Genomic DNA, 72,089 nt, shown 5'->3' with positions numbered 1-72,089 from the left:
ACCCAGCTTTAAATAAAGTCAGAGCAATTCAAGTTCAATATTCTTAAGGAACTCTGCAGAACTCAATACATTGTTCCCAACTTCCCACCACCTGTCATTTCTATGCTACTGTATGCCACCCAGTTGCATTTTATGCTAAATCGCTATAGACAATGTATTGTATGCTTTACCTGGTGTAAAGTTGCACACTTAACATCACATACTGTACACAACAAGTGTGACTGCTGATATGGCTAGCATATGTGGGCGAGTGGGTAAGGTGAGCACCATACAGAGCGGGCACCTCGGGCTCGAGGCACAGAAATGAACAAAGTATTTTTTTATTTTATTTTATTTTTTTTAATCTTCAGTACAGTATTAAATAAAGAATGAAATCATTTGGTGTGTGAGTTCTGTCATTTATAAAAAATACATATCTGCATTGGCCAGAAGATCCACACCCAGTGTTAAATAAAGACAGAGCAATTCAAGTTCAACATTCATAAGGAACTCTGCTGAACTCAATACATTGCTCCCAACTTCCCACCACCTGTAATTTCTATGCTACTGTATACCACCCAGCTGCATTTTATGCTAAACCGCCATAGACATTGTATTGTACACATTACGGGACGTCCTGCGTTTCTGCCGTCCTGAGTACTCGTCCTGTGTGTACTTATTTGTGACAATACGGCTTGCTACTATAGACTATATTGCAGGGGTGAGCTGCTCATACTTCTGTGTTGGTGGGACAAGCTGCTCACCAAAAATATTGAAAAACGGTGGACATAAATGAATGCCCACCATGACATATTGTATACTATAAATATGGCTGGTCCCAGATGGTGCGCTCCCTAAAATGGAGGTGGAGCACTTTAGTCCTGGAGGGACCCTTGGTGGCTGCAGAGTCTGAGGGCCTACCTAAGGCACAGTAAGCACAGTACTGTACGTTATTACTGTACAGTACATTATATAACCAATCAGTATCTGCGATAGCAGCATACTGTTTGGCTTAATGTACTGTAAATGAAAGTTACGGTGTGGTGAGGTCAAAGGCTGGGGAGGCCCTGGCTTGTGTCAGAGTTAGATTTACACACATACAATATTGTATTGTACAGTATACTGTTTAGGATTTGGTTGTTAGTTTTAGCTATAAAAAATATTTCGATAACATAAACATGATATGAATAATACAAATATGATATTTATATTGTAAGTTACAAATACTGTACTGTATCTTCTTTGTGTTATTCTAATCATGTTTATACTCAGAACTCTGGAGTGTACTGGAGTATGACAAGCAAAGCTTTGCTTCCCCTGCCTACCCTGACAGCACTTCATTGGTAAATGAGCTCTGTGTCTGTGACATACTACAATGTGAATAAGATACAGTACACTACTGTACCAAGTAACATGAATAAAGGGCAGTACTGTGATGTACACTTTATGGTAAAAAAGATGCACTACTGTACCATAATGTGACGTAACATTTATAAGCTGCAGCACTGTGTGACGTAACGTGAATAAAGGGCAGTACTGTTATGGAACATGAATAAGCTGCCCTACTGTGACGTAACGTGAATAAAGGGCAGTACTGTAATGGAACATGAATAAACTGCACTACTGTGACGTAACGTGAATAAAGGGCAGTACTGTAATGGAACATGAATAAGCTGCACTACTGTGACTTACATTAACGTGACGTAACATGAATAAGCTGCACTACTGTGACTTAATGTGAATAAGATGCATTACTACTACTGCTGTCCTCCTGCTTTCCAGCTGCATCCAGGTGAGTGCTGCATCATCTGCCATGAAATCACATCTTAAGGTACAGTAGTTGTTAAAGAATGTGTATATTTAATATCATATTTGTAGACTAATTATTAATCTATATATATATATCTATCAAACTCTCTTATCCAACTTATAGTCACATAACAAGATGACTATATCAAGCTCAGAACTGGTTTACCAGGTTAATTAACATATCTGCAGATGTACAGTAGCTAGCTCTCACACTACGAGCCAATTAACATTTCAATACATGTGGCCAAGGGACCTGGGCATGAGCTTCACAATAAGGTTTAGAAACACCCCTTTCATGGCAATTATCAGGTGAGATGGGGGGTTGGGTTCACACACAGAGCTCGGAGACACTAGCAGAAGGATAGGCCAGACACTCGCTCACTCTGCTACAGCGAGACCAGCGCAAGGATGGGCCTCAATACACCAGGAGAGAGGCTAAGTATCTAACTATATAGAATCATACAAATGGATTATTGTGAAGTTTAATGATTTGCTTAATAATGTAGTAATCTGTACAGTAGTTAGTTTATGTGTATAAGTCTGTAATGTATACTTTTTGTATTTGTAAAGAGGGTAGTGTTTTGTGGGCAGCGTGCAGGAAAGGAATTCATAGTGGAATCTTTGTTCGTATACACAGCAAGGTTATTATGCTGTAATGCTTTGGTTAAGAGTGATGGTTATTCTGTTAAACAGCACTATGGTGGTTTGTGAGTAAGCATCAAGATATGCTGTTGATTGTGATAATTAATACTGTGTGAAATGAAAGCTGCAGTTTGTTAATATGGCCGATTCCATGTGATTCTTCCCCCTCCCCCCATTGTACCATGTGTTTGGAACAATAGTATAGCCTGGGATGCATAGGGATGTGTTATATTCTTGTGGTTTAGCTGTAATATGGGAATCGGTATGTAATGCCGGCTGCTGTTTAGCCACCGGATCAAATACTGACAGCGGTGCTTTTCCTTTTGGTGATAAGGCCTTGAACCATGTGCTTGATTCAATAAAGGTTGTGAATTACTAATATTGTAATCATAGTTATAATCCTACACTTTAATTGGTGTAATCAATTTGTATAGTTCAAATAGGCTTGCTATATTTAATAACCGTGTGTGGAATGGAGGCTGCAGTTTTTTAATATGGCCGCCACTATGTAATTTAAGCAAAGGTATTCATGCTATCCTCCCCATTGAATCATGTGCAGAACAATAGCTCAGCCTAATGAATGCTGGCTGTATTCTGGAAGGATTGTGAGGTCTTTATTAAATTGATATTGTTAGACATTGGAATCAGCTCAGGTTAGGCATTCGTGGTCTGTGAGAATGGTGTCCCTTTTACCAAAAATAGCTTCAAGGTGAGATGAGTTCCACATCTCACTAATAGATATCGTATTTGCGACGGAGCATTGAAGATTATTTCCCCAATTACCATGTTTTGTTAGCAATTGGCATACAATATTCAATTTGCATATTTATAATAGTATTGCAAGTAATGTCTGATGAAGTTGGTGTAATGAAGGAAGTGGATGGATAGGTATGTGAATTACTGGATGCATTATGTTGGTACTACAGAGCTATAGCATCATGGGAGTTTTCTCACATTCAAAATGGAGTTTATCTTTGAACCATGAGGTTTTGATAAAGCACATGTGCCATCCCACCCCCCCACACCCCTATTCTCTCTCTCTCTTTAATCATCTCTGTATATCTTATATTGTATTTTGACTAACATTGTGAAGTTTATATAATGTGATATACTATACTGTATGTGGACTTTATGAGCATCAATTTGATTATATAAATACACTTTTACTTTAGTACATCTGGTGTGCAATGTCTTATTGAAATGAAATTATCCTAATGACTTAAAGATTCCTGGGTAACACTTTGCGAGTTAAGAAATTGATTATAAACTGTTGTTAAATGATAAAAATAGAATATTTGCTTCAGACATATGAGATTAAAACAGACAACTGTATCAACAAACAAAGGAAAAAAGGAACTAAACCTTTCACCTACTCTTTTACAGTAGTGTTCATTCTAACACCCTTGACCTAATCAGTGAGGCATACACATTTTTATTTTGAAAGGCAAAATTGTCTACATGATGTATCGCTACAGCTACTGTATTTTTAATATAATTAACATTTTTATTACAGTACAGGATGTCCTCCTCAATGATTAGGTGCAGGGTACTAGAATGAACACTACAGTATAAGGGCTCTACGCATATGTCTAAGGACAGTCATGTGTGTTACTGTAATGTGTATAAAGGCACTGCTAATGTGTGGCATAATGTTTATAAGTGCACTTGTAAGGTGTGGCATAATGTCTGTAAGGGCTATTGTCTGTATTGTGGCTATTACGGAGTCATGGTGCAATGAAAATCATGACTGGGACATAGCTATACTAGGATTTACTTTATTTAGGAAGGATAGAATGGGAAGAATAGGAGGAGGAGGAGTAGTAATGTATGTCAAGGAAAGCATAAATACTACGTTAATACATAGTCTTGAAGAAAAAAACGAGTCCCTTTGGGTGACTATAGAAACAGGGGAGAAAGTAATTCTTCATATTGGAGTGATCTACAGACCACCAGGTCAGGAAGAGGAACTGGACAATAAATTATTGCAGGACATCACTAAAATGGCATTATAAGGAGAAGTTATAATCATGGGAAATTTTAATCTACTAGATATAAACTGGGAGGTGTCTGTGGCAAGTTCCGCTAGAAGTAGGGACATCCTGAATTCATTGCAGGGAGCCTCCCTCCAGCAATTGGTGAGGGAGCCCTCTCGGAAAGACGAAATATTAGACTCAATACTTGAGTCTAATACTTGTGGATGAAAACCTGGGATCCAGTAATCATCAAGCAGTATGGTACAGAATAAAGACAAATACTGACTCACCCCATACATAAACAAAGGTGTTAGATTTTAGGAAGGCTGATTTTGCAGGGATGGGAAGATGTGTAAACGAATCTTTGGCAGAGTGGAGGAACTTGAAAGGAGTGGTGGGAAAATGTAAAAAGTGCAATATTAAAGGTAACAGACCTTTGTATGAAAAGGGTTAGGAAAACCACAAGAAAAAGGAAGCCAGTGTGGTTTGGGAAAGAGGTAACAAGTATTGTGAAAGCAAAAAAGATGGCCTTTAGGAAATACAAGAAGACACAAAATAATGAAGACAAAGAGGTGTATCTTGTAAAACAGAAAGAGGCTAAGAAAGTAATCAGATGTGCAAAGGCAAAAGCTTAGGAGAAAATGGCACAGTCAGTGGGTAAAGGGGGCAAAGCTTTTCTTAAGTATATAAGCGAAAGGAGAAAAACAAAAGGTGGAATAAAAAGACTAAAGACAGAAAGAGGGAGTCTTGTTGAAGGAGACAATGTAATAGCTGATCATCTTAATAATTATTTGTATTCAGTATTCACTACTGAGAGAGAGGGCAAGTGGCCACAGTTAAGTTGCAGGTGTGATCAGGAAAATGAGGTAGGAACAAGCACATTTACAGAGGAGAAGATCCTAACCGAACTCTCAAAACTGAAAGTGGATAAATCAATGGGGCCAGATGGGATACATCCAAGGATACAAAAACAGTAAAAGGGGTGCTGGTAACACCATTAACAGAATTATTCAACCAGTCACTAGCTACTTGAGTAATTCCAGAGGACTGGAAAAGAGCAAACGTTGTCCTACTGCACAAAAGTGGAAGCAAGGAAGAGGCAAGCAACTACCGACCAGTGAGCCTTACTTCAGTAGTTGGGAAATTGATGGAAACACTCTTAAAAGAAATAAATATAGATTATCTCAAATCCAACAATTTGCAGGACCCCAAACAGCATGGATTTACTGGGGGGGGGATCATGTCAAACAAATCTTATTGACTTTTTTGAATGGGTGACTAAGGAAATAGATAAGGGGGGCCATAGATATAGCTTATTTAGACTTTCGTAAGGCTATTGACACTGTTCCACATCGCAGACTGTTAAATAAACTGGAAAGCATGGGATTGGATACAAAGATAGTTGAATGGATAAGATAATGGTTACAGGATAGGAAACAGAGAGTTGTAGTAAACGGAGTGCAGTCTCAAGAGGGAAATGTTACCAGTAGAGTACCTCGGGGATCTGTACTTGGACCAGTGCTTTTTAATATCTTTATTTGTGACATTGCAAATGGTATTGAAAGGAAACTATGCCTTTTTGCAAATGACACAAAGGTATGCAACAGGGTAAACACACCAGGGGTAAAACAAATGATTGATGATCTAGGTAGACTAGAGGAATGGTCAAGAATGTGGAAACTGCCAAAAAATGCAAGATCATGCACTTGGGTCTCAAAATCCAAAGGCTAAATATAGTATTAATGGCACTATACTGGAAACTACTGAAGAAGAAAGTTTATATATCAGGTGACTTAAAGGCAAGCAAACATTGTAACAAAGCAATGAGGAAGGCAAGTCAGATGCTTGGTTACATAGGGAGAGGAATCAGTAGCAGAAAGAAGTGATAATACTACCAGGTCATTGGTACGTCCTCATCTTGAATACTGTATTCAGTCTGTAGGCCATATCTCCAGAAGGATATTAATACATTAGAGACTGTACAAAGAAGAGCAACTAAAATGGTGCAAGGTCTACACCACAAAACGTACCAGGATAGACTAAAAGATCTTAATATGTATAGTTTGGAGCAGAGAAGGGAAAGGGGGGACATTATATATGATGTTCCATATATGAAATATATCTATCTGGATAGCCCTTGAGAACTGCCCTGAATATCAGGGAGTTAATCAGGTAGTCACCAACGTTTACATTGAAGGGTGGGTATTCTCTTACAATATAACCCCTTTCTATGTATATTAAATTCGCCATTTATTTGACCACAGTGTCATAATCAGCGTGTCTGACCCATTATTATTGGGACCTAGAGATAGGAAAATATATATATTTCTTTTCCTATCTCATATCAGTCACCTATTATGGGACCTACCCTGGCCCAGATTGTATGTTTTGCTTGTTTTGTTTGTTCAGTGTTTTACGTAAAGATGTTTGTCCTTATAATATAATGACATTATATTATTTTATCAGCATACAATTAAAAGCTAAGTTTTAAAATTTGTAGTAGGTTGAGAGCCCCACAGAAAGAGAGTATGTTTCTTTCTTTCCTCTCTCATCCTTCAGGAGAAGTAAGGATCAATAAAGGTTGAGGTAACAACAATATGTTTAAAAATGGGGCAGACTAGATGGACTAGTATTCTATGTTTCTAGTAATGTGTGGCATAATGTCTATAAGGGCCCATGTAATGGCATTATTAATGTACTTCTGTTTTCCTGCTACTGATTCTTCTCCCTATGCAACCAAGCATCTTACTTGTCTTTCGCATTGCTTCCCTGCCTTTAAGTTACTTGAAGTCATCGTGTTGTACTGTGGAAATATGGGCAAATTGCTTACAAGTACTGCACAGTAGCTACAGTAGTTGCACATGGTCAAGATTTTTTCTTGTACTGTCTTGGCATTCAATTGTCGTACAGTATGTTCAGTGTTTCAGTATACAGTATTTGTTTGTGGTGTTATTGAGGGTTCCGGTAAAGAATTGTACAGTATGGGTTTATTTGTTTCTAAACGGTTTTGAGGCAAATGTACTTTACAATGTTATTTTTCCACAGTCCAGACACCTGACCAACTTCCCGACATGTCCACCAGGAGCAGGAGGAAGCCGGCAGTGGACCTCCTCCAGCCAGTAAGTACTCTCCATTTACTCCCTTGCTCACCTTGCTTCTCAGCTGTATGGTGGAGTTTTTTTTTTTAACTGTTCTGTTTTTTTCCAACCCTGGTAATAATAATAATAATAATAATAATAAAATAATAATAATAACAACAATAGTACAGGTTTTTTTTTTTATAATCTTGAGCCAATCTTGCATTTGTCTTCACAGAACCAGAACCATGCCACCTACAGGAGGAGGAGGACGACGTTGATAGTGGTAATGATTAGAGGAGCCTGCCAGCTCTAAAGCGGACATTAAGTATTCCTGTACAGTACAGTACTTCTCTTGATTTTAAGAATGCCCCCCCCCATTCTATACACTAGAGAGTCTATTGTGTTTGTTTGTTTTCCATGCGGGGCCTGTACAGTGCCTTGTTAAAACACTTGATATATTTTAAAGTTTCTATTATGTCACCCATTTCTCTTCCCTGCTCCAAACTATACATGTTAAGATGAGGAAAGTGCGAAGCAATGCATAAAGTACACTACGCCATAACGAGCATATCTGTCATACAATGTAATGACATGCAGGGAAGCCAATGAGCAAAGCTGTAGCAGGACACATCTGTGGGTCAATAGTGCTGTTGTAAAGTGAAGGGGGTTGGGGTAGAGAAAGAGAGCTTAGCCAGTTAAATGCTTTACTAACTGGGTAAATGCAGGATAGTGTTTATACATGTGTAATTTTTAATAACATCTTGTTAATATTACTCACAATCCAGGCCGAGTAGGCTTTGGGCAGATTCTGAGTACTGTGGAGCCAAAGCCACTGGAGGAGACATGGCTACTTTCCCTTGTTGTATACATTAATATGGTATTTGCATCAGGGGGCATGTGTACTGCATTGCAGGGAGTGTGTGGTTATGACTCCTCTGCACTCCCAGGCCTGGGCCTAGTGATTTGTACACACTCCTTCCCCTCTCTGCGTCCCTGAGCACAGTGACAGAATTTGCAGTAACTGTACATGATTAGTAATTAAATTGACTATTTGCTACTACTTTAGCTGTTGAGCTGGTGTCAAGGTATTTGCCTTAAAGAGCCAAAAGAACTGCACACTGAAGCAGTCTTTCCCAGGTCTCCTATGTTCCTGTAAAAAATGTTAGGTAGCAGTGCGCTCCGGCAATGTCTCCTCTCTCTTCTATACCTGGTGGGTACTAGGACCCAGAGTCAGAGGGAGGCACAACCTTCAACCTGATTATGTCACTGCTGGGCTACTGCTCATGTGCTGTTAACCACTGCAATACCATTATTCTGCTTACCGCTGATACCGCTGTGTTGCCAATGTTACCTGTTAACCTGTTGATATAAATAAACTAGGGGTGAGCGGGTTCGGTTTTACTTGGATTTACTCGGTTCTTATCGCCACTTTACCGCAAATTCGGATTTATTATATTGGCTATCCAAAACACATGATAGGCGATAGCCAATAAAATGGCGTTTAAAGATCCGAGTAAATCCGAGTAAAACCGAACCCGCTCACCCCTAAAATAAACCCAACATCTTGGTTAAGGACTCTCTCTGTGGCCTAACAGTCACTTTCACATTCCGCCTGACACCTATTGTGACCACCACCCCAAAAGGCTATATCAATAGGTAATGGCCCCAGGCACCCAAGTGTGAAGTAAACAGAAAGTTCCTGTATCTGAATCAGCATATACAGAAAGCTGCACAGCACTGCTGCGAGCAGGACCTTCACTAAACTGAGAGGTTCAGAGAACTAGGCCTCGTGGAAGTTTGCTATGAAGATGCAGCTGCAGTGGGAGAAGCTGTGGATAATCACAAATGATCCAGATGACAATCTACATCCTAATTAAGTTGATAGGGCCATGGGGACCATAGGCCTAGCTGTGGAGCATCTTGTGTATTCCATAATTAAAAGTGTCTGCATATGACATGTGGATAGCCTTGCTGGCAGAAAATGCAGATAGAAGTCTCATGAATAGAATAAACCTGAGGCGTACACTGTACAGTACCAAACTGAGTGCATGTAGATATATGACTGAATACATTGGCAAGATGTAATACATATCTCAGCAATTGACATCTGTAGGAGTCCAGGTGGATGACAAGGAGTTGCGATGGCAATGCTGCAGAATCTAACATCTGGTGACTTTAGAATCCACTGTGACTAAACTATCAACGGAGATCATGAAGGCTAAACTGCTACAATTCTCAACTGGTTTGCAAAAATGCATACCAGTTGAGACCAATGCTGAGAGTTCTGCATTACTCACAAGTGACACTAATAAGGGATTTCAGTTATATAGCCTTTTCCCAGCACGGTAAATCAGGGGTTAAAACACAGAAACCTATTTATTCCATGTAAACTGCAGAATCTATGGGTTTCCCTATGCGTTAAACCCCCAATTGTGCCTTTTCTCTCTGTATTTTCATTGCAGCTCCTGAAGCTGTGAGGAAAAGTCCACCTCTGGGAATTAACATGCTAATTAAAGTCTAAAAATCTTAGGTACAAGTGTTTTATACTGTATGTCACAAGGTGGGAGATAAAGTTTCTTATTGCACACTGAGAAATGCAATGGTCCTTAGCAAAAGACGCATGACAAAAGAAATGAGTCAGCTTTAAATGTAACAGACAGTCGCAGGAAGGGTTGCTGGTACATGGACTTGGGAGCAACAAGGTACAGTATTTCAGTTTCAATCAAGAATAGTTTACATCACTGAGCAGGTGTGATCTTATAACAGTCAGCGGAATTAGATACAATGTCCTTATAGCCAAAAAAGTCAGAATGATCACAATAAGCCTGAAAATAAAAAGGTGAAACCATATTCACAAATATTCAAAATGTGTTATTTGCACTGCGTTTGGGGACAAACCTCATTGCCATAAGGGTCCTACAAAATAAAGACTTCAAGGTCAAGTTAGCAGAGGGCAAGTGTGTTGCTCAAAATAAAAGAGGGACTGTGATAGTAACAGCAACCTGGTACCAACAACTATATGTCCTAGACACAGAAGAGTGCTGTGCGATGATGGCCTCAGAGTCAAGTCAGTCTATGGAACTGTGGGCCTGATTCAGAGTTGGGAATAGAGAGAGATCTCTCTCTCAACTGATCATCTTGGTGAAACTATGTTGCACTGCAGGTGGGGCAGATTTAAAATGTGAAAGAGAGATTTAGATTTTGGAGGGAGGTGTCCAAACTGATATCTAATTTGTAGAGTAATAATAAAGCTGTGCAGTATTTGTGGGCTACATGTAAAAGCAGCCAGTATTTACACTACATGCAAAATAAAAATTATGTCTTTTCACCCCTTGCATTGCAACATGGTTTGTCCAGGTTCACAGTTAAGTGCTATCTCTCTCTCTATTCCCAACTCTGAATCAGGCCCTGTGGTACAGATGGCTAGTTCACTTGGAGTATAACATTCAAAAGCTGCTTGTTGGAATGGTAATGGGAATAGTTGTGAGTGATACTATGAGACCGGCATGTGAGAGCTGTAATCTGATAATGGCGGGGAATGCGAAAATAATAATGTAACTGTCCTCCTAAAATATTAGCATTGAGCACCAGCTAATCATTGCATACATGCCAGAACAAAACAGTGTCAGCGAGCATGCAGACTGCACAATTCTGGCTGAGAGTGTGAACTATTCTGAGTGGCACAGGCCTGGAAAAGTGTTTTTGGGCAGCAGCAGTGTTTATAGAAGTATACTTACAGAAGTGTGCACCCACAGTTGCTGTAAAAGACAAAACACAGCTGGAAGCTTAGTCTGCAAGCACTCCAAATGTCATTCCTCTCAGAGTGTTTGGATTCAAAGCTTAAATGCACATTCGAAGAGGAAAGAGTCACAAACTGGATCCCACGTAAGTGGAGTACATCTTGTTTGGGTACTACCAAGAGAATAAGGGATACAGACTATGGGACATTACAAATAAAAAACTTATAAAGTCCAGGGATGTAGTGATGTATGAAACAGTGCAACCTAACATGAGGCTGGAACAAGAATCACAGCACAAGTTTGTTTAGTTGGATATGCATACAGCTGGAAGTGTGTCTGAGTTGGAGACCCAATCGCAGAACAGGAGATGTGTAAGAACAAACAAAGGAAAGCCCCCCAAGAGATATCATGTTTCTGTGAACCCCAAAATATCCAAGAGGCAAAATCAAGCTGCAACTGGGAAAAATGGAAGGCAGCAATAGTCAAAGAAATGGCATCATTGTATGACAGTAATACATGGACTCTTGTAAACAGGCCACAAAACAATCAAGAACAAGTGGGTCTTTTGTTGCCCGTTACAAAACCCATCTCGTTTTCACTAAAGGATATATACAGAAATCTGGGATTGACTACAGTGAAGTGGCCTGTGGCAAGGCACAGTACACTGAGTTTAGTCATAACCATTTCCGCCATGTGTGATTTATTGTTGTATTGTTATAGATTTTGCTTACTGCTGATGCTGTGATTTTGCCACTGTTACCTGTTACCTTGTTGATATCAATAAACCCAGCATCCTGGTTAAGGACTCTTTGTGGGGCCTACCAGTCACTTTCACATTCTGCCTGACACTTATTGTGACCCCCCCCCCAATAGGCTATATCAGTGTTTCCCAAACTCATTCCTCAGGGAGCACTTACAGTGCATGGTTCCATTTTTCCTAATTGGTGCACAGGTGTATTCATTACTGGCTGACACATTTTAAAATATCCACAGGAGGTGCTAATTATTTCACTTGTAATTCTGTGAGGAATCATGGAAAACATGCACTGTAAGTGCTCCCTGAGGAATGAGTTTGGGAAACTGGGTTATATTAATAAAAGATGCTCCAGCTTATTCAGCTGGATAGAAGTGTCAGTCATTGAAATGTGGGTGCATATCTGTGGACTAACAGAAAGCATCACTGTCTTTGCTTGTGGCTTCTTATTGGTAAACACAATTATAACCTGCCAGAGTGACAGAGAATAGAGCAGCCGGAGACGGATCAGAAGCAGTTCTCACGGCTCCAACGAGAAGGAGATACACATAATTAATAATGTTAATAATCAAAATAACTGATTCACTAATAAACAAAAAATATTAATTACAGTATTCCAAACCTGGACTGTGCAACTTTGAACAATTCACTAGCTGACTTCCCTCACTGTCATTTGTCCCATTTGGCGAGAGCCAAACTAAATGAAAACAATAATTCACACTCCATACCGTCTAATCCAGCTTTGCACTGTCATATTAATTCCATCCACTTAAGTGAGTTATACTGGCCTGATAACGTGTCTTACCCTGTATGTACTGTAGTATGTAAATCAAGCAATGGATTTTACATTTGGAATCTGAAATATGCAACCCCGAAAGGAAAATTCTCCCCCTATGTTTTCTGAGCTGACAGAACTAGCAGATATCCCCAAGAACGCGGATGACTGGAGATTTACATATGCATGAGCATAAATATTTAATATGATGTGTATGCAGGTCAGGCACGAGAATATATAAATCACATTTATGCTATCAATAAAATAAGAACATGTGGAGCCATTGCACGCAAATAATAAGATCCATTAATGATAATAATCACTTTCCAGTGAGATTTTATATGCTAAGGCATCATGAAAAACAATTAACAAACACTTCAGTATAATTAGCAGCACACAATTAAAACGCAATCCTCCGATACTGCATTTTTAATTAAAACATCTGAAGTTAGGCTTCATACCATTTATAAAATCTGACCTAAATCTAAATAGGCTGATTAACTCTGTTGCAGATCAATGTACATTTCATACATATTAAAAATAAAACACACATTGTACAGCAGTATAAATATTCCTTTTATCTACTGTCTCATTCCAATATTTACCCATATAATGACAATATTTACCCATTAGAGTGTATTCCTGCAAGATGTAAAACCATATAACAATGAAAGATTATTCTTCAGGACGCTAGCAGTGGCTGGACTACAACTACCATGATTCATTGCAACCCTGAAGATTGTGGGTTTTATAGTTCAGCACAAATGAACAGTATACATTTCACCTATACACACAGTGGTGACAACTATTCTGTGGGCTTAACTCATTTTCATGAAATTACAGACTATCAGTTCACTAGGTATCTGAGATACTGTATCACTAAAGCATGAGGTACTGCTCGCTATGTTCATGAGGCATTTTGTGCCACATACCTCAGTGGTGAAACTTGTTCATCAGGCCCCAGTGATGTTACTGGTTCCTAGTTAATTGATAGTCTGCAGTCTCTTGAATGCTAGTTTAGCCTAAAAAAAACAGTTGGCTTCACTCATGCCAATTCAGAGTTGAAAGCAAGCACTTAGATGCATTGTGTGCATGGGACAATGAGGATGTTCATCCCTATGCTGTGTTGTATGCAGCTATGTTATACAACCGCACCCCTCCCACCCATATGCTGGGTAAATATCCATCATCATTATCAGCGTACACTGCAGGGAATGGATATGAAATATCGCCGGCTGCATGGCCGGTGGTTCGATTCCCGTCAGCGGCAGGCCGACATCAGCAGAGTTCCGAGCAGCGGAAGCCCGACAACGCTGGAAATCCCGATCGTGGATAGGTGAGTATCTACTAACCTAACCTAACCCTAACCCTCCTTAGGGGTGCCTAACCTTAACTTCCCCCCCAAGTGCCTAACCCGAATCCCCCCTCTAAGTGCCTAACCCTAACCACCCCCTTCCCCGCTGCCTAAACCTAAGTCCCCCGGGGGGGTGCCTAACCCTAAGTCCCCCCCGGGGGTGCCTAACCCTAACCCTCCCTCCCCTAGCCTAACCCTCCCGGGGGGGGTGCCTAACCATAAGTCCCCCACGGGAGCCCTAAACCTAACCCTCCTCCCCCACGGCTGTCCGCCCAGCATATCACCCTTGCCGGGATATGACAGTCGGGAAGCCGGCTGCCAGTATTTAGGCAGTCGGCTTCCCGATTGCTTCCCCACTGCAGACACCCTAAACCTGGAGCAAGAGCTCCGTCTAAAAACAGACAGACCCTTGCGTACGCATACGCATAACTCTACAAAGCCTGCAGTGCCATCGTCACGCCATCGCTACTCTCATGGGTATATTTACTAAACTTGCTCATAGCAACCAATCAGATTCAAACTTATCAATTATCTAGCACCTTCAAGAAGATAATAGCTAGGATCTGATTGGTTGCTATGGGCAACATCTCCACTTCCAAAAACCTGCACTTTAGTAAATATACCCCGTAGCCTATGTGCAAATGTCCCATTGCCACCCAGTCACCATAAGTGCGTTTGCGACTCAGATGCATTTGATTCTGCATCGCCTACAGATGTATGCGCTGTGCTAAAAAATGCACATATACAGTATACTGTACGTGCACAAAATTGACTTGCGTTCAACACTGAATAGGCCCCACTATGTGCAAATGTAAGCACTTAAAGAGCTTAAAGTTGTCTTCCATTATCCTTAATACATATAACAAACCGTTTGGGCAGTAGCAACATATTGCAAAGAAAAGATTACCATAAATTGTAAAACATAATAGTAAAACAAATGGCTTATTTGTTAACATGGTGCAAATAGCGAATATATGCTGTACCAACAACCAGTCACATAACTATCAATGTTGCAGGGTCTGCAGCAACAATTAAGACCTTTGACCCAAGATTTAGCATGCCACACAGATGGTAGTCGCTTGCGCTATAACCAAAAACCTTCCACATAAACAGGGCCCTTTTATAATGATAGAATATTTCACATTTTAAATGATTGCAGTAGTGCTGTGTTCTTATAACTGGCCATGTGGCCTGCTCGGCTCCAGCCCTTCATGTTAAGAGGAAGACAAGGGAAGAGTGCAGTGTAGGTGACATTCTTGGAGGAAATACAGTAAGGAAAGATCTAGGTCAGACACAGCAACAGAACCCAGGGCCACACAGTTACAGTATACTGCTGCCAGCAACCAAACACTGGCTTTAGTCTAAATGAAGCTAAAATCTGATTGGCTGATCATAGTAATATAACTGGTGATACAGTACTTGCACCATGTTTTCCATCAAGTCTGTAGAGAACCTTGAACATAGCAATAGTAATAGTATGGCAATATGAAATCCACATAAAATGTTTTCCTGTGGTAAAAATATTCCAAAGAGATTCAATGAATGTTATTTACAACTGAAATGATACAATATAAATATTGATAGGCAGCAAGCATAATGTCACTTTGGCACTGGCCCATTATTAGCCATTTACAGCGAGAACATCAGTGGTGAAACCAATAAGAAACAATACAGATAGAGGAAAAAATCATAAAGAATATCATTTAAAATAAAACAATACAGATAGAGGAAAAAATCATAAAGAATATCATTTAAAATATTAAACTAGGGGTATCTGGTAAGGGGACTATTTTTAGACCTTAAATTGCACTAATAAATTGCTTTCCCTGTATATAAGTGAAATGGATTTTTCATCAAATGTCTACAGCACTAGAAGAGAAGAACCCTGTGTAATTCTGCCCACACATACTACGGGATGTAGTTATGTGACCGGTGGGCGCAAGGCTGCCAATCACAATACCGACTGCTGAATGCCGGCAAAGGGTTCATGATAGGCGTCGAAATACCGATGCCTATCTTAGTCCCGATGCCGGAATCCAGGAGTTTGCGTGCCATTCCCATACTACTTGGCTGTGAGCTGTCATTTGGACCTTAACACAGGCAATAATGATGATGATATGCTATTAATTTCAAAGCCTTCAGTCCTTCAAGCACAACTAATCAGATCTGTGAATATATTAAAAATGTAACCTTTAGCCATGATTACTCTTTCACTGCAACAAATTCTGCTCTATCTGTAGAATGTGAGAATGTCTTTGGTTATCTCTCCCATCAACTGAACAGCAGTATTATATTATTAGCCTTTACCTGCCATTAATCATGAGATCATTTGAGCTCTATTATTCATTTAGTTTAATGACTGGGCTTGAATCAAGGGTGGGTCATAGAGTCTACTGAGACAGACTCCATTCTCTCAACTTAAGTCACCTGCTTATGAGGACTGGAGATAGTAAACTGCAAAGCCTGCATCTTACCAACAGGTACCAGTATAATAATTCTACAAATTAATTATTTTCTTGAGGGTAATTGAATCAGTATTAATATGTACATGCTGTACAAGTCTTTCCTTCTCACTAAACAATTTGTATATAAAATTACGGGAAGATACACACAGACACTGAGGATGGTTCTGGTAAGGTAATGGTATGGAACTATAATTTTTTTTATTTATTTGCTACAAATGTAATAACTCCTTAAATCCGTCTGGAAACATTACAAATGCTAATTGCAATTAACTTGCCCATTCACATCTAGCAATATGAAGCTTAATGCAATTGTAATTTTAATGATTCTGTGCCATAATACTGCAAGCATTAGATGTAATGAAAATGGACTACTGTACATTATTTTAGCTGCATTGTTTGTAGGTTTCAGCTAATGATCTGAATTGCCATTTTTGGAATGAAGTTATGCTTACTGAAATAACATGTTTTTTAAAAAGGAACATATTCTACAGCTACTGAGGCAGAGATGTGGGAACTGGTAGATCTGATGCTTTTCTATTCATTTGAAGTAGAACATGATACATGGCTGTATTTTGTGTTTTGTGTTGAGGGGTTTAGTTGCTGACATATGTTGTAACCCATAGCAACCAATCAGCAATTGGTTTGATCTGTGTAGGGCATGTTAGATGAAAGCTAACATCTGATTGGTTACTATGAACTTGAACAATTTGTTAGTGAATAACCGTCACTAGTGAAGATATAGCAGCAATTAATGTGTTTATTTAGCAGGAAATACTGCTAATCACAAACAGCCAACCAGATATTGATTCTGATTAGTCTACTGTAGGTTTGACTCATAAAGGTCAATACTTTATTTTAGTTACACCATTAGGTTATTGAATTGTTCTTATAATCCATCAGAGGGTTATGCCGTATTTTAATAAACATAAAAATGTCATTACATTTTTGCAATAATAATATTTTATAGTACATATTATGTAATAGAAGTGCTGGCAGAAATAGTCTTAGTAAAAATTAGTATAAATTTGTTTTCAGTTAATCTCCAAATAGTTTATTTACATAGTTTGGAGTTCATTAACGTTGAATAAATATATTTATATATGATTTTTATTATTAAAAAAGAAAACATTTTGTTTGGCTACTTTGGTCAATATAGACAATTCCCAGATGAAGACAACAATGCTATGTGCAATGACCCAGAGGCAGACAGGCCTGAGAGGAAATTAAACAAAAATGCCCTAGGTTGCGAAAATATGAATATGACTAAGTTGCACCACGTCCACATACACATTATGTTAAGACATGGAGCATGTAGGGCCCACTTTTTTTGTCTATGCCATTATGTGCCACATTATGCTCAAATAAAGCCTGCTCCATCTGTATATATTTATTTTTTGTATATGTGATTTAGATGCATCCTGAACCTGAGGTTTCTTCCAAGTAACACATGAAATCAGAAAATAATAATAATAATAATAATAATAATAATAAGTATTTTAATTTTAAAAATACTCTAACTTAAAACTTCAGGGAAATTAGGATATAGTTGTCTTGTTAAAAAGCTCTAAACATTTTTCTGAAACCCATCAGAAACCTGCAATTGGTACATTATTAACAAATATATGTTGTAGCTATCTCATGTCAGCAAACTTTAAATAACTTTAGTATATACAGTATGCTGGGATAGGAAGTGTTATGGCAATGGATGGCCAAAAGAATAACTTGATCCCCCAGCCACCCTCTGGATGTATACACTGGATAACAGAACGCAATGTGGCATTTTATTTTTGCAATAAACTCCACTCCAGCTGCAACTACTTGTTTGTCAAAGGTTTTACAAAATCATCTGAGCAGATAAGTGCATTGTATGATAAGTAACCTCATTAGAGATTGTCTCCGTAAAGTAGGGCACTTAAGGAAATTATGTCCTGGCTATAAATCTATCAAACGCTCTTCGCATGGCTCCAGTGGTAATTTTGTTGCTCCCCCAAAGACGTCAACGTTGTTATCAGCCCATGGTATGATGTTGCCAGGCATGTTGGTGGAGCAGTTGGCTATGTTGACGATATCTTCGACTTTTAGGACACGATCCCAGATATTGAACTGGCTCAATTCTCCAACAAAGGCTTGTGTGGCATCAAACCTTCCTCCAACGGTGTCCTTCAAAAAGGAAAATGAAATATTTGTCTATTCAGTACCAACAACTATGCCATGATAAAAAAGTGAACTCTTTGCATCCAGGTTTACTCTATGACAAACTGTTCCCTACCACATTTGTATGAGACTAATTAGGAGGAGATTTAGGAAGACAGAAAGTGGAGAGAGATAAAGTACCAGCCAATCAGTTCCTAATTGGTTGGTACTTCATCTCTCCACTTTATCTCTCTCCAAGCTTTGATAAATAAATATAATAAATATCAAGCCTTGGGCATAGATAAAATGAAGTAGTTGCCCTAAGCAACCAATCAGCTTCTGTCATTTCAAAGACTGTATCGCATAAATGTAGGTTAGAAGCTGATTGGTTGCTTTGGTCAACTTCTCTATTTTCTCTCTCTCCAAGGACTGATACATCTCCCCCCAAAGCAGATATGTGATGTCTGATTATATACCTTATATCTCAGAGATATGTGGACACATTTTATTTTTCTACTTTGTCCTTATTTGCAAATGTAACTTTACAATTTTAGTTTTTATGCAGATAATTAACTTTTATTTAAAATCTACTCCAGTGCCGAGAAAGAGGTGTTGGTAGTGGTCATGTTTCAGTTACCACAACATTTTTACTTGAGCTATGGCATAGTGGACCAGCAAAATCAGGAAGGCCTCCAACTATGCACCATCTCTTCCCACAAAATTATATAATTCTTTTACATTCATATATATTATTACGAATATCCTACGTTCTGCTTTGGAAACCCTTATCCGCCCATGTCCCTGCTAGCTATGCCAACATACAGTAAGTGGCAAACATACACACAATGTACTCCATTTTACCAGGCATAATCATTCATGATCACTATGCCGAACAGCAAACTAAAGGCATTCCATGAAAAGCCCTAATAAACAGTTTTTGAACTGTAACAGTTTATTTTTCTGCCTTCTAAATGAAACATAAATGATACATGCCACACCGCAATGCCTGGAAAAGATCAGACAGAATCAAAAAGAATGCCAGGTATAGCCTTCTACATATAAATCAAACCCTTCATTTTAAAACATGATGTTCAACTATTTTATTTGGAACAAGAAAAGGACATTGGTCCCGAGGGTGCAATACAGAGAGCACTGGAAGTAGTGTGTTTATTGTGTTGAAATCACAGGATGCTTTGTAAGGATAACTGTTATGTAAGAGCAAGTACACGCCACACTCACCTGCTCCTGGCCAAGAATAAGAATTCCATTTGGTTTAATTGGGTGCCATGGGGCCAGGTTTTCCCCGGAGCCAAGCTTCACTCCATCCAGATACGCTTCCCACATACCATCCCTGGTTGTCCATGTGATGCAAATATGATGCCATTTTCCATCCCCAATGGAGAATGGAAGCTGTGCCACCTGTACAAAACAGGAAATTAAATAATATTTAAAAGTCTGCACATTTGACGTTTCCATCTTTCATTTACTTTATTTCCTTTAGTAACAGGTGAGAGAGAATTGTGTCTTTTTTTCATATAAGCCATATTGCAATAAATTCAGTGCATCCTAAACTACATGTCACATAATTCTCAATTCCAAAGTTGAAACTCATATTTGCTATATGATGAATCAGCCATGGCCGCCCCCTTTATGTACCCAGCACCTTTATTCCAACTAGTCAGACTCTCTAATCAAAAAGCCAAGGACAGTGGGTGGTATGGTCACAATAATGTAGCTAAGTAATGTATTCTCAACATGTGTTGCCCAATCCACATAATTACGGACTTAATTTGGGTATGATTAAGGACATAATATAATAATGACATGATAACTGGTGTACAGGAAAATATATCATTAACCATAACAATCAATCAGATTTCAACTTTTAATTTGCAAATTCTGCTAGAAAAATAACAGAACCTGTCTACTATGCTCAAGAACAACGGGCTCACATGTCCCAGTTTTTAAAATGTACAAGAATGTGTTGCTGTGAATTTAGAGGATAATTTAAATCACCTTAATGTGCTTCCACCCAAACAGTTCCCTAACCCCAGCAAATACATGTAGATCGGTGAAGGCCCTTCTCCCAGTGCGCATTGCTATCAGTTTATTCAGCACAGGAGCAAATATAGCGCTTGATTCAGGTGTGGACGGAATGCCGATATTTACACAGTTGAGCGAATATTGGATGACCGTGTCGCACTGCGCAATCTCCATGATACCTTAACGATTCCTGCTCACAGTAAGGATTTCTAAGCAAAGTGATAGTTATACAGGGACTGTTTGGGGGAGGTTATGGGGAGTGGCGGCAAAAACGCAGGCCTGTCGCTGGACATTTTTTGGGCATGTCTCAGCATACTACTGCGATTCCATGTGCGGATAACTTGGCGCCAATGTCTCAGTTCTTGTGGCCATTCTGCACGACCATAAGATTACTCAGATGGTTGATTGTCGAAGGATCTGCGACCACCTCCGTGTGTTTGTACGCACTTGCTGGGATCTGTAAAGCCTTTCAGTGGGCGTCTCAGTACATATCCAGGCGGTTGCATGCCTTAGCATATTATCGCACAGCAGCTGCGTACAGTATCGCAGCTGCAATTACATTAGTGTACATATATTAATCAGACCCACAGAGCCAAATGGTAGAATGCTGCTGTCAGACGAGAAGAGTCTACAGTACCCTCAATATATCTAGAAGCAAAAAGAACTGACTTACGCATGCAACACCATATAAATACATATACTGTATAAGGTCTTAAATGAGAAAAAATGTAAACCTTTAATTATATATACACACATAAAGGCAGAAGTCATTAGTAAAGTATCAAATGCCATAATTCAAGTCTAACAATTTTTGAATCCACATGTTAGTGAAGCCAGAGGACTATTTCTATGGCTTCATTAGTGTGTATTACGAAGCTGTTCCATTCTGAATAAAGGGCCTGATTCAGTCCCACTCGCGAGCGGCTGTCCGCTCGCAAGTGGGTCGATGTTATGGACTGAGCATGCGCACGACGGAGGGAGCTCCGTCGTGCGCATGCGCCAGACGCGACGAGCGAAGGAAAGTCCTTCGCTCGTTGTGTCCGATCAAAAGGGGCGTGCTGTCAATGTTGATTGACAGCACGCCCCCTTTGGTGGGCATGCCGGGGGCGTGCCTCCATGACGGGGGCGTTCCCACGGGAACGCCTCCCGTCAAAAGCCGGCCCACTGACATCACTAGTGATGTCAGTGGGAGTGATTTTGGCTCTGATAGAGCCAAAATCACTCCGGAGCTTGCGGTTGAAAACCTCAACCGCAGGCTCCGGCTCGCAATTTCGATGGTCGCGATGGTCACGACCATCGCGGCCATCACAATGCACGCTCGTATAGCCTGTGGGTGGTGACCCACAGCTATACGAGCGTCCAGGAAGACGCTCCATTTTCATGGAGCCCGGCCCTCATTCAGAGCGTGCGCTCTGCTCAGAGCGTACGGCTCTGAATGAGGGCCAAAGACATTTGATACTTTACTAATGGCTTCTGCCATTAAACAATATATGCAACTGTGTTTTCAGTAGAGAGTTTTGTATTAATGTTTTATATAATTTTAACATAGTCTGTTTGTGTAATTAAAGGTTTTCATTTTTATTTGAGACTTTATATATGTATTTTAGATGTGTTGAATGCACAGTCAGCACAGGTGCAATATGAACATGTTTGTTTGTGTTCATTAATAGCAATGTCTAATGACATTGAGCATAATTCAGAGATGTACATGATGCCGTTATTTATGCAGTTTATGCATTTGAGCGATTATCGGTAAAGGTATATTACCATAGTCGCTCGCAGCAACTTTTTACTCGCAGACTGATTGACAGTGAAGGAACGCTTGTGGGAGGTAACATGGAGAAAACAAAAAGGCAGGTGTATTGTGACCATTTTGCATGTCACAGGCTGCATCTGCGATCCTGTACGCAGTGAAAGTGGCTCCAGCATCTCAGTACATGCGGCCATTCTGCGCCGCCATATTGTTACTCTGAAGTCCGATTATAGAAGGCTATGCGATGGATGCAACGTCTTTGTACACAGATGCTTGGCTTGGCAAAGATGCAGGTGGGTCTCTCAGTACATTCCTCAGCGTCTGCAACATTTGAGTGTGATCGCACAGCAGCTGTGTACGAGATCCCAGCTGTGATGGCATTAGCATACATCTCTGTATATCAGGCCCATCTTCATGTCATGTTAGGCATATGTGACCCTGGCAATTGTGCTCAAATGTCAAGCTGGCCACGTACAGGATGATCCTGCCGTAGCAGGTTCAGTGTCCAATTTGACTCCACAAATACAGTATGATAACTGTACAGAATGAGATCCTTTTTCTTTTCAGGGACCAATGCTATTCAACATGTATCAGGTTGTTCTTGGGGAGTGCTCCATATTTTATGGGCCTGATTTCTCATGGGATTTCTGCCAGACTGGGGCTGGTTTCCCATTGTGACAAGATGCCCATACACTGCTATAGGGTGACCAGCCCAACCTGGCATAGCATAGTGCTAGTTACAGCTTTTACTTTACCTGTAACCAGCTGCTTATTAAGAGTAAACAACATTAAGCTATGATGACGACAATGATGACTGATGTATCTTTTTTATGGTTGCAACTTCATTCATTAGATTTACTTACACTTGAATGTGCTGCCAAATTAGTTGGTTAGAAAACCTCATGATTTGATTATCGGGGACCCATAACAAGTCTCAAAATTGAAACACTGTAACTTAATGTTGGCTGCCCAGGAAAAGAGTCAGATAACATACTATGGGTCATTTACAAGCTGCAGAATCTGTGGACCTGTAATGCTTCTTGTTGTGTGCGAGTGAATCTACTTATCCGCTGAGCACACTTACACGTGTGCACGGCCACTCTGTAATCCATAGAAACACCCCATAAAAGCATTTGCTGGTTTTTAGGATAAAACTGAAATGGCTCAGGGCACAGATAGAAAATCACTGCACTTTCCCATAGATGTGCAAATGGAAGATACAAAGTGCATACTGTAGGTCTGAAGTGGTGGAGAATTCAAAGCCATTTGTGGTAGAAAAAAAGGCTGCTTGTCCTCTCACTAAGCCTAGAAAGCCTCTGTAAACGCTCTTTATCCACTCTCTTATTGGGCTGGGTATGGGACGCAGGCGTTCAGGATCCCGGCAGTCAGAATCCAACGCCAGCATCCCGACAGGGTTAGGACACTGACACTTGTCAGTAAGTATCCTAACTCTCCCCACAGCCTAAACCTAACCCTCCCCACAGCCTAGCCATAACATACCCCCGCAGCCGTACCCTAACCCTCCCGCTAGTGCCTAACCCTAACCTTTCCCCTAGTGCCTAACCCTCCCCCTAGTGCATAACCCTAATCCTCCCCTAGTGCCTAACCATAACCCCTAACCCTAATCTTATCCCCAATACTTACTGGGATTCTGATCACCGGCATCCCAACCGCCAGGATCTCAACTGTATCCCTTCTGATCACACAAAATAAAATCTCATTTATGCACTAAGTGTAAAGGTAAGCATGTCCAGGAGTGTAATCCACACTTAGCAAATAACACTCTCAATGCTAAATCTATTGTATTCATAATGGCCTCACCACCTCAAACTCAATCTTTCAAAAATGAAGCTACTATTCTTGTCTTTTTATTTCTGTTGAATACCCAACAATAAACCCGTTCCCACATGCTCGTTGCCTATGTGTCATCCTAATTCAGAACTGTCCTTTGTTTCCTACATCCAATTTGTCTCCAAAAACTGTTACATGTATCTAAGAAGCATCTACAGAAAATACATGTATCGCTCATTACAAAACTCTTATTCATGTGCTCATAACCTCCCACACTGGCTTTTGCAATTCCATTCTTAATGCTTTTCCCCTCACCAGGCTTTCACTGTGCAATCCATTTTGAATGCAGAGGTAGACTTTTCTTACTCGCCAATTATAATTCTACTGCAGCTCCTACTGTACATTGGTTGCCAGTAAGTCACTGTATAGTCTGGTAATTTACACAGATATTAACAAATTCACACCAGCATACTGTACATCTATACACTGAGAGCAAGTTTAAGACCTCATGGTGTCCTAGGCAAAGTACTATACACATATATATATATATACACAGTATATATGTAAAGTAGTACATATATGTGTGTATATATATATATATATATATATAAATGTGAGCGTAGCTGGACTACTGCATGTGACTGATAAAGTCTGCTTTTGACTCTTCTATCTGTTGAGGCCAGAGAGCACTACTGCACATACACCATGTTCGCTCCTTTAGGGAGGCTTCAGTCTCTAACCAAGATGGCTGCCATCTGTACTTCTGCACATGTGTGGCACCATCTTGTTGTTCCTTACTGTGGGAGTGCTGCAGTGGGACATGGGCTCTTACTTAGCTCCAGAGAGACCCTGCTAGATCCACCCTGATACAACCGCTGGGTACAGTTTACATATTACACCGCTACCCATATACAGTCACCAGCTGATAACCTGTATAATAGACTCAAGCTCCATTCCATGCAGAAAGTGTGAGCATGCATAACAATGAGTATTGCTGTACCAATCACATTACTGCTGAATAAGCCACCTCACTGGTTAAGTACTGGTCTGTTCACAGAATAATTGTTTTGTGAATTTGTATGCTAAATATGCTTCAATTGACATGTAAATAACCCATATGGTATTTAAACACTGATGGTTGAGAGTGACCCCACCCTTGATGAACAGTCACCTTAGTGACGAAATTAGCAGGGCCTGGGGGAGAGGCTTGCACAGCAACAATCCTCTGATAGACATGTGATCCTGATATCAGACCCTTAAAATTCAGCACTCTTGTATTATTGAACATACATAGACAGTATAATCTCATTTAGCAGGTATTTTGTCTGCAAGTACTGTACATACAATAGGATCTATTGTCCAAGCCAGCTGTGTTATGTTAGCTCCTCTGTAGGATCGGTGGAAGTGGGTTGGTGCTTCTTAGTGCAGAGTTAGGAACATGCACCTTCAAATCTGTATTTATCTGTATGGCGCTATATTACAGCAGTTTCAGTTAGGTCTATTGAATATGTCGTTGAACCTTGGCTTTTCAAAGATGGCTGCTGCCAGAATTTTATACAATTATCAAAGCAAATGTTAGGTGAATCTTTATTTGCTAGAGTACCTCTTAGTGATATACAGTGAACACAAAATATACTGTATATTGGCCCATTTATGGCCCTTAGATCCAAGTGCTTCAGTGGAAAACTAGGTATGCAACAACTGGCATGAGATGGCTGGAATTTTGGACTCTTAAGGTTTGTAAATCTTTACAGAGACATGCACAATATGAATGTCATTGTATTCCTTTATTCACAGAAAGACTCGCTGTGTAGTCTTAGAATCTGTAACAATACAGCAGCCCTTTCTTTCTCTGCCATCATGTCACCTTTCCTTGTTACACACTTTTCCCTGCAATTTTTTTATATCCTTCCTAACATAGATATTCTTTATCCAATATATGAGACTATTGGAGAGATGAGGTAATTATACTAGTCCCTCCGCAAAAGAACATGCAGTTTAAGAGACAGACAATTAAGTGCTCTATAAATTGCACTGTTTTATGTTAACAAATAACACATACCTCAGGATTAGACTAGGTATTGCTGAAACTGTGTGTAACTGGAACAAAATCTCAGTTCTCCAAAAAATGTTATAATTTAAGTTAGAGATGTGCGCTGACCCCCAGGTTTTGGTTTTAGATCTGGAATAATCTTCATGTTTTGGTTTTGGTTCTGCAAAATCACCCTGAAGTGTTTTGGTTTTGGATCTGGATTTTGTTAAAAAAAAGAACTGATAGTTTACAAAAACAGCTAAAATCATGTAATTTTTTGCAATGAAAAATCAGAAATTTGGATTTAAAAATGGAAGATCTGAACTGCGGCTCAGGATTTATGTGGATCTCAGGAGATTAGAAATGCGACTCGGATCTGCCCGGATCCATGAAATTCGGGTGGATTCGGATTTCTGGAGAACCGAACCGCACAGCTCTAATTTTAGTGGAACAACAAAAACACATATCAAATAGTAATTTATAATATTCTTACAAATTAATGAGTTTGATTTCATTGGCATGTGAGAGTGACGCATCTTTATAACCAAAAAACAAATAAACAAACTAGTTTTTAAAGTGATCCTATAGAATTACACTGCAATTCATCTGCTGAAACTCTGCATGCAAAAATCCCATATGGCATACATGTATGCACTAAACAATATTAGTTTAAATATTTAGGGGCTTCTGTTATGTAGGGCACTTACGGGTCCAAACAAATCCAGACTAAAAAAAGATGCACTTACTGTAGCTTACTGCTCAGTTGTATTCAGTATCTAATTCTTCATTTATGTCAGGTACACATCAGATACACTTACAGTCCGGCAGGTCATAGGCACAATAATATTTTTTAATATACTGTATATTTTGATTTGTTAGTGAAAAGGTTTGTGAAGGACCCAATGAAAATAACTTGTGGGGGCCCCTCCTAGAGATCTGACAATTTGACATGCTGGCAATGTTATTAAAAAGTATTGTTACAAGTCGCGGTCACGACTTATCTCCTTCAAGCAGATTTCCCAGTCAGGACGGGGTTACTCCAGTTTCTTCTGTTGCTAGGCGATTGGCACACCTCAGGAAGTGATGTATCATCCTCAGTGCAGTTTGATTGGTCCGACCTCCTATTTGTACACACTGGACTTTTGCGGCCTCGTCGACTATAGCGTTCCTGTGGGTTCTCTAGGCTCAGCGGCACGAGCAGTTTCCTGTCGACTCTGCTGGAAGGATCTCCGTCTCCTCGGTTTTGTCTCCCAGCTGTCTCCCCGGCTTTTGTGGCCTCTCCTACTGCTCCCTAGCTGCACCATCAACTTCCGCGCTGTGCTCCAGCTTCGTTATTCCACCTGTGGCTTTCTAGCTGTACAGTCAGTGACGGCCCTCCAAGCTGAATCAGCATTCTCGGCAGGTCAATGGATGCTAATTTGTACACAAACTTGTACACTAAACTTGCACTCAAACCTATGTACTGTCTGTCAGGACTTTGGAAGCTAACTTGAACACAAACCTGTACACAAACTTGTACTCAAATGTATGTATTGTCCATCAGGACTTTGGATGCTAATTTGTACCAACCTGTACACAAACTTGTACTCAAACCTATTAATATTCCGTCAGGACTGTGGATGCTAATTTGTACACAAACCTGTACACAAACTTGCACTCAAACCTATGTATTGTCCGTCAGGACTTTGTATGCTAATTTGTACCAACCTGTACATAAATTTGTACTCAAACCTATGCAACTTTGGATGCTAATTTGTACACTAACTTGTACATAAACTCATACTCAAATCTGTGTACTATTTATCAGGACATTGTATCTAGTTCAGTGCTCAAGCCACAACATCGGCTCTCCAAAGCAAATCAATTGTCAAACTCTTCAGTACGGATTCTAAGCCACAACATCCGCTCTCCAAATCAAATCAATTGTCAAACTCTTCAGTACGGATTCTAAGCCACAACATCGGCTCTCACAGCCAAATCAATTGTCTAACTCTTCAGCATCGGCTCCAAGCCACACCATCGACTCTCAAAGCCAACTCAAATATCTTCCTCTCCTCAGTACGGGCTCCAAGTCACAACAACAGCTCTCAAAGCTAAATCAATTAATTGACTCTTCAGTACGGGCCTCAAGCCGCCTTTTCTATTCTTATAACCATACCACATTTACTACCAACAACATCTTGAACCAGCTTCTTGCTGCATCGATAGTGTACCACTTCCTATTCTGGTTCTATTCTCATATCTACTATCCACGATTAAGTCTCCATTCCAACTGTTGCTCTCACCATTGTATCCTTATACTCCTCCATGTGAATTGCTACTACCTCGAGCTATAAGTCCAGGTGGCCACCTAAGTACCGGTGAACGTATCCCAGTTCTAAGGGAACAACGGGCATTTGTTATTGGCAGAAGATCTCGCTAGCCTGGTTATAGACTTTTTCACATGAAGTAGGCATTGGATATCATAACAAGTATTACATTCAAATACTCCCAACACCTCAAATGTGTTAAATACACTGTAGTGCCCACAGTTAACATCATACCAGGCAGAAACCCCAGTTCACATAGTGTATGCCACAGCGCCCCAATGATGGTGAGCTCCTTTGTTAATCTAATACTGGTACTTGGACTGTGTGGCCCCCCCTTCCTCCATTATTCCAGTCATAAGGAGTAACCAATGTAAGATGAGAGCAAGGGGCTGAAAAAGTCCTATTGCAGTGGTAATTGATCGATGTTTTCATGACTACGCATGTGCCGGAGCCGCAGTGCGCATGTCTCTCAATAGTGCTAAGGCTCCGATCGAAGTGCACTGTTAACCGAAACCTGATTGACAAGCTTCAGGTGTTTTGGGACAGAAATGGGGAGCATGACAGCCCCATTTCCTGGACATGCCAAAACCATTGGCTGCATCCTAGTATTCAGTTTCATTAGCCCTGACAGCGTAGTTTTGCCAGGCATTCTGAGTAACTTGACTGTTACTTAGAGGTCCGATGCTGCAGCCGATGGTCTCAATGTTGATCCGATGCAGCATCTTCTAATGCATTGGATCAGACCAGCAGTGTGCGTCTTTTTTACACCAGAAGCCTCCTGTGGCATTTATTTTCGCAGAACATTTGCGTTCACCTCTCAAATGGGCCCCAAGTCTGCATTTGGACATTTGCGCACCTTTATGTTATGGAATATGCGCAGTACCTATTTGCCTTTTTTGTGGCAAATAAACTGATGTAGGTCCAACACAGCATCGGTCCCTTACTGTATATGAGTGTAATACATGCATAAATGATAAGTTTTACCAAGAAGATAGTCACCACTACATTAGACATTTATTGCACATAAATATTCATTCATTTTCAACAATTTCCTGTCTGTAAAAATTCCTACGCTATGCTCAGTCCTCTTCCAACAGTTCTACAGGATAATCAGTATGTAACGTTCATCATAAAAGACATATTGCTGTTTTTCTGTTTCCTAATGGAATTGTATCTCTTTATTGAGATGTGGATTTCTAAAGCACTGAGTGGTCCACAAATGCTGGCAGCCCTGAGAATACGTTTGAGAAGCATACATTTACAGCAGCTTGCGAGATCTGTGTGCATTTCTGATAAGCTGATAGAACGCAGACCATCTGAATGGTACTGGGGGTCTCCTAGCAACATTGCTACTACACATTATGGAATGATGTGTTTACCGGCTTAATAAGCAGTGAGAAAACACAACATTTGTACCATGCAAACAAACCTTTACCATTGTAAATAATGCAGATTTAACCTATTCATTGCTTAAGCCTCCTGTCTAATGCTTCTTAAAGTGGCTCCACAGCAACCAGAACAAATAATGTTTACTGATGCAGGCAGTGTATAAACATATGGGGGCATATTTGTCAACAAATATTTTCGGTATATCTCCCAAAAAACACCTGCTTTCGAGGCGTACCGGCAAAATAGTAAGCAACCCCGGCAGGGGTGGTTTAAGAGAGGAGGGAGACCGTGTGCAGGCTCCATGTGAGCACCCTCCTCATTGTGAAGCAGTAGACTCTAGTATTGTGTAGGACTCTACTGCACATGTGCAGGTCTTCAGGAACCTGGCGCCTGCACCATATTCCCGGGGACTTCTCGACTGTGCATGTACCATTTTCCAGGTGATTTCTGCTGCTGCTGTAGTGCCAACGTGGGACTCCAGATAGGTGAGTATAATTATATGGGTGCATGATGTGGTCCCCCCTGGACCCAGGAACCCATGTGCACCACACATGCTACAACCGTTACTGTGAATACACACCTGCACATTATCGGCCTGATTTTGGCTGATTTAGCCAAATCAGAAAGACAAATCGGCCATATCGTGCAGTGTGTATGTCCGATTTGCACACTCCCGTGGTCCCATGCGTTATATTGTGATTGGCTGTGCTGCACACGATAACGGAGGCGGCGCCGTACATATTAATGAAGGATGGAACAAGCATTCGTTCCTTCATTCATTAAATCGTGCAGTGTGTACCGGCAATCATGCGATGTCCAGGGTGAAGTCAAATAGCCCTCAACATCGGCACGATTGGCGGTCGTTTAGGTATGTACCCACCCTAAGAGATATGCTAATGAATCCTGGGTGTTTCTAGGGGGGGAAGATATCTGGCGAATTCACCAAGCTCCAGAATGCAAAGCATTTTGAAGCTTGGCCCCAGTCTGCAATACTTTCCAGGAGAGGGTTTCGCATCCCCTGTCTCTGCATGCATGTTTTAATAAATTTGGGTGATACTTAATTCTTATTGCAGAGACACAGCAAGCAGCTATAAGAAATTATAATTATCATTTTAAAACTCATAAATCAATAAATATGCCCCTTAGGGACATATTTTTGAAACTCATTTTGTGGGAAGTTCCCCAAAAATTGGTGTTTTCTGGGTAAACCCACAAAATAAATATAAGCATCCTCAGGATGTAGAATATATAGGGGTTACCGTAGCAAGTATCAAAGATAGGTTTCTATGGTGGCTACTATATTGTGAGATTTACCAAGCTCCATTTGGCCTCAGTAGCTATCACCATCTTTAGATAGCATCAGCCATTGTAGACTATGGGCTGCAGATCACACAATTTACAATTCACCCAGTAATGGGCACTTGCACATGTACGTCTGTTGACCGAACATGCACAGTAACATGACCGCCCCCGAACGTAAAAGTAAATTGAACACATTAGCAATCAGTCCATGTACCTGCATTTACTTTTTCATACATCACGTTGGAAAATAATTTTAATTATTAAGAATTAAGAAATTAGATTTATTAAGTCTATAACATGATAATTAATAAAGTGGCTCCTTATACTATACAAAATCTGAGCATGTTTTTAAGAACTCTCTGATTTCCCACTGACAAGAATAGTATGGCTGAATGTGTAGGCGGTATGGTCGTGGCTAAAGCTGATTGTTGCTGGATCAAGACCTATTTTATTCTTGATTTCTTTCTTGATTTTTCCTTTTGGAATATTGGGAAATAAAGGTTGAATTAATAAAATCATAAACAACACTCAATGCACTGAGGACTGACATGGAGCACTCCCCACTTAACAAAGCCATTAGAATTGTTGGACCCACAGTAAGAAGAGGGGGTGTTGTCACATGGTTTGTGTGCATACATGTTACCCAATAGGTTATAGTAGCTACACGGGAAATTTGGTGCCCTAATTGTCTTAGTTTAAGGATAATTTCAACATTTTAATCAACTGTTCATAAAATCTTTTTAATAATGGGACATAACCACCAAATAAGATCCATATCTCCTCTATGTGGCCAACCCTGGATATAAGCATCTAGACATATCTGCACATCTTATTCAGGACTGCAGGGACTCTGTGCCACAAAAGAAACATTTTAATAGCTTATTTAAAATGTTACAAGTGGGATTTTCAATGGACTGCATATTTTCACCAAGAATATATTCCCATTATCAACATTTATTATTAATAATAATTTATTATTATTATTATTATTATTATTATTATTATTATTATTATTATTATTATTATTATATAATAGCAATACATTTGTCTCCTTTTGTGATATTCCATCTAATAAAGGCAACCATTAATCTGATGCACCTTTTTCTGGCATAACCATCTGTCATTTTTATTTAGGTCTTTAATAAAATTCATAGCCTTGGATCTCAGATTGTATAAATGCATGACTTACAGTAGTCATGCATTATTATCTAATGAGTATAGGTCACTTCAAATTTCTAAATTAAATACTTATTTCACTTGGTCCAAGCTTTTAAGAGATTCAGTTGAAGTTGGAAAAAGATCAACATGTTGATGACATTGATTTATATTCAACCCATACATTTCCTTTAAGGGAAATTCACTATCTACTGAAGATTCTAAAGAACACCAAATAGACTGGCTTTTGGACATATTATGTAATTAAGTAATTTGGAATGCAATCATTTAGTCCACATTCACAATGTCAACACCAGATTGTCAACAGTTATGATGTCGACATGGCTAAAATGTCAACATAATAAATGTCAACACCTGGAAAATGTCAACATGAGCATCAGTTGTGTATTAATAGCACCCGAGGAGCCTGTGTGCAGCACGCACCCTTCTCTTAGCAGCTGCACTCCACCACCACAAAGACCGCATCTTACTTTGTGCAAGCAAGCAGGTCCCACCATCTTCACAGAGATATTCGGGAAGATGAAACATGCACACAAGAGAGAGAAGGCTCTGGCACAGTGCCAGAGTCTTTGTTTTCACTGCGCTGTGCCATCTTGTCAGTGAGAAAATGGCACAATGAAGGAGAAGGGACCGCTTGCGGGTACAAGGTAATTATATTATAGTTGCAGGGTGTATGGTGTGAAGCCTCCCTGGACCCAGGGGACAGCATGCACCTCACATGTTCAGCCGTTATAAATATGCCTATGATTAGCATTAGGGTTAGGTTTAGGAATTATGGTTTGCATTAGGGGTTAGGGTAAGGTTTAGGAGTTATGATTAGGATTAGGGGTTAGGTTTAGGGTAAGCATTAGGAGTTAGGGTTAGGTTTCGGAGTTATGGTTTGCATTAGGGGTTAGGGTAAGGAGTTATGGTTAGCATTAGGGGTTACGGTAAGTTTTAGGAGTTATGGTTAACATTAGGGTTAGGTTTAGGAGTTATGGTTACCATTAAGGGTTAAAGTTAGGTTTAGGAGTTATGGTTAGCATTAGGAGTTAGGGTTAGGTTTAGGAATTATGGTTAGCATTAGGGGTTAGGGTTAGATTTAGGAGTTATGATTAGCATTAGGGGTTAGTGTAAGGTTTAGGAGTTTTGATTAGCATTAGGGGTTAGGATAATGTTTAGGAGTTATGGTTAGCATTAGGGGATAGGGTTAGGTTTAGGAGTTATCATTAGCATTAGGGCTTAGGGTAAGATTTAGGAGTTTTGGTTAGCATTAGGGGTTAGGATAAGGTTTAGGAGTTATGGTTAGCATAAGGGGTTAGGGTAAAGTTTAAGAGTTATGGTTATTATTAGGGGTTAGGGTTAGGTTTAGGAGTTATGGTTAGCATTAGGGATTAAGGTAAGGTTTAAGAGTTATGGTTAGCATTAGGGGTTAGGGTAAGGTTTAGGCGTTATGGTTAGCGTTAGGGGTTAGGGTTAGGGTTAAGAGTTATGGTTTGCATTAGGGGTTAGGTTTAGGTTTATGAGTTATGGTTAGCATTATGGGTTAGGGTTAGGTTTAGCGGTTATTGTTAGCATTAAAGGTTAGGGTAAGGTTTAGGAGTTAGGGTTAGTGTTTAGACTTAGGTCTAGTGTTAGCATCAGGGTTAGGGATACACTTACTGCAAAATCAGAAAATTTACATTCTGACCATGTCAGCATTTCATCAGTGTTGACTGGTGAATGCCGACATGTTCACTGTCAATATTACAGCCATGTCGACAGTCTCATGTTATTCTAGTATTTGTTTTGAAGCTCTATGATAATATTACAAATCAGTAAGCCAGAGCCAATTGAACTGCATCTCTTTTGCAATCCTTGAAGATTTATAAGAAAAATTAATCTTATTATTATTATCTTTTTAAATGACTTCAGATTTTAGTAATGAAAAGACATCTTTAACTCTGCAAACTTATAGGTTAGGCAGTAGTGGAAGCTTCATAGACCCAACCGTGATATATATTTTAAAGATATTAGAATCAGTTGTATAATTCAAACGATATAAAGATGCTAAGTCATCAGATATGTTTAGTAGACCTGTGCTCTTTAAAGAAGATCTGTAAAACATGCACTGGTGGATGTGTTGAGACTATATTAGCAAAAAAAACTTTAATATTGTTACATACTTTCAAATATATCTGTCTAGCTCCTAAATTTAATAAAATTATATATACTGTACACTATGCATGTCCCTATGAGAAGCATAAAGTATACAGTATATTCATAGAAACACAGATGCAAAGAGAGAATGTAAGATGAAATTTACAGTCATCCTTTCATTTTACACTCTGTCACGAATTTTCTGTGTTGCTCCAAATAGTTTTGTACAGTCCCTGCACGTGTTTTGACTGCACCTGTGCTCTTATTCAATGCCAGGTGAAGACAATGGAAAACAGGTAAAAGGCTAAAATGGGAGAATTGACCTTGTGCATACATCGTACCTGGGTTACAGCATACAAAACTCCATTGCCAGTTTTTATATTGTATTCATAACTGTAAGGGGCTGAGAGCACTATGTTATAGTCCTCAACTTCTCTTAATATCCTCCCTTGAGAATAAACCAATTGTCTTCTTAAGCTGGCCATATAGTGCAGACCAGCTGACAGAGACAGGGGAGGAGCCAACTCTCCAATTATTGGAGTGCCTCCATAGACTACACGCAGGATCAGATTAACATGGGGCAGAGGGGACTACAGTCCTAGGGCTCCAAATAAAAATAAGCTCATTGTTATGACAGTTTGATTATGACCAACTTCCTAGCTGGCCACACGGCTGGCCATAAATCCTAAGTATTAAAAATGCATTTAATTTTTCTACTGTTATATATATGGGGAGACATTGGCTCTAATAGTGTAGGGGGTACACTATCATTGGGGAGCACTGAGAGGGGTTGGGTACTGTTTACCTGGGTTTGGGCTTGTTAGAGGGGTCCCCCAGGGACCTGATTGGCCTGGAGCCCAGGATGTGAGTCACATGGAACATGTGACGTGAGTAAGAGATCCGGAAGAGAGAGGATGCATTGGGAGCCGCCAATCAGATACCAGCTATTTGCCACACACTGCCCCAATAGCCCCCTTTAGTGCTTGGGGAGCCCCCCTTTGCAGGACTGCACATTTTCAGTATTTTTTTTTTGTGAAGGGGGCATGGCCATCCTGGATTAGGCCACGCCCCCAGTACTTGGGCCCACACTGCCCACACTATCCACATCCACCAACAGCACTGGTCACAGCTCCTCCACTTATCACAATAGGCCCTTGATCATTTTCAGCTCCAGGCAGATATGACCATTAATCCGGCTCTGACTACACAATATGGAGGTGATTTCCATTCATAGCCTGAAGCTGGCTGAATGACGGTCGGGTAGAATGGATAGTTTTGATAATCAAACTGGTTGATCCAGGCCAGTTATCAGCATGTTTCAGGCTGTGAGCAATCATCTTTCAGTACTATACACTGAAAGTTAATTATTCAAACCAGTGGTTAGTTGGTTGGTTTGCACAATTATTGTGCAGTGTACTGCAAGAACATGAGTCCAGCCAGTCTGATTTCCTCATTATGGCCACACCACTACTGCACCTCTTTGTACCTGATATGTGATGTAGAGAGGGAGCTACAGGCTATCAAATTAGTTGTTACAGGTTATCGAATGTTACAATTTTGCATCTATATTAGCAAATTGTCCCATTATCTTTAAGATATGGAAATACTCATATTTTGTCCAGCAAACTGTGTGTTGTGTTATGAATCATACAATATATAGTTATTAAAATAATGAATTATCCAGTATTATTTATCATTAGCCCTTTCTACTTTTTATCATTCACAATCTCATCACCATGTATTTTTTTTCTTATAAAAAGAGATTGCACATACCTTGTCATTGATTAATAGTTCAATTGGGTGATTTCCCCACTCAATCAGTACAATCTCATTGGCTTGTCCTTGTACAGCATAGGAGAATGGGGTTCCAATACCAGGAGATGCGCTGGACTTCAGCCACATACAGATTGTAAACGCAAACAGCTCAGGCAGAGTCTTTTTAATCTTCCCATACAAATAATTGGTACGAAGCGGGAGGGAAACCTTGAAATCATCTGGTGATTTAAATGCACTGCTTCCTGTTAACACACAGAGTGAACACAACATGTTATGCTTTGGGTTATTTACCTGTCAACGAAGAGAGAAATGTGTTTAAAGGTAAATAGCATTGCCTTTGTAAAAGCTTAAAAACCACATTCAAAGAAACAATTTTGCTATGACAATATTAGATGAGCGAGTGCTACAGTAATCAAAGAGTACTTTTTTTTCCGCACAACATTATTCTAAATATTTGTGCAATATAGTGTGTAAATATAATCAAACAAATCCAGAGAGAAAACATAATTATTTCTCCACCCTTCTACTTACTAGTATCATTCAACAGGATGCAATCAACATAGGTACACTGTGCCAAACAGAAACCAGGGAAATAGTGAGATCTAAAGCTGGGTACACATTAGGATGATGGATCTATCCGCCGTCAGAGCGGGCGATTGGTAAACTATATACACTTACCAATCGGTACTTACCAATTGGCCGCTCGATGTGTCTAGGCTAATATCACAACTGGGAGGGCATTTTGCCTGTCCAATTCAGAGTTCAGTGTCAGCAGTTCCTGCACCAAGTGTACAGGCCGGTCGGCGGGTCACCTGTACACACCTGCAGATGCATCGATATATCTTTTAGATATATTGGCATCGTCTATGCTGTAGGGCTGACCTGATGTGTCTGTGAACGACGTCGTTCATAGACATATCGGGTGCACACACCCACTGATGCACCTGCAATACTGTATATAGCTCATCGATAGAACAAACTATATATTGCCAAGTGTGTACCCAGCATTTCCTACTGTAGATATCAAATTGGTTGACTGCTCCAAACAGAATATGGTATGTGAACCTAATGGTATTAAGTACTTAGCACCAGGCAGCACAAATGAGAGGGGCAAAGTGTTTTGTCAATGACATTTATTTGAGTTTACTCTTTATTGTATTTGTATTACTGTACATTTGAGGTGGGTAAAACATAGTTAGTACTTGGACAATTTTAGGACATGAACATAACTTTATTTTAATGAGAGCGGCTGGGGAGAGTTTGTCTTTGTCTCAAATTAAACATTATGTAAACCTTTACGTATGTAACATTTATGGGATAATGGGTCTCATATCATTTATAGGCCCCATAAGTATAAGGGCGGTCAGGCGACTGACCGTACACTTGCTGCAGAGGCCACCGGTGACTGACATAACAACTGGGTGGGCACATGTAAATGTCCGTGCAGTTGTGACTTCAGCCACGACACATCAGGCCAACAATTGGTAAGTGTGTATGCACTTACCAATCATCAGATAGGATGGCTAGTGTGTATCCAGCTTTATTTATCAGCTGAGTGGCAACTCCTTTCAAAACTTGTACTGATTGCCTTTAGCAAACAGGGGCAGCACTTATGTTTGCCCCTATTATAACCATCCAGTCTCACACTAAGGGGGTGATGAGGCAAATCTTCTAAAGACAAGTAAAGGTGTTGCCAATAGCAACCAATCAGATTCTTCTTATAATTTTATAGAATGTACTAGATAAATGATAGCTAGTAGTTCATTGGTTGCTTTGGGCAATTTAACTTTCATCTTTAGAAGTTTTGATACATCTCCTCTTAACTAATGTACCCTGCATGCTGCCTAAATTGATTAGGAGGAATCACTGGGAAAAAATCATGATGAGTTCCTCTACGGAGTTAATGTTTAATCCAGAAGCTAAATACAATTTCCCATGCCCCATTGCCTGCCATAATGTGTGTACCACATGGCATAAACCAACCAATGCATTGTTTTGAGGGATTTTACGTTAGCATTTCTTTCCTCCATGCTTCCTTCTCCATTACAGTTGAAGCGAAGGAGAATTCATGGTTTTAAAAATAAAACTTCTTAGCTGAAGATCTATCCATCAAGTTTCTTTCAGACCATAAGTGAGCCTGCCTTACTGTATGTGCATGGCATGGAACTGATGGCATATGCCCATGCTGCAGCATATGGGTACAGGCCAACTTCAGAAAACAATGAATAAGGCAGACTCTTCAGGTAACTGTAATATGAGCAGGTCTCAACACATGTGCTCAAAATCTAGGGGCCATCTCCAAAAAAGTAGCAGCCACCATATGCTATCCCACACTGTATCTGATTCAAACACACAGAACCATACATATTGCCTAATATGTAAATCCATATATTTTTCCAAGTATAAAAACATGAAGAATTGTGATGTATTCATAATGTCGACACCACAATGTTGACAGTTATGATGTCAACATTGTTGAAATGTTGACAGTGAACATGTCAGCATTTGCAGAATGTTAACATGTGAAATGTTGACATTCTGCAGGGACCAGAGGGTTACGGTTATGCTGCGGGAGTGGAGGGTTAGAGTTAGGCACTAGGGTGAGGTTGAGAGCTAGGCTAGGGGATGAAAGGATAGGCTAAGGCACTAGAGGGAGGGTTTGGGTTAGCGATGCTCAATGCCGTCTGATACGCCAGAAGTCATCAGGACATCACCGCCAGAAGACACCACTAGAGCTGCATACCAGCCGTACCAGGTAAGTCACCACTAGACCATTAGGGACATTTTGATGACATTCTAATCATGTTGACATTTCATCAATGTCGACATTAGGGATGTCAACATGCCAAGCATATCGACATGCTGCATGTTGATAGTTCGACCATGTCAACACCCTCACGTTGATATTATGAATGTCGACATGATGGATGACGACAAAATATACCACAGCCTGAAGAATTATATCTGTTGAAAGTAACATGAAGAGCCTTATCCTTTGCCAAGTATAATATAGAAAGACTTATCTGTCATGTCTAACTTGCAGAGCCAAATTTTGTTTCAGTCAGCACAGATAACCTTTTGTTCAATTGATTTCTTGCACTGAACTTAAAAAGTCAGCTAGATTTCAGTACCTCCTGGAACCAAATCAGCTATAAGCCATATAACAAGTTGATAGACGATTCCATTGAAAAGCCAACAAGTTGAGTCACCGGCTACTTTTTTAAGAGTCCTTTTGTGGCTCAAAACACTGCAATTGCTTGGTTCCCCCAACACTTACCCTGCTATTCATTTCTAGATATATGAGATGGTGAGGTTATACAATTGGCAACAGACATGTGTTTCCAAGAACCCTAAAGCCCCTTCCTACTATCAACAAACTGTATATGCTCAGCATTTATAATATGTCTCAAATTACTCAAATCTTCATCTTTGGAATTCAAAATGGTTTTAAAATGGTAAATCTGAATAGTTCTAGGCAATTGTATTAATAGTGGAAAGTGGGGATATCACAGTAGTCATTCTACTAAAGCTTCATTATTGAATATTTATCTCTCTCTCTCTCTCTCTCTCTCTCTCTCTATATATATTTTACCATAGATTATATCTTGCAAAAGTTCATATAATTACATGTATGCTCTTATTCAACCGGCTACGTCTTGCCTCCATACAGGTTCTAATTATCCTACCTGTAATGCCTGTGGTAACTTCTGCTGCACTGGCCCTTGAGGTTTAAATATGTCAGACAAATGTATATTTGAATTCAAGACCTGAGGCTCTAGTTCTCGTAATGCTTGCAGCTATATTATATGAATACACTACATAGTTAGAACAACACCTCTCAATGAGTAATTGCTGGATAGTTTGTTGATCAGGGACACTTCAATGACATAGCTCTGAGTTTTAATTTTCCTTCATCCCTGTGGTTAGCTACTGTATGTGTTACAAATCTGTGAGGGTACTGTCAGTGCAGTTAAGACAAGCTTCTCTTGCTTGACACAAAAAAGAGTATTGTTGGAATTATAGTAGCAGGAACAACTGAATCAGAGCTGTGTACATTGACTGACTAATGTATGTTTCTTTGCCTTTCACTGGTTGGCATGGGCTGCCATATGTGTCATTGTTGGTGATGAGGATGGTTGTACAGTGTTCAAGAGATGTCTTATGTTTTACAAAAAATATATGATTGAACACAAATAAATATATAAAATGTAAGTGACACTTGTAACATTCATCAACACGTAAGTAAAAATAATATCTGTAAACTATTTAAAGCTATAACCAATCATAACATGTAAAATTAAGGTTTATATAAAGGAAAGCTCTCAGTCATTAGGTGTTATAAAATGTTCTCTTTAAAAAACTCAGAAATAGGAACGCTATCATGCATAAGATATATAGGGGTCTATTCACCAATCAGCTCCTAGCTTTCATTTTACAGACTGTGTTTGAAAATTGACAGGAGCTGATTGGCTGGGACTTATCTTTCTCAATTTTATCTCTCTCCAAGGCTTAGTTAATAGACACCATAGCCTTCATCAAGATATTCGTAAAGCTACTCATACAGTATGTACATTAAGATGAGTGGAAGCTATAAGTCATTGTACAGTAGGTTATGTACAGTCTACTTCAATAAAACTAGATACAGGAAGGTACCGCTTTACCTGCATATGTTTTATACAGGTGAAAATGGTTTAACTACAACAAATAACTGATTTCATTCACCAATTATCATCTAGTTAAAAAATAATTATGAATGTTTTCTCATATACCTGAGTGAGGCTGTCATATCCTGTAATGTGTACTGTGGTGCACTGCAGAAAGCACGATTCTATCTACACCATCTGTAAATCCCATAACTACCTTCATAAATTCATGAATCTTATTAGTGATTATTTTATATAAGGGGACTTTCATCTAAACCTTAATGAGGTTTTAGTTTACTTTTAAAATATCATTGGTTGTACTTATAGTGCCTTCTTTACATCAGATTGATTTTACTATTATTGATAAGAATACAGAAGATCACCTCAAACAAACTCATCAGCCCCAAATTATCTTTACTGAGACTCTTTCAACAGCATTACCTTTCTCAAGCTCATGAACTCTTTCTAGGAGAGCAGTGAGGGCAGACTCTGTTCTGTGTCTGTGTGCTGCACTCTCATTATGAAGCAGTGACTTCTCATCTTCAAGTTCAGCCACTTTGTTTAAAAGCTGATGCTCTAAGTCCCCCAGCCTCCTCTGGAGTATCTCTCGAAGATCATTCGGCAGAGCCGAATAAGACACATTGGATCTCAATTGATGCTTCAAGAAAAAGGACAAATCAATTAGGCATTTGGTAGAAAGGATAGATATCCAAATTCACAATCCTTCTTGCAATGTGTCCTTGGCATCCCCTACAGAAAAATGGATTGACCCTTTGTGTGCTCAATTAAACTGAAGCTGAGCAATGTTATACCAAGTTCAGCCAAGAACAATTAATCATTTTACATGTTCACTACCTACTAATGCATGTCACCATTACAGCAATGCAGATATAAATTATTTATGTGAAACGTCTCTCAAGAATGTACAGTCCACAGGTTTGTGTCTGCCTAGGCTCACAGTCCAAAATACATGATTATGCCAACGATTATAGTGTTCATACAATTCTAAAGGCATTAGAGATAACTATGCCACTCGCTGGGAATTACGAAATACCCAATAGAGTAACAGGGGTTGTGAATATAATGAGTACACAACACAGCAAGACATCATTCTGAGCTGCCCTATTTAAGCAACTTAATTAGTGCATTTGATTCATGCAGACATATTGCTTTAGATATTATCCCTTCCTGATATTCCAGTAAATTAGATTTTAACTTCAGAGGCAAAATAGAATATATATTTGCATTATGTAATCCATGAATGAAGAAACTGCAATTGTCAATCACCATGCAAAATGTGTATTTTAACTATTATTATAACTTATTATATAATCATAAAACTGCAACAGTTGTCAATAATTAGTGACTATAAATTTACATATTACTTCTCACATATAATAAATTCCTTCTAATGTACAGAGTAAATGTTCAACATGTTGTACATAATATATTGTATACAATAACAGTATAGTCCCTGATAAAAAGTGAATGGTATATTTTTGTCATACAAGATTTGGTTTCATTTTTGCATGAAGATATTAATTTGACATTATAACACTTCTGAATTATTGGTTGAGGTTAGATTCCTTAAAGAATGTGATGCAGGATTTCATGAAACAGGTATAATGTATTTTTGAACAAAAGAGCAAGATTTTAAATGCAAAGATTATAAGAATTTAGGAATAGACTATTGCCTCTCATTTTGTTGCAAATGTCTGAACTTGCAATATGGAGTTAACATTCTTTCTAGCTCTATACTACAAAGTAGAGATGAGTGGTTTGGTTTTGACTAGGTTCTTTTCACCAAATTAGCACAAGTTCGGATTAGTTCGGATTTATCTTACTGGCTATCCAAAGCACATGAGAGTCAGATAGCCCATAGGAGGCCATTTTTGAGATCCGAACATAACCGAGTAAAACCAAACTGCTCATCTCTACTACAAAGCACAGGATTAATAGCGCAATCAATAATTAAATATACATTTACATTCTTATTGTTTAATAATCTTCAGAACTTCCTAGTGCTTTACTACAGTATTTTAGTACATATTGCATTTGTGTATAGTGTAAACAGACACTCTGCCTTAATTTGCTTTTACAAACCACAAGATATTCATGAGTACATATTGTAGTGCATTAATGAACATTAATAAAATCAATGTAATTCATGGCAAGTGGACATATAAGTTGTTTTAGTGTTTACTGACTAATTTAACATCATTATTAAACTTACTATTTGCTGAGTTTGAATTATACAAATATTACACAGAAATAATGACCTATTGATTTATTATAAAGTACCATGATAATCAAATTCCATTACAAACATTTTCACTAGCTGTACTCCAATATGGCTCCGCTTTACTAAATTATTCATCCCAATACAGTCCATGAAAATGCCTTGACCGCAAACACAATTGGGCTGTAAAGACCTGTGAATTCAGTACCTTGGACAGTTCAATAGCAAGCTACAGTACTACCTTACACATGTCGCAGTAATACATACACGTATGAGCCGTCCAATGTGCTGAACATGTCATTTCAATGCTCTGTTTAAAACCATATAAACAACGTGAAACTGTATCAGAGCTTTCATTTCCAAATAATATTTAAATCTCGTATAAAAAAATATGAATGGAATGTAAGCATTACATCATAACGTGACCAATGACTATCTAAGCTGTCTAAGGGACTTTAATATGAATGGACGGCAAACGCAGGCAATGGCTTAAACAGGCCATTTACATTTTAGATGAAAATAATAATAAAAAATAAATATATTTGAACTTTTAAAGGATTTTTTTTTTAATTAAGAAAAAAGAAGTACCTCCAAATTCTCCAGCCTGTCTTTTAAGGACTGCATGGTGCGACTGAGTTGGTCGATGATCTGGCTGGGGTCCCTGGGGAGATCTCCCATGGTGTCTTTTCCTCCGGACTTCCCGGAGAGTTTTTTCCACGAGCCATGCTTGCCATCCTGCCCTGCGCCTTCTGACAGGCTCTCGCAGCGTGTAAGCTTGGCAGTCAGCTCCCGGATAGTCTCCTTCTGGTTCCCGATCGTCTCCTTCTGCTGCAGGATGGTCTCCCGCAGCTGGATAACGGTGGATCGCAACTCCTCTTCCGGGGATCCAATGTAACCTGGCATAGAGCAGCCTGGGGTGGCATCGGGAGGGAGGGCAGTGCACACGAAGCGCTCCCCTGGCTTCTCCTGAGTCTTTATAGTGTTGCCTGTGGCCAGGGCGATCAGGCAAATAATCCCAATTAGCAGAGCAAGCATGCCTAGTGCTACCACTACAGCTCCACACAGGAGGGTGCCCGGCTTGGTGGTCTTTAACTCGCCCAGATCAGATTGCTTGGGTCAACCGATGATCGCGCAGATCCCCTCTTCAGCCACAATCCTCCCCACAGCTAACTGCAACAGGCAGCTGAGTTTAAGCGATCTAGTTGATCCACTCGGTCGTTTGATGGACTGTACCCACTTGAAGTTGTGCCAACAAAGAGTCAGAGAGAAGAAGCTACACTATGTTGCCACTTTCTGCTACTCGGTGGACGTCCAGCCAGGGAAAGCTACTCTCTGTGAGTGTCTGCTCTGTACAATCTCTCTTATCTCCAGCAGAGTCAGGCACTGCCCGAGCTCATCTCACAGGCTCATCTTAAAGGGACAGCACCGGCAGGCGTGTCTGGATTGGCAGAATCCCTGGCATTTAAACGTCATCTCATCCCACAGCATGCATGTACAGGCTTTAAACGTGATCATAATGTTGCTGGTGGTGGGTGTGAAAGCCATGAGATCTCTCATTGGTCAGACAGGAAATACTTTATTGTTTTGGAATTGTACTCATTGTAAGCTACAAACTGACTAGTGCACCTGTTGTTGCACAATTTGTAATATTACTATATGTTGACAGCACACATATATTATGCATCTATAAAATAGAAAAGGAGAATAGTTTTACTAAACAAAGAGTGAATGTGTTTGAATGCCAATATTCAGTTACATACAGTACAGTAATAATGACTTATAATTTATTGCTGTGCTATGAAAGAGTTAATAATTTCCTGTGCACAAGGTGAAATGGGTTAATGATGAGTTGTTTTTCTAGCGTGAAGCCACCATTGAGAAAACAGAACTCAGTCAAGAACATGCTACTCAAGGGGAAGATGCATTATTAATTAGCACACTGTATTAAAGGACTTCTAGTGATGGAAAGTGGTGAGACTGAGCTGTGCAATGGTATGACTTTCCATATTGTCTATTAGAAGGGCTGCTGGGTCTGTAGAGAGACTTTTATACAATTCGAGTTGCAGATTTTTTTTGCTTGTAAATTGGAATGATTGCACACAGTGTAGTGGTGTTATTGTACAGTTTATTATCCAAAGTAGTTTTGCACCTAAATGTAACTCAGTTCAAATTTTCTTGAATATTTCCATATTTTTAACACCAGAGGTCTGTATATTTCATTTGACATCATAAGGTAATACAGGATGCACAGTTTTATGGATGCACATTTAAATGTACCGCACTATTAAAACATCATTGATCATCATTTGGATAATTTTCATGATTTTAAAAGAAGATTATTTTATATTCCAAAATGAATTCAGTACATTTAGGGGCCTATGTACTAAGCCTTGGAGAGAGAAAAAGTGGGTGAAGATAAAGTACCAACCAGTCAGCTCACTTTTCAAACACACATGGCAGTTAGGAGCTGATTGGTTGGGACTTTATCTCCATTAACTTTATGTCCATCCAAGGCTTAGTAAATAGACTCCTTAATTACCAGACATGTTAATGCTTAAAGCTACATTACATTGGGATATCTGCTCTTGCTGATTGGTATCCCCCTATTTTTGGCTATGACTGTAGTCATGGGATCCTGGATAAAATGACTGAAACTTCAGGTGGTATTGCAACCTTATGGATCCTAGGGTGGCTTTTCAGATATTTTTATCTACTGAGATGTACAGTAAACAGAACTCTCAAAACTCACCTCTAAAGATGCTCTCAAAACGCAACTCTTCATTCAAGCTTACCACCCTTCCTCAACTTGCCCAACCTCTGCTTTACCCAGTCTTTACTACCCTCTCCTTCTTTGTGTCCACCATTCCCAACTATTATAACCCATTAAGGGGGAGATATATCAAAACTTTCAGAGAGATAAAATGGAGAAGTTGCTTTACTTTCATGTCATAGACTGTGCTAAGATAAATGACAGTTCAATGCTGTCTGGTTGCTTCGGGCATCTTCTCCACTGTATCTCTCGCTAAGGCTTGATACATCTCATCTTAATTATGTAATCTGAATACTGTAATTATGGATATATGTAAGATGTTCTGATTTTTCCTGTACTGTATTTGTGCAAATTGTTATGAGTTACCCCTATATACAGAATCCTTTTGGCACCATACTGTATAAATACATAATAATAATAATAATAATAATAATAATTAATAAAAAACAAGCAAGGTCACTATAGCATGATGTGGAACAGTGTACAACCTTCACGCTCAAGATTCACTGAGTGAACTGACATACTTAAGAACATTTGTTTCCTGGTCAGAAAATGACAGCAATAACATTCCTAATCATTGCTTTTATTTTTTTTTCCCACTGCCTTATAGTTTAAATACATAAATTAAACATATCAGCTGTTTGAGGTATTAAAGCCTTTCTACATTCCTGGCTAGCCCTGCTATAGTGTCTGCCTAGTCACTGAAAGGGGGAGTCACTAAATTGACATACAGTAGCAGTTTAGGGGCTTAGGCCAGAGTGCTGTCACATTTGTGTACTACAACTCAGATCCATCAGTTAAAAATAATATACACAATAAGCCGGTTGCAGTCTATTCTGCATGTACAGTAGGTGGCGTTCGCAATTGGTCGTATATTGACTGCAGTTAATAGTCTGGATCTTCCTTACTATAGATGCTTGCTATCTTCAAAAAAGTCCCAACATATTTTGTCTGTATAGCAACTTGTTCCATTGTACAGTAGTTTGTAATAATAGACTTTATCATCAGAATACTGGTATGTGAAATATAAGGTAGAAGAGGAATGGCTGTAACCAAAAAGAGAAGTGAACTCAAAATCTAATATATGAACTATTAGAGATTTGTTAACATAAGTTTATTTCTCTATTGTAGCTTGATTTTGTTCACTTTATAGTCACTCACTGCAGACAGTACCCTATTTAACCAGATTAGGATTCTGCTTTGAAGTGTTTATATTCCTGGTTATTACAGTAGGTACAGGTGGCAATGTGTGTTGTGCGCTGATTGTGTGTTATAAACGTAGCTCTCAACAGGACATTTAAACCTTCAGATAAAATTCCATGTATTAGCAAACACAACTGATGTAGATTTTATACTGAGCTACACACAAGCCTCAGTAGCAACAAACATTCGTGGACCTCAGAGATACTATAGTAGAAAATCAGACACAATGTACCATGTGTGGCAAAACCATATAAAGATATGCAGACAAATGTGAAAAGTAGTTGGGAGCATCTTAGCACAACCATAAATCATAGTTCTAAAGCAAAGCTTTCTAGTGATTGTGTGCTACATGTAAACACAGGCAGTATTTCCTCTGCTTGTAAAAATGGTTTATGCTCCAGAACCAAGTATACACAAGTACAGGCGATGCAGAGTTGTAAGAATTGAATTGCACCTCCACTTTCAATTGAAGTGACCTAACTGGGCTGTAACCAGTGCCATAGCAGAGTGCTGAGATGCCATGGGCTGGCAACTTTGCTTCCATGCCACAACAACTCCTGGGAGCAGAAAGATGGACACCAGGTTTATCCTGGTGACTTTCTATGTAGAGAGATGAAGCAAGCTGAAAACAGCTACATCCAAGCAGGGGCTTAACTAAGTATTTGAAGGCCCCATAGCAAAAGTTTGTAAGGGCCCCTTTGTACCACCCAACGGTGCTTGCACTCTTTGCCTTGCACCCAGGGTGGCAGCACTAGTCACGCACATCTTGTTATGGCCCTTGTTGTAGTGGGGCATTCTTAAATTAGCAATCTTCAGTTAGGGCAGTTCAAAGCAACACTGAAGGCTATATGCATACTTGAATGGAAATCTCATCACTCAAAAACGGATATTTCTGAGTTTTTCATATCTACTACATTACCTTGTTGCAACATTATAATAGAGATGATTTAGAGATCTGGAGGTTATTTACAGCACAAACCTAGCTGTTGACTTTGTGCCTTGATCTTTGTAAATGGATCCAGATTTCCAGCAGAGTACAGTACATACACTACAGCTCACTACCTAAATCGTTGATTTTTCGGAACGTAATGAACAAAAGAAGCTAGTTTGTGATGAATATATATTTATTTTGGCATAAACATGTTTTGTACTCATACACAATGAGTTTTGATTTCCTTAAAATGTTCTCTCATCAAAGTAGCCACCCATAGCAGTGATCACAGGAGTGCAAACGCGGGGCATTCTGTTGGTCAACTTGTCTAAATTTTCAGCTCCGATTGCAGCCCATGGGTCTTGTAGCAACCCCCAAAGGTGATTTTGGCTCACTACTACTTGCACATCTCGAACACACCTGTCCAGATGATGCCAAAGAAGTTCAATTGGATTGCAATCAGGTCTCTGGAGTGGCCAAACCATGTTCTTCAGCACCTGTTGTCATTGTTTTGACTGAACACCATCTCCGGAACAACCTCAAAACATAATTGAACCGCCTCCATGCTTCACTGTGGGCTGAATGAAAGCAGGAAGCATGCGCTCGCCTGTTGCATGATGAACAAACTTATGACTCTAGGACCCAAATACCTCATACTTCAATTAGTTTGTGAAAAGAACCTTCTTCCACTGACTCGTGGTCCAGCTACTGGGCTTTTTGCCCACAACAGCCTCTTATTTTTATTTATAGGCCTAAGCAATGGTTTTCAGGCTGCAACACGTCCCTTCAAGCCACTGGCTGGCTACAAGGCTGCATTTGATGGTTGTGTTTGACATGCTTTTCTTCCTCGTTTCTATCAGAGCAGCACAGATCTGATGAGCTGTTTGGAACACAATAAATTTGTCCTCCTGTTTTGTGGTCGCCCGAGGTTGTGGGTGATCATGTACACCAGTGGTGTTAAACTCGAGGCCATACAGCTGCTGTGGGACTACATATACCAGCATGCCCTGCCAAAGTTTTAGCAAGCCCTAATAGCAAAACAGTGCATGCTGGGATGTGTAGTTCCACTGCAGCTGGATGGCCACAAGTTTGACACCACTGACATACCCTGTTGTTTATGGCGTATCTTTTGAGGGTACATTGCATGTCACCCAGAGAAACCTTCTCCAGGCGAGCAATTTATCGCAAACTATGTCCTGCATTTCTCTATGGCAGATTGCTTTTGAATCATAGCTCCTTCCTGGGAGCCAATTCCAAGATCACTTTACACATTTTCAGAAGTGTTCACAGTATCACAATACAAGGCAAACACCAGAATTCTTCCACTATATGTTGACGAATTTGTTTAAAAATAGCATTGGGCATGTATCTGATATAACTAAAGCCCCTCTTAACCTTGCAGTCGTAATTTGTTTATTTTCAGGGATCAGACATTATCTGGTTGTTAGCATACCTCCCAACTTCTGTACCTTCTTTGCACACAGCGCAGCCACGCACCCTCAAAATTAGAGGGTGTGGCCTTGTTGTTGTGGGAGGAGGCCTCACAGGTACGGGTGGGCTTTGTGGGAATGCCCCATCTGCGAGTCACAGCTGGTAGAATCATTTCTGTGCAAAACACACTTATCAAGTTCATCCTTTACAGAGAAATCAACAAATCTGGGGTTGTATTGAAATTAATGAGCTGTAGTGTAGGTTTGTGGAACAAAATGGGCACATGTGTGGTAATGCAGAAATTTGCATTCCCACAAGGATTCAACATACCGGTGTCCGGGGTCACCACCTCATCCCGTGAATTACACAGGTTCTGTAGCTGATTAAAACCAGGTGAAATGGAGACTTAAAGCCAGCCAGCCAGCCAGCCAGCCAGCCATAAAATCTGTGTATTTCATATGTGTCCAGTTTGAAAGGGATGAGGTGGCAACCGTACCAGTATCCCTCTTCAGCTTGTCATCATTCTGTCATTAAGCTAACTACAGTACATTATGTGTCAGCAATACCGTCCCACTACTGGGGGCACCATGCTGATGTGAAGTAGACACAAGTATCTGATCAATAGGCAACTAACTCATGAAACCCATATGAACTAATAGAGGCACTAGGAACCCTTAAACATGGGAGAACAGGTAGAGATTTGTTTAGAGTACTTTTGCAGATTTTCGTTACATATACCAATGAATGGAAAGTTTTGGAGGCATTCAAACCGCAGCCCATCACAGCAATTTCTTATTTTACCCCTGAAGCTATTACATAAAAAATTCTGATTGTTTGAAAAGCAAAATGAAACGCGTCCAAAAAAAATACTGTATAAATTTATCCCTTGGAGTTTTCTAGATATGGAGTTTTTCTGTAATTTGCAGCACTACATATAAATGACATGTAATAGGATCCAATTGTCTTTCACCACAATGCCTCTTGCAATCGCATTGTCATTAAATTCTTTAACAAAGCTTCTTATAGTAACTGTTAAACAGGAACTGAGGATCATGAGTGACATTGGGGTCTATGTCCTAAGCCTTGGAGAGAGATAAAGTGGACAGAGATAAAGTACCAACCAATAAGCTCCTGTCATTTTTCAAACACCGCATGTAAAGTGACAGGAGCTGATTGGTTGGTACTTTATCACTATCCACTTTATCTCTCTAAAAAGCCTCATGTCTTAGTGTGCAAACGCATTGTGTATGCAGACGCCCATCAGCCTGTCTTAAGACGCCCACTTGCGCACGTCATCTCCAGGAAGTGTATGCAACCATCGGTAACATTGAGTACCATCAGATGCGATTGCAGCACTATTGGTTGACCATACCCTGCCGCAAGCACTGCGAGCGCTTCAGTGTAGATTTTAGCCAAGTGACGTGTACTATGACGCTGACTCTTAATTATGCATGCCTCTGAAACAGTGTTAAGATGCTCAGGCACGCCTGCATTCGCACCTCCACTCCCCCATTCCTAGTGGCCAGCCCCTGTCACCACCCACAAGTGGCTTCCCCTGTCACTCAATCAGCCGTGCAGTCTATGCGCAGAGAGCGAACACTTCCCGATTGCTCACACTGGTTCACGCATGCGCAGAATGCAAACTATCGGCTGGCTGTGTGCGAACAAATCCTAGCGAGCGGGTCTGATTCATGCCCATAAATCCCATTATTATCACTGAACTGCAACAAGAATTTGCAGCATTTTTCTCTTTGTTCTTTCAGAACTTCGGAGATTCAGAACTCTCTGGATAATGTTTCCAGATGAGACATTTCTTATGTATGTGTTAATTTTCTCTTAATGTAAGTTTTCTCTTATTTTTTATTTGTATAAAATGACTTATTACTACTGCTTCCAGAATTATCTTCATCAATAAGCTATATGATTTGTGGTTTAAAACCATTCAATCCATGTAATGTAAGCTGAAGCAGTACTCTAAAATAACATGGGACAGATTGTTGGAAAATAAAACCCGGTAATGGAACCTTTCACTAAATATTAAAAATAATTATCACCACTAGGGTTGTGTTTATATTAAAACTTGCAGCAATAAAACTATGACCATTTGGATAGGTCTCTTCTGCATATTTAATCAGCACCCTGCACTGAGAATACTATACAAGTCTTATTTATTGGGGTATGGTAAAGACAGCAAGCTTTCACAGTTACATAATTAGCATAAACTGCATTCTGTATTAGTTGACTGCAATATACTAATTGCATGCTGTCATTTCTCATGTTAAATGGAGAACCCAGCAAGACGATTTTAATCTACACAAATGAGGAAGTGTAGCTGAGGGGAATATGAGATATGTCTTATTGGTAAATTATTACAACACAAGATAATGAAAATATTTTGCTTAGGGACGTCAGTGTGGGTTTGGGGTCTTTTCCATCTGTTGTTAAAGAAATATGATCTAACTACTTTGCAAGACATATTAAGGGTCTGATTCACAAGTTGGCCATTATGGCACGCGCATTGAGTGTGTGAAAAAAAATGTGAATATATTCCCGTGTACAGAGTTTTACACTGTATCTCTGCTGCTGGACCGCCATCTATCCATACACTTGGGACCTCATTAAGACCCGCTCGCAAGCGCCTATGCGCTTGCAAGTGGGTCGATGGTGAGGCCCTGCGCACGCGTAGCGGCCACAGTGCGCGTGTGCTAGCTCCGGAGCGAGTGAAAAAATTCACTCGCTCCGGGGCTTGCTACAAAAGGGGCGGCTGTCGATGTTGATCGACACCTAGCCCCATTTTGTAGGCGGAGAGGGGGGGTGTCCGGACAAATGGAGGCGTTCCTGAAGGAACGCCTGCCATTTGTAGGCGGCCCTACTGACATCAGCAGTGATCAGCAGGGAACCCCACATCATTTTTCTAAAGAATTAACCCTTTATTTTCATTACAGGCAGAAACATATACAGATCACACTGATCTTACTGGAGAAAAGGACCGATGACCAGGGACAAGGCGAGTATGTATGTGTGTGTTTAATGTGCAATAAACTTATACAATCTACAGTGTATGTGTGTATTGTCATATTTTTACAATTTTTTTTTACAGTGGGTGTATGGGTGTCGGCCACCTGCTGGCACCTGTAGTTCTACAAATGTAGTCCCACTGTAAAAAACAATAGTGCACATCTATTATTAACACTATTACCCATGCACCCACTGACCAGGGGTGCAGGGAAGAGCCTCGGGCTTCAGTCCAGGCCTGGCGTGCTCAGGAGATGGAAGTCCCCCCCTCCCCTGGGATCCACGGCCTGGGCTGACTAGTTTGGGGTGTTAATGCATTGGCTGGGGTGACCCGGTGAAAGGGTCCCCTAATGCTGTGGCATTACACTCTGGCTAGTTTGAGTCCGGTGCTGGTTCATAAAATATGGGGGACCTATACACATTTTTTGTCCCCCATAATTTTAGAACCAGGGCTGGTTACGCTGTTGGGGGGAGAACCCCATGCCTGTTTTTTCTTACATTTACACTTATTTAACACAAATATACACATAAGCAGCCTACACGTATCTCACTGATATGTGCAGGCTGCTTGTTTGGGATTGTTAGGGTAGGGGAACACGGGAAGGAAGCACAGGTAGAAACTAGAGATGAGCACCGACCCCCATGTTTTGGTTTTGGATCTCCCCTGGTTTTGGATCTGGATTGGTTTTGCCAAAACCTCACCTCCATGTTTTGTTTTTCAGTTTTGGTTTTGGATCTGGATTTTTTCTTTAAAAAAATCATAAAAACAGCCAAAATCATATAAAATGGGCCTGTTTCTGTTCCTACAGTATTATTAACCTCAATAACATTTATTTCCACTCGTTTCCAGTCAATTTTGACCACCTCACAGCTCACTATATTGTTTTCATCCAGTTTAGGCCTAAAATGTGCACCAAGCTAGCTGGCTGACTAAGCTAAGCAGCAGCAGTGGGCGGCACAAACACATGGCAGTTCAACTTCCAACATGGCACATCAGGAACAAATGTTTTTATTATTCAAGAGAGGCCTGAGGGAGTTGGAGTATGTATGTAGTTGAAGGCAGGGCAGGGACAGGAAGGGTTGAATGGTAGTAACTTAATTACATTTTTTGATTCTGAAGAAAATTTATGAGGGAGAAGGGGAGGGGAGGAGGCATTTACAAATTTTTTTTTTGACACATTCACATCAGTCTTTGCCCCAGAAGAATCCTTGAGGGCTATGCCTGCTGCTGGGAGTGGATTTTCTCATCCCAGAAGTGGACCAGGAAGACTTCTAGTAGTGCTTTCCACATGAAAATCATTTCCCAACCTGTACAGGGACATTAAAAAAAACATAGTTCGTGGCCTCTAAATGCCATTTAACCAGCACAGATATGAGGACAAGCATAAGATCTATGATTTAAGGCAGGGGTAGCTAACCCTGGTCCTCAAGAGCTACCAAACAGTGCATGTTTTCCAGGTATCCTCACAGAATCACAAGTGTAATAAATAATTAACTCTACCTGTGGATCTTTCTAAATATGTTGGTGAGTAATGAATACACCAGTGCACCAGCTAGGTGGTCTGGAAAACATGAACTGTTAGTAGCTCTTGAGGACCAAGGTTGGCTACCCCTGATTTAAAGCCTTACATTGCATCTTTCTTGAGAATCCTGCGCCTGCTTCTGCGTCTAGGAGTGGATTTTTATCCCAGAAGGGGACCAGGAAGAGTGCTTTCCAAAAACAATTGACTTAAATAATCCTTTGCAAACCTTCCGTAAAGGCATTACCCAACCTGTACAGGGATATTAAAAAAAACATAGTTAGTGGCCTTCAATTCAAACTGCCATTGTACCCACTGTCCACTTAACTGGAGCAGATATTGTGGACAAGCGGAACAGAGTAGCAAACATTTAACAACATTTAAGATTTAAGTCTTACATTGTGTCTTTCTTGAGAATTCTTGAACGCCATGCCTGCTGCTGGGAGTGGATTTTCATCTCAGAAGGGATGAAGACATTGGGCCTGATTCAGACCCACTCGCGAGCGGCTGTCCACTCGCAAGTGGGTCTTTGTTATGGACTGAGCATGCGCACGACGGAGGGAGCTCCGTCGTGCGCACGCGCCAGACGCGACGAGCGAAGGAAAGTCCTTAGCTCGTTGTGTCCGATCAAAGGGGGCGTGCTGTCAATGTTGATTGACAGCACGCCCCCTTTGGTGGGCGTGCCGGGGGCGTGCCTCCCTGACGGGGGCGTTCCCACGGGAACGCCTCCCGTCAAAAGCCGGCCCACTGACATCACTAGTGATGTCAGTGGCAGTGATTTTGGCTCTGATAGAGCCAAAATCACTCCGGAGCTTGCGGTTGAAAACCTCAACCGCAGGCTCCGGCTCGCAATTTCGATGGTCGCGATGGTCACGACCATCGCGGCCATCACAATGCACGCTCGTATAGCCTGTGGGTGGTGACCCACAGCTATACGAGCGTCCAGGAGGACGCTCCATTTTCATGGAGCCCGGCCCTCATTCAGAGCGTGCGCTCTGCTCAGAGCGTACGGCTCTGAATGGGGGCCATTGTTTTTTCATCCCAATGGATACAGATCTGAAGAGATGAAAATAACTACTGACAGGAAAAAGAGGCAATTTGGAGGCCCTTACACAAAACTGCCTTTGCTTTACTTGAAAATTGATGGCAGGTCCAAGCAAGCGTGCAGTGGTATAGTATATCCAATGCGCCTTAGCTGTCCCTACCTTTGTCTGTAGCTTCTAGAGCTGGCAGCGTGTTGTGTTGTCTGCACTACACAAGAAGCCGCATGAGGTATAAGTGGGGTAGCAGTGGTTATGAGCAGTGGCACAGGATGACGTCAGCGGATCGTGGAGATCGTCAAGTTGTAGTCCAGTAATGCTTCACTGTTCTACCTCCATGTTAACCCTGGGGTCCAACGCGTTTCGTACCTGCCTGCTGAGTCATACAGTCCAGAGTAGAGGTGGAGTAAAAAGACAAGAGGGCTTTGCGCACACACAAAGACAAAAAAAAACAGATTGATTGATTGATTGATTTAATTAATTTTTAGCACCCGAATGAGGCAGCAGCCTCTTGATAAATGACACAGGCAGCATCCCTGCACAGATACGTTGCTGATAAATGTGGCTAATGTGCACACGCAAAAAATTTTGTGTTTTTATTTTTTCATTGGTGGTGTGGCTAACACGCACACACAAAAAATGTTTTTGGACATTACAACCTCAAAACAGCCAGCCAGCCCCTATGGACAGGACAACAGCTAGCTCCTATATGGTATGGATTATGGACAATAGCCAGCCAACCCCTATGGACAACAGCCAGCCAGCCCCTATGGACAGGACAACCTCACAATTCACAACAGCCAGCCAGCCCCTATATGGACAACAGCCAGCCATTATGGACATTAAGCAGCCAGCCCCTGAGTGACAACACAACTGTAGCCAGCCCTATCATGCACAACAGCAGCGCAGCACAACTCCCAGCTCCTTCCCTTTTCACTCTCCACAGCCGTAATGAAAAATGGCGGCGATCGCGGGACCTTTGTACAATCCAAAACCCGTGAGGATCCGAGATGTTAATGTTTTGCCTTGTTACGAGTCTGGGTGTACTCAAAGTGGCTTCACTTGGGTGCACAAAGATGGCTCTCCCTTGCAGGCGTTAGCGGCGATGGGACTCAGGCAAAGGCAGCAGGCATTAGCTGCAGCCGGGACACCCATGAGATAACGGGCGTTAGCTGCGGCCGGGACTCGGGAAAAGTAGTGAGCATTAGTGACGGTGGTGCGAACATTAGTGGCAGTGGTGCGGTCTGCAGGACCCGGAGAAGGTAGTGGGCATTAGCGGCAGATGAAGGCACAGATCAGAAAGGTCCGTAATGCCTACATCTGTGTATAAATAAATAAAAACAGAAGCATGGATGGCATCAGTGAGATCTTTCTGTGCTTCTTTGATTAAAAATGTTTTAACCTGTTTGAAAAAAAAAAGAAAAACAGCATGTTTTCCCCCTTCCCCCCAAAAAAAAATTTTTTTAAGCACAACCAGCATCAGGCTTTTCAGAACCAGTCCTGGTTGCCAAAATACAGGGGACAAATGATGTAAGGGTCCCCTGTATTCAGCACAACTAGCACTGGGCTCTGAGCTGGTCCTGGTTCTGGAAATACAGGGGAGAAAATGTGTAGGGTTCCCCTGTATTTACCAGAACCAGCACCGGACCCTTTCTAGCAGGGGGGTAATGCCACAGCCAGGAGAGCCCTTTCACTGGGTCCCCCAGCTGAAGCATCACCACTGACTGCTAGTCAGCCCAGGCGGGGATCTTTGGGGAGCTAGACTCCACCCCAATAAAGGTGTTCCCATCTCCAGGGCACCCAAGGCCCAGGCTTATCCCCGGCACCCCTGAAGTGGTGGGTGCTGGGTTGATTGTGTATAGTGTGATGCATTTGATGATAGTAAAAATATTGTCTTTGCTGTGGAACTACAGGTACCATCAAGCCTCCCCACAGGCTGGAGAGCCACAAGTACCAGCATGTGGGGCATTACGGGCACGCTGGTACCTTTAGTTCCACAGCAAAATAAATATTAAAACAAACAAGACACACACACCGTTGAAAGTAAAAGGGAAGAAAGAAGACATTGGGGAAGTCCTGGATGGGCGGTGGCCATGTAAAAGAGCTTAAATGTTGCCGCCCTCCAGGTGAAGTTGCCGTGGAAATCCTGGGGGAGGCAGCAGCAATGTAAGAGCTTAATGGCTGCCACCCCCAGGTGAAGGTGCAGAAAAATAAAATATTAAAACTATTGATGTTCTGTTTTTATTTTAATATTTATTTTACAGGGGTACTATAAGTAACAGCGGGCCCTTAATGCCCTCTTTGCTGGTACTTGTGGTTCTCCAAGTACCAGCATATGGGGGGGGCTTGCTGGGACCTGTAGTTCTACTGTAAAAGACAATATTTTAACTCTTATGCACCACATTTATACACAATCAACCTGGCACCCACCGCCCAGGGATGCCAGGGATAGCCCCAGGCTATCAGCCCAGGCCTGGGGTGCCCTGGAGAGGGAGACCCCTTTATTGGGTGTGTCCCCACCTCCCCAGGGATCCCTGGCCCAGGCTGACTTGTGGTCAGGGGTAATACTTTGGCCGGGGCACCTGGTGAAAGGATTCTTCTGGCTGTGGCATAACCCCCCCCTGGCTAAAAAGAGTCCGCTGCTAGTTACGGTTAATACTGGGGTCCCCCACAATTTTTGTCCCCTGTGTTTCCAAAACCTGAACCGGCTCAGCTGAGCCCAGTGCTGGTTACTCTAAATACAGGGGACTCCTACATCTCTTGTCCCCTGTGTTGTAACAAGCAGGACCAGCTGTAAAAATCCCTGGACTGGTTGTGCTTTACATATGTTTTCAACTTTTTAAAAACAGGTGCATGGACAGATCTCATTGATCAGTTCATGCATCTGTGTCTTATTGTTTTTTTTCTAAGATGCATGCACACACCAAGTGTACTGATCCATGTGTGCATCTCTGAATAATTGTTTTAACAGAGATGCCTTCTTCACAGATCTCACTGATCAGTGCATGCAGACAGTTATCTTTGAAGCTTGCACGATAGTTCTTATATCAAAATGTACTATATAGGCACCATATCCTGGAGTGCCGGGGAGAGTTCAAGGGAAATTGTGAGCACATCGTTCTGTACTATGTAGGCGCCCAAAGAAGCAGTTCATGGCTGGGGCCATCAGTGCAAGAGGGCCCCTTTGTTCCCCGCTGCTGCCCCAGTGCACTGCCCACTGCTGCCACTGCCCCGCATGCCTGCAGCCTGCCCCCCTCAGCCATCTTTCCCTCTGCACCATCGAAATGCCTCCTGTGTGCTGTCCCCTCCACCATCAGTGCTGGTGTACCATTTTTTGCCCTTCTCCCCCTGATGGTTAATAAATGTCTTTCCCCCATCCACACCACTGTTTCCCACCAATCTGCGTCACATTGCCCCCCCCATCTACACCACTGTTTTCCACCCATCTGAATCACTTTGGTTCCCCCCATCTCTACTGCTTAATCTTCCCCCTCCCCATGCTTTTATGTCTCCCCCATCCACACTGCTCTGTCTCCTCCCCTCATCCACTCCACTCTTATCACATCTGCACAGCTTTATTTATGCACAGACCTCAGTTGCATAGACTGCATGTGTGCCACCCCCCACCACGCCTACAAAATGGGACAAGCTGTCGATCAACATCGACAGCCACCTCTTTTGTAGCGAGCCCTGGAGTGAGAGAATTTCTCTCTTGCTCCGGGGCTTGCGCACATGCTGGATCATGGATGTATCGTATATATATATTAGGGGTGTGCACCGGCCACTTTTCATGTTTTGTGTTTTGGTTTTGGATCTGGATCTTCATATTTTGGATCTGGATTGGTTTTCCAAAACCACCCTTCCATGTTTTGGGTTCTGGGTTTTGTGTTTTGTATTTGTATTTAAAAAAAAACAAAAACAAAACATAAAAACAGCTAAAATCACAGAATTTGTGGGTTTTTCTGCCTATGCTATTATTAACCTCATTTCCAGTCTATTAGAACACATCACAATATTGTTTTTAGTCCAAAAGGTTGCACTGAGGTAGCTGGATGACTATGCTAAGTGACACAAGTGGGCGGCACAAACACGTGGCCCATCTAGGAGTGATACTGCAGTGGCAGACAGGATAGCAGTTTGAAAAACTAGGCCCAAAAGAGTACATAATGCAAAGAAAAAAAAGAGGTGCAAGATGGAATTGTCCTTGGGTCCTCCGACCCACCCTTATGTTGTATAAACAGGACATGCACACTTTAACAAACCAATCATTTCAGTGCTAGTGTCTGCCACACGACTGTGGCTCAAATGATTGGTTCGTTTGGGCCCCCACAAAACAAGCTGGTAATTAATCTGTCCCTGCACAACCTGGCTCTACGGAGGCAAGATGTCGTCGTCATCCTCCTCATCCACCGATTCCTCACCCTCTTCAGTGTTGTATACATTCTCATCCTCACAGAGTATTAATTTGTCCCCGCTGGAATCCGCCACCACAGGTCCCTGGAGGCTGGTCTCCCTGGAAGAATTGATAATTCATTTTTATGAACATCATCTTCTCCACATTTTGTGGAAGCAACCTCCTATGCATTCGCTGACAAGGTTCCCAGCTGCACTAAACAATCTTTCGGAGTACACACTGGAGGGGGGGCAACTAAGGTAAAATAGAGCCAGTTTGTACAGGGGCATCCAAATTGCCTCTTTTTCCTGCCAGTACAGGTACGGACTGTCTGACATGCCTACTTGGATGCTGTCACCGATGTAATCCTCCACCATTCTGTCAATGGTGACAGTATCATATGCAGTGACAGTACATATCAGAAATTGTTGCCAGGTCCTTCAGTCCGGACCAGATGTCCAAACTTGGTCCTGCCTGCCCTGCATCACCGCCAGCGGGTTGCTTAGGATGCCTAAGTTGTTTCCTGGCAGCCCCAGTTGTGGGAGAAAATGAAGAAGGAGCTGTTGCTGTGCCACGTTCCGCTTCAGCTGACAGTGTTTTCACCAGCAGGTCTTTGCACCTCTGCAGGCTTGGTGTTGAAAGAGAGACATCACATAGGCTTTAAACTTAGGATCGAGCATGGTGGCCAAAATGTAGTGGTCTGATTTCAACAGATTGACCACCCTCGAATCCTGGCAAAGCGAATGAAGGGTTTCATCCACAAGTCCCACATGCCGAGTGGAATCGCTCTGTCTTAGCTCCTCCTTCACTTTCTCCAGCTGCTTCTGCAAAAGCCTGACGAGGGGAATGACCTGACTCAAGCTGACAGTGTCTGAACTGACTTCACGTGTGGCAAGTTCGAAGGGCTGGAGAACCTTGCACAACACGGAAATCATTCTCCACTGCGCTCGAGTCAGGTGCATAGCCCCTCCTTTGCCTATATCATAGGTAGATGTATAGGCTTGAATGGCCTTTTGCTGCTCCTCCATCCTCTGAAGCATATAGAGGGTTAAGTTCCACCGCGTCACAACCTCTTGCTTCAGGTGATGGCAGGGCAGGTTCAAGAGTGTTTGCTGGTGCTCCAGTCTTCGGCACGCAGTCGCTGAATGGCGAAAGTGTCCAGAAATGTTTCGGCCCACCCAAAGCGTCTACTGCATGCACCTGTTGTTTTTCAGAAAATTCGGCACCACCAAATTTATTGTGTGTTCAAAACATGGGACGTGCTGGAATATGCCCAGATGTAATGCCCGCACAATATTGGTGGCATTGTCAGATATCACAAATCCCCAGGAGAGTCTAAGTGAGGTAAACCACTGGGCGATGATTTCCCTCAGTTTCTCTAAGAGAATGTCGGCAGTGTGCCTCTTACTGAAACCAGTGATACACAGTGTAGCCTGCCTTGGAACGAGCTGGCGTTTCTGAGCTGCTGCTACTGGTGATGCTGCTGTTGTTGCTGTGTTAGGCGATACATCTATCCAGTGGGCTGTCACAGTCATATAGTCCTTAGTCTGCCCTGTTCCACTTGTCCACATGTCTGTGGTTAAGTTGGCATTGGGTACAACTACATTTTTTAGGACACTGAGGACACTTTTTCTGACGTCTCTGTACAGTCTCTGTATCGCCTGCCTAGTGAAGTGGAATCTAGACGGGATTTGGTACCGGGGACACACTCTTCCATCAATTGTCTAAATCCCACTGCACTAATGGCAGATACCGGATGCACGTCTAACACCAACATAGCAGTCAAGGCCTCAGTTATCCACTTTGCTTCAGGATGACTGCTGTCGTACTTCATCCTCCTCGCTACGGGCTGTTGGAGGGTCAATTGTTTAGTAAAAGTAATGGTGTTCCTACTTCCTCTCTGGGATGATGAATGACTCCCAGCAGCAACAGCAGCAATGGCAGCTGTAGGCGTAGCAATGCAGGATTCTCCGGAGGAATCCTGGATAGAAGAGTCTGTCATGCCAGTGACATGGCCTGCAGGAGTACTTCCGATCCTGACTGAGGAGGAAATTGACGAGGAGGGAGTTGACGGTGTGGCTTGCAGGTGCTTGGATACAACAGGACAAAGGGATTTAGGTGTCCCTGGACTGCTTACGGTCTTAGCCAAAGTTTCTGAACTTGACAGTGACCTTTTTAGAAAGCGATTCAGGTGATGTATAAGGGAGGATGTTCCTAGGTGGTTAAAGTCCCTACCACTACTTATTTCACCTTTACATATGGTACATATGGCAAGACAGTTGTCCGAATTTGGATAGAAATATCGCCAGACCAAAGAGGTGGAATGTTTGGTCTTCGGCCCAGGCATGACCATGATGGGCTTTTTCATCCCACGGACAACAACTGTCTCCCCCAGAGCCTGATTTCAACAAACCACATCACCATCAGAATCCTCCTCATCAACTTCCTCCTCAGCGCCAGGTACACCAGTATTCTCATCCTGTTGTACTTCAACAGTGACATCTTCAATTTGAATATCGGCAAGTGGACTGAGAGTGCTCCTTCCAGCACTTGCAGAGGGCATGCAAATGGTGGAAAGAGCCACCTCTTCCCGTCCAGTGTTGGGAAGGTCAGGCATCGCAACCGCCGCCACACTTGGGGATTTGTGATATCTTCTTAGAATTCGCAGTTCTTAGCTGTGCTTTTGCCAGCTTAACTCGCTTGATTTTTGTAGCAGGAGGAGGGTTACCATCGTCATGCGAAGCTGAACCACTAGTCATGAACATAGGGAAAGACCTTAGCCGTTCCTTGCCACTCCGTGTCGTAAATGGCATATTGGCAAGTTTACGTTTCTCCTCAGTTTATTTAAATGTTATTTTTAAGGTAATTTTGCTGAACTTTGTCATTTGGGATTTTATATGCCCTCTACTATGACATTGGGCATTGGCCTTGGCAGACGACGTTGATGGCATTTTATCATCTATGTCATGACTAGTGGCAGCAGCTTCAGCACTAGGAGGAAGTGGTTCTTGATCTTTCCCTATTTTATTTTTATCGGACAAAGTTTGGTCCTCCATTTATGATATATTGATATATACACGCAGGTAAGGCGCACACAAAAAACACAGAAAAGAAGAATTTTTTATTTTTTTTGGAGTACACTTTGGGGGATACACCACCCATTAACAGATTTATGACACAGGCGCATGCTTGGCACTGCTCCTTTGTTGATGCACGTGCTGCTACAGCCCACACAATTCACAAACACAGAAAAGAAGAATTTTTAAAAATTTTTGGAGTGCACTTTGGGGGTTACACCACCCTTTAATAGACTTATGACACAGTCGCATGCTTGGCGCTGCTCCTTTGTTGATGAATGTGCGGCTACAGCCCACACCATTCACAAACACAGAAAAGAAGAATTTTAAAAAATTTTTGGAGTGCACTTTGTGGGTTACACCACCCTTTAAGAGATGAGCCAGCCGGCCCTTTACTTATGACACAGGCGCATGCTTGGCGCTGCTCCTTTGTTGATGCACATGCAGCTACTGCGCACACAATTCACAAACACAGAAAAGAATTAATATTTTTTGGAGTGCACTTTGGGGGTTACACCATCCTTTAACAGACAAGCCAGCTGGCCCTTGATTTATGACACAGGCACACGCTTGGTGCTACTTTGTTGATGCACGTGCGGCTACAGCGCACACAATTCACAAACACGTGAAAAAAAAAATTTTGTTTGCACTTGGGGGGAGCACCCCTGATGGACAGATCACCCCCTGGACAACACTACAGCACCCTTTTAGGACTACAGCCTTTATGGGACACTGCACAATACAACCCAGCCAGCCCCTATAGACATTGGATTGGACACAGCCCCTATGGACAACTGACTGCACAACACAGTCCAGCCAGTCCCTATGGACAACAGCAGTACAACACAGCCCAGCCAGCCCCTATGGACAACAGCAGCACAACACAGCCCAGCCAGCCCCTATGGACAACAGCAGCACAACACAGCCCAGCCAGCCCCTATGGACTTTGGAGGAGTGGACACGGTGCCTATGGACAACAGCAGCACAGCACAACACAACACAGCCCAGCCAGCCCTAACTCCCACCATCCCTCTTCACTGTCCACAGCTGGAGTGAAAAATGGCACCGACGCGGGGACCTTTTATAGAATCCAAAACCCGCGAGATCCGTCAGAGGGATGATGACGTTTTGCCTCAATTTCAGATCCGAGTCAGGCTGGAAAACTCAAGCCTGACTCGGATCGGGGGGGGTCGGATTTCAGAAATCCGAACCCGCTCATCCCTAATAATAATATTATATATATATATATATATACACACACACACACACATATTTACACACACACACACATACATACACACACACACACAATATCTACTGTGATACCTGAGATCCCCTCACCCCAGCAGCATGGATTTTAAAGTGGTGTGAGTGGCGTCTATGCTTTTTGAATATATTTGGGATCTACTTGTTAGCTCTCTAGTTGTGCACCCTATAAGAAAAAGTTTATTTCATGGATTTGCCCATTGGAATCTTCTAATAAGAATTACAGGTCCAGTAAAGGACTGAGTTTTTTCAGAATATGAGAACAGTGACCATAAATTCTATTAAGTGGTCAGCCTATCAATTTGCTTTTGTGTTATTTGTATTACTTTCATTTTTTTGTGTTATTGTGTTTAAGTTTTTTGTTTTTTTGTGACCATCGGTTGCTCTATGTGCTCTACCCGTACTGGTGCTAATTATTGAGTGGCCTACTCCATACCGTTTTTGTGATCAGGGGTGTGGGGAATGGCTATGAGTACTGCTTTTCTAGACAATGCTGCATTAAGTGATGCTGAGAATAGACAAGTGAGCTTAACAGATGATGAGATTGAAAAACTGTTGTTTGATAAATTTGATTTTGATCAGCTCCCCTCTTAAACCCTGTTGGACTTATTTCATAAACTCAATCATCTTAAAAAACGCGAAGTTGATTTAATTCTTCATGGACAATTTTTGTCTGAGTACTATCGTAAGAAGCGTATCCCTCTTGTGAACAACACCTCCACCATTTGCCGCAGAAATCCAGGTTTCTGCGTCACCTGGTGTGGGGTGTAAAACAAATGCTCTCTTGATCTCATCGCTTCGAGGAAGTGGGATTAGAGCTATCTAAAGCGAAAAATGAAATTAAGTGTTGTGAAAAGGAGTTGCTACCTATACTGAGATCTGATAAAACTGACAACTGGATAGAGCGATTACAATTACAGATTCATAAATATAAAATAGATCTTATCTCTTTAAGTGTAAAAAAACTGGAGATTGTAGAAACAGACTATCAGAGACATACTGTGTACAAATGGCTTTCAGGCGATAGTGGCAACTATCAATACCAACAGAACCCTCGGATCAGACGAGGTATTGGACAGGGTCAAGGTGACCATTACTCATCCAATTCCTCTTCTGAGGCTGAATCTGTAGAAAATCTACCTCCCTCTGGTTTTTCTTTTTTGGGGTCCAATCCCAGGACTACAAGGAGCGGCATAGGTCTAAGACCGGGAGACCACACCCTAGGAGAGGTAGGAAGAAGAGGCAGGGGGCGTCTGAGAAACAAAAGGGGACAGAGGAATTAATTTTTAACCTTTCCTCTCACAATTTCACCAAAGCAGAACATTCCTTACTGTCTAAGGGCCTGTCTTTCATTCCAACAAATTCCTTTGATTCATTTAGTTGGTCTGAGTACCATTATAGGATGGGGAGAAAACTGCACTTGAGGGAGTTTTTTGATGGCCAGACCGCTGGTAAGCCAGCACGACCAGAGGTGCTGTTTAAACGACCCAGTACCTTTGATCCTAGATCTAATAATCCCAGTTTGAAAACTTTTTTGAGGATTATAGATCATGAATGTAGAAATGAGGCTGTAAAGCAAAAATATTTTGACAATTTAAGTGGGGATGAAAGAAGTGCCTTTAAAGCTCTAAGAGATGATACTTCAATTGTAATATGCAATGCAGATAAAGGTGACGCAGTTGTGCCACAGGATGTAATAAAATATGACATTGAGGTTAAGCGACAGCTTTCTGATGTGAACACATATATGAAGGTTGATTTCAATCCTTTGGCAAGATTTAAAATCAGGTTGATGATTTGTTGACCATGGGTCTGACACAGGGGTGGATCAGTCAGGAGACATTGGCTTTTCTTACAGTGGACCATCCTATCTGTCCTGTACTATACACTTTGCCAAAGAATCATAAGTCCCTCACTGATCCCCCTGGTTGACCCATAATTTCAGCAAGGGGGTCCTCACTACAGCGTTTGGCTAGATTCATATATCACTGCTTGCAATCATTAGTTAGATCCAGTACCACCTATTTGAAGGACACTAGGCATTTTTTGCAAGAGTTGGTCTTATTGGGTATCTTGTCTCCTGTGTACATTGGATGTCTGTTCACTCTATACAGTGATCCCACATGAGGGTGGAATTCAGGCTGTCAAGGAGACATTGCTAAAAGGTCCCTTTGATGGACCACCAGTTGAATTTATACTATCGCTGTTGCGGTTAGTATTGGAATCTAACCACTTCATGCACAGGGGTGATTGGCACATTCAGTTGGCAGGGACGGCCATGGGATCAAACCAGGTACCCTCTTATGCCAACTTATATATGCACCAGTACGAGCAGAGACACATATTTGCACAATTTTTTGATGAGATATTTTTTTTCAAACATTTTATAGATTGTGTTATTTGGAAAGGGGATGCAAATTCTTTTTTTGAGTTGGTGGAATTTTTAAACCATCTAAACACACCAATATGGTTTACAGCTTCTATTGATGAGTTACAGATTAATTTAATCGATGTGACAGTGTTCCTACAAGGATCGGGTCTTGGATACACCCTCTATAGAAAAGAGACCATCAGGAACACTTTGTTATGGGCTTCCAGCCACCACCCAGATGCGTTAAAATCAAACTTGCCAGTTTCTCAATTCGTCAGGTTTTTGAGAAATAATTCTGATCCAGTGTGCGTGGAAGCACAGTTGGCTGAATGCCACCTTCGATTCTTACAATGTGACTACAGTGCTAAAAACAGAGAGATGTCTCACCAGGGCCAAGGACATTGTCTTGGGATAACATGCAATAACCAAAAAATCACACTGACACAGGGATATTAAACTTACATTGTGATACTAATCTGAAACCAGTACAAAAGGCCATAAAAAATAATTGGTCCATGATCTCAACTGATCCAGCTTTTAAGAAGCTACTTCACAACTTTCTCCTATTGAGTATCAGTAGGGGGCGTAATCTTAAGGATCGGTTATTAAGACCGGCTATAAGCTCAGTTTGTATAGAGAAGAAAAATTGGCTGTCTCAGAATAATGCCTGCTTCAAGTGCCTTGGGTGCACAACCTGTAGATTGCTGATCACAGGGAAATTCTTCCGTCATCCACACAATGGACAAAAAATCTTTTTGAAGTATAGGCTAACATGCCTATTAGACCACGTGATTTATTTCCTCAGCTGTCCCTGTGGACTTATGTATGTGGGGAAAACCATAAGGACGTTTAGAGAGCGCATGTCTCAACATCATTCATCCATTCACCTTGTGTACAACACTAGTTCTATAGATAAACCAGTAGCACAGCATTTCTTATAAAAGCGGCACCAAATTACGACCTTGAGATATATGTTGATAGATTGGATCCCACCACTACCTAGAGGTGGTGATCAGGGTCTTATTCTCTTGAAAAAAGAAGTGAGGTGGATTCTCCACCTAGATACTGTGGCTCCTAGAGGGCTGAATGAGATGTACCCTTTAAATGTTTTCATCTAAGTTTTCTGTATCTCCCTCCATTTCTGTGTTTGGTTATTTATTTATTTTTGTGTCTGTATGTCTATTTTTCATTTTTTGGTATTTATTGTGAGTACTTATTTTGATGGTCATATGGTGATATTTTTAGGTATAATAATATAAATGCGAATAAGTATTAGAGATTTGATTTAAGGTCCTTAATGCCCTCTGTACCTCATATACAGTTTGCCCACTTGATCTGAGATTCTGATAAGAAATATATATAAATATTTTTTCAGGATGCATTTGTTTACCATTGAGACCCTAACGTGATCCCCGTTGCTTGATTGGCTGTGGCGTAGCATGTGTATGAGTATGCGGTTCACGGGGTTGACACGCATAATGTTACACACTTGTATTGTCCCTTCCGGCGCTGATCGGAAGCGTGAGATCAGCGGCACAGCTTGTTCATCGGGCAGCGCTGTCTATACTTTGCGCCTGTTAGAATGTCCCTCATAAGCCAATATGATTGTGGCGCCAAGGTATACCATCAGCTGGGTGGCTCTTTGAGGTGTTATACATGCGGCATCCCCGTTGATGGATGTTCAAGGTATAACATGTGTGGCAGTGGAGATTGATTAGCTCACTCACTGCTGATTTATTGTCTTAATAGATGCAATTGATTTTATATGTATATGAATATAGCTTTAATTGGCAGGTGTGGGCATGTCTTGTGGGGCTACTGTGGGTATTTAAGAGTTTCCGGTTTGTATTATCTTTGACTGGCTAACACTGGAGAAACTGTGGCTTCTGGGTCTTGACAAAGGGTCATGCGGGACCCGAAACATCGTCATGCTCTCTTTTGTGTCATGATGTGAGTGAATAAAGCACAAATTTTACCTTTTCTATGGAAAAAGACTGGCGAGTGCTCTCTTTCTTTTCTGTGTGTGTGTATATATATATATATATATATATATATACACACACACACATATATATATATATATATATATATATACACACACACATACATGCACACACACACTTTACAAACGTCACACAGCTGCCTGAAGCTCTGCTTTATAATCATGCTTTTTGCTTAAATATACACTTTTGGATGTTTGAACCTGCCGTTGAAGTGTCATTTTATTTTTCTGGACTACATTGCCATTATTTTTTGCCACCCTACTTAACAAATTTTGGAGTGCCAACCTCCTTACTATGATATAAGAGATAGACAGACAGATACTGTAGATAGATAGATAGATAGATAGATAGATAGATAGATAGATAGATAGATAGATAGATGGTATATACACAGTATCTGTGTGAGTGTTAAATACATTTCAATACACAGTAGTGTCAGCAGTGTTTACAGTACAAATCTGAAAATATGTCAGTAGTAGCATACTGGATATACACATCATCATACATGTAAACATGGATTTGGTGTAATAATGAAAAATTAAATGGTCACCTCTCCAGCAGTGCCTGCATATGTGTGCGACCGCTTTGTGGCATTAGCAGTACTAATTTGCATGTTTGCGCTACATAAGCAGATGTACATGCATCCCACTCTGCATAAGCCCCAATGAGAGCAAATGATTTGTCGTTATTATTGAATGCACATTTCTACCATTGAGCAATGTTAATAAAATCTTATTTAAAAATAAAACACAATGTACCAAGAATGTAATTTAAAAAATTGCTAAAATTTGCAATGTGACCCTGAATATTCCTTACTGTACAGTACTGTATATTGGGGAATCTTTAGCAAAGCTACAATGGAAACTCATATACTGTATGCCTAACTCATGCTCCCTCCCCCCTTATACAATTGGGCACCATCACCAAATTATAAATTTTTCAACTTTACAGGGAAAAAACACTGCAGACTCAATGCTTTTCCAATGGACTATATTTGAATTCCGGCTCTGATTTCAGCATTATATTGCCTTCTGTTAGCCATGTCATCTTCTTATTAAGCTCCCAAAATGACACTTTAGGCTGCATTAACCTGACAGTTAGACAATACAATTGAGGATGTGGGCTCTGCTCTAATTGCATTGTAGCAGTGCTCTGCTGCCTCAATCTGTTTACTATCCAGGAAACGTAATATACTCCCATAAGCTCAGGTCATTTTCTCTTTGTGTTATCAATCACATGTTTCCCAGCTGTAAATTGAGACCATAAAAACATACCGACAGACATTTATCAATGAAAAGAATAAACAACAGATCTTTCCAGGAAAAGCCAGAAACAACTTTTCCTTCTGTAGGAAATTGGTCTGCATTATCTTCCCATAAATGAACTCATGTCTCCCACATCTCATCTGTAATTCATGTCCTTTTTTTACAACATCCTCCATCACAAAGTTTATTTCCTTCTCTGGAAATAAATGCTGATCTTTATATTACTACCATTGTATGGCTCAAACTTCATGAGGTTTTATACTTGGTCACAAATCTACAAACCGTTCCAATTTCCTGGGGCAGTGCCTTTCTTCGCTATACGACCCATGATCTGTGCATGGACTGCCAGTGTACACTTTTTACTCATTTATTAGGGGTCTATTTACTAATCCTTGGATGGAGCTACAGTAAAGTGGATAGAGATAAAGTACCAACCAACCAGCTCCTGACATTTTTCAAACACAGTCTTTGACATGGCAGTTAGAAGCTGATTGGCTGGTACTTTATCTCCATTCAAGGCTTAGTAAATAGACTCCATAAACCATTTTGCTGCCACAGACTGATGCCATATTTGCATCTCAAGAGGCCAGATCTAACAGATTTTTGGATCTGAAGGGCACGATATATAACAGAGAGTTAAGAAGATTTTCCACAGATTACAATGTAGGAAGTCTTCCAATGGGTTTCAATTTCCTGTGGATTACAATTATAGGTGAATGGATTAAAAATAAATTATTTTCTTATTATTTATATAGTGACTAAAGTGTATACTGATTCTCTTGTTTTGGAGGGGGGATTTCTTAAGTAATAGTAGATTTAACAATCGTGTGTGTGTTTTATTTACATGTTTTTGCTATTTTAGTTTAATGGAATGGGTCTTAGAAAGCCCTCACCATTAGACCATATTACTGAGGTGGCAAAATTGTTACTCCAGGGGTTAAAACCTTTGTCATTGCTCATTACTATAGAGGCTGGAATTGTAGGGAAGAGCTGCAGACCTTTCACCGTGGGGCTGGTAATCTCCATACTGGTTCCCATTGTGGTTCCGGCACTGCACTGACCAACCTGGGACTGGCTTTCACTATGACATAAGGGCCCCACAGTCGTGATATACCTGCTTAGTGGGAACCAGTTCAGACAGTGCAATGCTGGTCATGGCCATAGAATTTGGTGGTTGGTGAGCTGATAGATTTTTTTTTATTTTCATTATCATTTTTGATTCATGAAATTAAAGTGCTTTTAAAATGAACTGGAAACTTCAGTACTACTTGCATTCTCAACACATTTGCAGACATATACAAAAGTGTGAGGCACACATGAAACACTTATGAGATGCATACATTTACTGTATGTGTTTTCATATACAATTTGCACATTTTGTGACGCAAACTGCCCAGTGTTTGGTATAAGGGGCCTATCACCCAGGCTACCATTCATAGATTTATTTTCATTTTTCAAACTGTTATAGACAAATCACAGAACGTGATTGGTTGCTATGGCTGACACTTCAAATATTTACATAGTTACCTATAGAACAGCATTCAGTAATGTCCCCTGGAACCCCTCATTATATATAAACATCTAAACACATTCTGCATAGCCATTTGGAGTTATGTAATCATCCCTTTAAGGTAATATAATGTGAGAATGCACCAGTTACATAAGCTCCATTTAATTATGTACAAATTCCTTCCTTTTATTTTCTAGCACAAGATGAGAATTACTGAACTTAGAGCAATTATGTTTCAGCTTTGTTGACTTATACTACTCTACTGGTTGGGAAAGTATTTCAAGGTTCCAGGTTTGCTAATCTCTATATAACTGAAGATAAATAAAGGTTAAGTGGACCAGATATGATGGACAGGAAATTGATTTGCAGTTCATCACCAATGTGATGCTGTTATTCACTGTATTAAGGCTCACATGAAACAGGTATTATGTATTATCTTTGTAGCTAAAACATCATCCTTGCAATTCATTATTCAGAACTACATGTCACACAAGCCACTGACTCACTATATGGCTTTGTATAAACGTTTAGTCATTCTGTTTTCAATGTGTTTTTTAATTGAATGTCAAGGTTTGTGTCACTGGTTCTTGAAGTTCCTTCATTCTGTCCATAGAAGAACTATTGGATCCATTGTTAATGTCTTCTGTAGAACCAGGAACTGCGAACGTGCACTTTTAACACCCTACAAGCACGTACGCGCACACAGCTTTTGTTGGTTCTATAAAGGGGAACTGACAATAGAATTTAAAGTGTATGTATTAGTAAGGCATTTACAGATGAGTTTCGTAGTAAATAGATTGTAAGCTTGTGAGCAGGGCCTTCCTACCTATATATCTGTCTGTTATTACCCAGTTTTGTTCTACTAATGTTGACAATTGTAAAGCGCAACGGAATATGCTGCGCTATATAAGAAACTGTTAATAAATAATAATTAAAGCCTCTATTTTACATTAAAATATATTCAAGACTGGTGACATTTGCAGATATATCTTTGGACGGATCATAGCCCAAAGTCAATT

General features: G+C 40.8%; 1 protein-coding gene across 1 annotated transcript; it reads right to left on the bottom strand.

Moving 5' to 3' along the window:
• Positions 1-14,295: 14,295 nt before the first annotated feature.
• NPTX2 (neuronal pentraxin 2) lies at positions 14,296-44,723 on the bottom strand. The gene is made up of 5 exons (XM_088451970.1): positions 43,864-44,723; positions 41,478-41,694; positions 36,391-36,635; positions 19,944-20,123; positions 14,296-18,731 (listed from the first exon to the last, which is right to left on the bottom strand). Exons 1-5 carry the CDS (start codon positions 44,308-44,310, stop codon positions 18,504-18,506), a joined length of 1,317 nt encoding a protein of 438 aa, XP_088308096.1. The 5' UTR covers positions 44,311-44,723; the 3' UTR covers positions 14,296-18,503.
• Between the last annotated feature and the right edge of the window lie 27,366 nt (positions 44,724-72,089).

The sequence above is a fragment of the Taudactylus pleione genome, unplaced genomic scaffold (assembly GCF_031769625.1).
Source record: "Taudactylus pleione unplaced genomic scaffold, aTauple2 ptg000032l, whole genome shotgun sequence".
NCBI classification, from domain to species: domain Eukaryota; kingdom Metazoa; phylum Chordata; class Amphibia; order Anura; family Myobatrachidae; genus Taudactylus; species Taudactylus pleione.
This window is presented reverse-complemented; position numbering and strand designations above follow the sequence as displayed.

Coding starts and splice junctions, on each gene's coding strand:
- NPTX2 (XM_088451970.1), bottom strand. CDS start 44,310: ATGCTTGCTCTGCTAATTGGGATTATTTGCCTGATCGCCCTGGCCACA. Junction 41,695..43,863: donor ACAGGCTGGAGAATTTGGAG/GTACTTCTTTTT, acceptor TTTTTCTTGAAG/CATCAATTGAGATCCAATGT. Junction 20,124..36,390: donor AACTATTAATCAATGACAAG/GTATGTGCAATC, acceptor TGTTTTGTACAG/GTGGCACAGCTTCCATTCTC.